At 42.7% G+C, this 61,955-nt stretch overlaps 2 protein-coding genes and 1 long non-coding RNA gene across 24 annotated transcripts; 2 read left to right on the plus strand and 1 right to left on the minus strand.

Moving 5' to 3' along the window:
• Positions 1 to 3,111: 3,111 nt before the first annotated feature.
• On the minus strand, positions 3,112 to 16,626 carry kras (v-Ki-ras2 Kirsten rat sarcoma viral oncogene homolog). Of its 17 annotated transcripts, none has more exons than XR_008066548.1 (7): positions 16,095 to 16,365; positions 12,026 to 12,143; positions 11,236 to 11,414; positions 9,796 to 9,955; positions 7,947 to 8,071; positions 3,495 to 7,069; positions 3,112 to 3,322 (listed from the first exon to the last, which is right to left on the minus strand). XR_008066548.1 is itself a non-coding variant. In XM_035789726.2 (6 exons), the coding sequence occupies exons 2-5, from the start codon at positions 12,134 to 12,136 to the stop codon at positions 7,952 to 7,954; spliced, it is 570 nt and encodes a 189-aa protein (XP_035645619.1). In that variant the 5' UTR covers positions 12,137 to 12,143; positions 16,383 to 16,626; the 3' UTR covers positions 3,112 to 7,069; positions 7,947 to 7,951. The 17 variants fall into 17 exon arrangements, 3 of the variants coding, with proteins under 3 accessions (XP_035645619.1, XP_035645618.1, XP_035645620.1); XR_008066547.1 differs by having other exon boundaries at positions 3,112 to 3,348; XR_004828052.2 differs by having other exon boundaries at positions 3,112 to 3,374.
• LOC127908276 (uncharacterized) lies at positions 13,137 to 14,601 on the plus strand. 3 transcript variants are annotated; one of them, XR_008066552.1, is made up of 5 exons: positions 13,137 to 13,363; positions 13,521 to 13,614; positions 13,808 to 14,076; positions 14,199 to 14,258; positions 14,475 to 14,601. It is a non-coding gene; the product is annotated as an uncharacterized LOC127908276 (long non-coding RNA). The 3 variants fall into 3 exon arrangements; XR_008066551.1 differs by lacking the exon at positions 14,199 to 14,258 and adding an exon at positions 14,292 to 14,351; XR_008066549.1 differs by lacking the exon at positions 14,199 to 14,258 and having other exon boundaries at positions 13,808 to 14,089.
• Positions 16,627 to 35,160: 18,534 nt separating the features above from the next.
• LOC118395796 (ras association domain-containing protein 8-like) lies at positions 35,161 to 60,278 on the plus strand. Of its 4 annotated transcripts, XM_035789729.2 has the most exons (8): positions 35,166 to 35,514; positions 47,870 to 47,973; positions 49,326 to 49,463; positions 49,743 to 49,926; positions 51,205 to 52,028; positions 52,445 to 52,642; positions 52,952 to 53,102; positions 55,375 to 60,278. In XM_035789729.2, the coding sequence occupies exons 4-8, from the start codon at positions 49,824 to 49,826 to the stop codon at positions 55,488 to 55,490; spliced, it is 1,392 nt and encodes a 463-aa protein (XP_035645622.1). In that variant the 5' UTR covers positions 35,166 to 35,514; positions 47,870 to 47,973; positions 49,326 to 49,463; positions 49,743 to 49,823; the 3' UTR covers positions 55,491 to 60,278. The 4 variants fall into 4 exon arrangements, with proteins under 4 accessions (XP_035645624.1, XP_035645623.1, XP_035645622.1 ...); XM_035789731.2 differs by lacking the exon at positions 47,870 to 47,973 and having other exon boundaries at positions 35,161 to 35,514; positions 52,952 to 53,142; positions 55,375 to 55,483; XM_035789728.2 differs by lacking the exon at positions 47,870 to 47,973.
• The last annotated feature ends 1,677 nt before the right edge of the window (positions 60,279 to 61,955 follow it).

Below are 61,955 nucleotides of genomic sequence, written 5' to 3' on the forward strand. Positions count from 1 at the left end.
TTATCAGGCCTGCAGGTTTCTCAGTGCCATCCCCGGATGACAGAGCAGGGAGGGGGGTTTTGACTGACAGGCCTCGGACTAAGCTGCCCCCGGGGGGTTGGGGGGGTAGTGGTATTTGTGAAGTCCGCTCAGACTTGTACTTCTCTTACCATTTTCTCTCTGGCTAGTCTCGGACTTGTCAGGGAGACAGAAAGCCCTCTGCCTAATTTACCGTATCTCCCTTCCCTCTCAGTCTGTCTGTCTCTACTGTTTCATGGTGGTTGCTGTAGCCTAGGTTCAACAGCTCTATTGTTCTGTGTGGAGCGTAATTGAGCATGTCACAAGATGTTAACCTTGTTTATATTGTATGGTGAAAACCTGAATACAGCTAAACTCCCGTTTGAACATAATACTCTAATATTTTGTATAAAACACACCAGGGACAATTACAGGTGCATAAAAACAGGACCAAGATCCATTTCAGCAAGATGAAAGAGGATTCAAGACTGAGCATTATCATGCAACATGTAGCAACATGTAGCCAAATAGGGGTTTCATCTTCATTAATAACGTAACAAGTCAATTATACAACAGCGAGGTATGTTGGCTCCACCAAATAATACATTTCAACCAGTTAACATTGTGTGACGCTAATCTAGACATGACATCCACAGAGCAACATCCTTACAATGCTCGTCTGTTGTCTCCGAACTTGATCCCTCTGGCATTTAATCCACAACAAATGTTTTGTGAAAATATAAAATCTTTGATGTAACATGACAGGGCCTTTCACACAGTAGGACAAAACAAGCCTGGTCATCTTGGGGCACAAACCCAGAGGAAAATGTCTGACACAACTGTAGCAGTGATGTGGCTATGGCTGTAGACTAGATGGGGCTGGTGAGTGCTATAGCTGAAAATCAGCCATAAGAAGCTCCCTTTTAAAATCAGAAAGGAGATTTGCGGGAAAAAATCTTTGTCACTTCTCTGTTTTCTCAATGACATTCAAATCAGCATTGAAAAAAGGCGCAAATGTAAGTTTGTTCTACCTGAGTGAATCTGACCACAAATTAGAGACCACTATGATGACACAAATGGGTTTGATGGATCGCGGGAAAAACGCAGGAATAGGCTTTTGTAGGCAACAGTCCAAGCTATGTCTTCCAATGCTGTCGGCACCCAAAGATTATCCAACTTGAATAAACACTTGGAGGTAAGGATGACAGCAGTGGTGTAGTCAACGGCGATACAGATATCACTTATTATTGATATCTACATTGCGCATTGATGTGAATCACACTGCTGCTCTCTCATTTAGCTATTTGCACCTTACATATTGTGGTTGTTGTGGATGGCTGTTCACAAATCCAAATGTGTATTTGAACCCAATAATAAGCTGCATATCCTTCTTTTTTAAACCAATGGACAGCCAGGGAAAAATGTGCTCTTGCAACAGCTGCACAGTGCGGATCCCAGCCTCTGGAATAAAAATGGGGCTTTTATTGCTCAATCTAATTCATGCTGATAAAAAATGCAAACCATAGGCCTAATGGACACATGTTCAAACTCGCACACTTTTGATAGACTTAAAGGGGCAATCTGTAGTTGCTGCATCCATTTTTGGACTTATAAATGATATATATATATATATATATATATATATATATATATATACAGTGGGGCATAAAAGTATTTAGTCAGCCACCAATTGTGCAAGTTCTCCCACTTAAAAAGATGAGAGAGGCCTGTAATTTTCATCATAGGTACACTTCAAATATTGTAGGATTTTTAATGAATTTATTTGCAAATTATGGTGGAAAATAAGTATTTGGTAAATAACAAAAGTTTATCTCAATACTTTGTTATATACCCTTTGTTGGCAATGACAGAGGTCAAACGTTTCCTGTAAGTCTTCACAAGGTTTTCACACACTGTTGCTGGTATTTTGGCCCATTCCTCCATGCAGATCTCCTCTAGAGCAGTGATGTTTTGGGGCTGTTTCTGGGCACACATGAGAACCCAAAACATAAGCTTATTTTTCTCCAGTTATTGTAAACATTGTAAATGTAAACAAACACTGTATAGCCTCATAACATGGTTAAAATATGGATGGTCAGTTCTTGCATCCATAGCTCTGTCTATTAATTTGAGAGGGGTTACATTTCTCCAGGCCCATCCCTCGGCTTTTTACCAAAACAGAGGTGGGGTGACCATTTTGTTATTGTTTCATCTGTGGATTATCAAGATATCAAAGTGTCACCAACAAAAACCTTAACAATAGGCCTATAGCAAATGCAGCATATGGCAAGTAATCCAAAAGTTACATTACTGATTACAATTTTGGACAGGTAACTGTAACGGATTACATTTAGAAAGTAACCTATCCAACCCTGATTATAGCATGTGCAATATGCAGATGGCTGTCTCAGTCTAGGGGCTCCATTCCCTGGTTACACTAGATGCTCTGGCTGTTAGCCTCAGTCAGACACAACAGTGTGAGAAAACAGTGACCAATGCTGGCCAAACTCATGTCATGACGCACAGTCTGGTTGAACTTCAAGACTACAACCCTAAACAACGATTCATCAATGATACTGTTAATCCACCGTCATCCACACATGCATCTTCATGTTATACATTTTTGGTAATATGTCAATCTACCTAATCTCTCAGCCAGCATGATAAACTATACACACGTACCAATGGATTTTGTGTTGTAGACATGTGGTAGTAGAGTAGGGGCCTGAGGGCACACACTTAAAGTGTTTGGAAATCTGTTGTGAATGTACTATAATGTTTTTTAAATTGTATACCTGCTTTAATTTCTCTGGACCCCAGGAAGAGTATCTGCTGCCTTGGCAACAGCTAATGGTGATCCATAATAAATAGTAATAAACTAGTTGTCTGAGGGTGCTGTGCTTCTGTCCAAACATGAGGCATGATCACACATCTCCACCTACAGCTCCCTCGTGTTCATAAATAACAATAGAACAGCACGTATGGAAGCCTCCACCAGGGAATATATGAGCGTAAGTATGACTTCAGATAGGCCCACTACGAACTGGCAGACAGCACCAAAATAACCCTAGAATTCCTGGGGCACAAATATGAGCAAAGATGAGGAGACAGAGCCAATTCCTCATTTCTTTATTACACATTAAATAGGAGTGGTGAGATTCATGGAAAAAATGGATCTGTGATCAGATCACCACACACTTCCCAAAGAGAGATCTCTACTGATGTGTTCAACAGTGGTCATTCATTCACTCCCCTAGACCTGGACCCAGTCACTCTCCCCTAGACCCAGTCACTCTCCCATAGACCCAGTCACTCTCCCCTAGACCTGGACCCAGTCACTCTCCCCTAGACCTGGACCCAGTCACTCTCCCCTAGACCTAGACACTCTCCCCTAGACCTAGACACTCTCCCCTAGACCTAGACACTCTCCCCTAGACCTAGACACTCTCCCCTAGACCTAGACACTCTCCCCTAGACCTAGACACTCTCCCCTAGACCTGGACCCAGTCACTCTCCCGAGTCCCATCATACACAAACAGAGAGGAGTAGTGAAAACTCCATTAAAGCAACATTCATTTAGAGACAACAACAAAATGAAGCACAATTTACAAAATATGCACCTTTCAGTATGACAATAGGTTGTTAAAATACGATCCAGGTATAAATTAGACTTTTTTTCTCAGAAATCAGCCATTGGCACATAAAAAAAGGGAGGCGGAACATTTCAACACATTTCGCTATAGTTACTTTTCTTGATGCAGTATTGTTAACAAATGGGTTCCCATAATCAAAAATGCATTAACAGTTAATATCTAACTTTAGTAACAAAAAGGATTTAATCAAAGTGGGTCAAAAAAGATAAATCCTAAGAACTAAGGCTGCACCAATTCAGATCTATTGCCAATTAATTGCATATCTGATACCCCCTGATATTTTCCCTGTGTAAACAGCAAAAAAACACATGGAATCTGATCTTTGGACTTTTGATTTATACCACCTCCATATGTAGATCATAACCCTGATACAAACCCGATCCTCTATGTGCGACCTCGGATCAGATTATTTTCTTCCGAAGCGTTTTTATGCACATAAGAAGCACCCGAAATTGAAAGGAACAAAGGCAGGAAACGAGCATTGCATCTGTGTGCTACATCAGTGTGAATGTGCAAATCTGATATGGGTCACATGTAAAACTGTGTGGACAGTCAGAAGAAAAGATTGGATATAGAAAGAAAGAAAATCAGATTTGAGTTCTTAGGGTGGTTGTGTAAACAGCCTAAACATATTGTATATTATGTTTCAATTTAGAATCTTGTTCCTCTCAAACAGCACAGAGTTTGTAGCTCTTGAACAGATCTGACAGAGAAGCCTATGCTGTCTGACTGAAGCACGATGGCAACACAAAAGGCCATGTGTAAGAAGCCCCAAGGTCAAAAACTAGTAATAAGGTGGTGAAATATGCATTGACCCTGAAAAACAAATATTCCGTGTTATCAATTGACTTTTTTTCTCTAAAAACTCATTTAAAATGGCAATTATTGCCTCATTTGCAGACATCAGTTCCAGTTACTACATCACTTGAATGCAACAACCTGTGAAAGATAAACGTGACATAAAAATGATTGGACTGGCCGAGTCATTTCACTTGAAAGCCAGCACAGAAAAACCCTCAACACCTTCCCACCCAAACTCCCAAAAACACCCGAAGGTGATTTAGAAAAATGCATATAAACAATACAGTTTTTGAACACACTTATCATGACACCATTACTATTGGGATGCATCTTTTGTAGAAATAAAAAAGAATAATAATAAGTGGTAGGACAAAACAAGGCCTTTAAGATTTGTTTTGCCTAATCTAGCCAATCCAAAAAAGGAGAGTAAATTTATGGCAGCGATATATACAAAACAAAGGATTGGGGAAATGTGCAAGGCATATTCTGTTAGGATCTGTTGGGGTGTTTTATGTCCTGCATCTGAAGACAATGAGTCACTATTCTTTAAGAAGATAGTTCACCCGAAGAACACATCTACGTAGTCGACATTGGATGACTTAGTTTAAAGTTTAGGTTCAATTTAGGCATGCTATTTTTTTTGCACTCAACACTTCAGATGCTAAACTGTAACAAGGAAGCCCAGATCTTGATTTGCTGGCTCAATTAGCTGAGAGGTCAAATGTGTTACTCCAGTGAACTACCTTCAAAAACACAAAACATGACGCAAAATACACCAATCCTGAGGATAAGAGGGAAGTTCATAGCTTAAACAAGGTCTCTTCAGGAACAATTAACTCATCTTCTAGGACGTTCGTAATGAGCAGGGAATATCCTATCTAATGATGAAATAACTACAGGAGACACTGGCTTGTGATGGGTTTTAAGCAACATGCAGTGCCACTGAGCAACACAACATTAGCTGCATGTCCTTTTCAAAATCACTGGCAGAATCTTGCTGTTATGATGCCTCTCTTTATATAAAAATATATTATGCTTCAAACCTGCCACCTGGAGCAATTCAGTTGTTGAGAAGGTTTCCCACCACTCAACAACTGGTTTCTACCCAAAAGATCAGATCAGGTTTGGTGAATATGGATTGACTCAAGTCCCGAAACACTATAAAAACCTGTGTCCCCCAACTGGAACAGAGCTCCTTGTTCCTGGCCCTAGAGGCTGTATCAGTATCATACAGTATGAGCATCACAGTGCCATTCCCCGTAAGAACACATTGCATGCAAAAAGGAAAGTCTCTCCTGTAGGCAGGAAATCACTGCTCACCAATTATTTTTAAAAAGCATTAACAGATTACAAGTGAATTAAATGGGCAACCATTTTTTTAAACTAGATACAGTAGTAAAGTTCATATGCATGCTAAAAGAACTGCATGATATTATTGAATCATATCTAGGAGTCTAATGTAGGAGGATGGGCATTATTACACACAGTGGCCAGGACATTTGGAATTTCCCCTAATCAAGTGTTGATCGTGACTCCCCGTTGTTACTCCTTGTCCTATGGCAGGGGTACTCAACACCTACAAGGTCTGGAGCCTGCTGATTTTCTGTTCTACCTGATAATTGCACACACACCTGGTGGCACAGGTCTAAATCAGTCCCTGACTAGAGGGAACCAATGAGAAAAATGCAGTGGAACTGTCTTTGAGGTCCAGAGTTGAGTTTGAGGGTCCTATGGTATCGAATGGAATCATAAACTTCGATAGAAATCGCAGCAATGCATCTTTCCCATTATGGCGTCTGTGAGCATGGGCAGAGTCATTGAGGCCATTTCCATTTTGAAGGAGTCAATTTTCTTCTTCTACTACTGCGAGTTGACAAACTGAAAGGGTGCATAGTGCCACTTGGAGTGTGCTTTTTGAACAGGTATAAAGACAATTTACTGCCACCTGCAGTTATGAAATGTTTGCTCGCAAGTATAATTAATTGGCTGATCTCTCCTGATGACCCAGATGGAATCATGTGATCCTTCCATAACCCGTAGTAAGTCCCCAGTTGACTACTTAAAAATTGTGAAAGTCCTCAATGGCGTTGCCCATGCTAAAAACAGGCTTTTAGGCACTACGGATGGAATTCAACTCTCCCCCATACTGTTAGAAGCATGTACTCCAACAACCTCTTCTGCTAATGCTGTACTAGCAGAGGGAAAATAAGCTTTTTAGGCTTGCTTTTCTATTGTCCAAAATGTCCCTACAGTGTACCACTCCTAATTGATAATCAACCTATTGGACCAACACTTCTGGGCAACTGGCACTAAACACTAAGTAAAGCTTAGTTTCAAATTAGCAAAAGAAATGAGGGCAGACAAAAAGGGGTTCATTTCGATATTCGGTGTTGTGGTTACTTAGATAAAAGAGGCTAATAATTTAGTGTAATGTACAAAAATGTATTAAACAGTTTGAACACATTTTTTCTATCTTGAAAAAGGGGGGGGGGGGTCATTATTCACATGAGTAAACACTTTGTCTTGGACTTCTTTTTCTTCTTCTTGCCCTCCTTGCTCATCTTCTCTTTGTGTTTTCGGATTTCCCGCACTAATGTGTAAAAGGCATCATCGACACCCTGGGGAAAAGAAAAAGATAAGTTACGGTTCATTTTGAAAACTTCTCAAAAACATGGATGTTCTCATCTGTGACTAACAGGAAAGCTGGGTCAGATACAAATGTAATGGGGGCGTTTGACATGGCTCCCCTATTTCACAATATAGTGCACTACTTTTGACTATAGGGAATAGGATAGCATTTTGGTGTGCACTAATAGTATGTTACAAATGTGTTAATTGTGTATGGATTCGTTGGAAGGTGGATTCGCAGCATCAGCTGGCCCAGCAGAGAGCACAGACACAATCAATGGTGCCACAATGAGACAAAAAATATCCAGGTCTTTGTCATTCGCTGAGCACGACATTGGTTTCCTTCCTGATGCAATGGGTGGTCATTTCAGATTGCGACAGAGAGATTGAGAGAAAGAACAAGATAGAGAGAGAGAGAGACACAAAGGGAGTATCTGTGCCATAACAACAGGGATGACTCACAGTTGGCCCAGGACTTGAGTTTCAGTGGAACACCTCTGTGTTGTCCTCTTAGTAATCACACTTCCTTGGGTCATCATTTCAACACTTAATTTCAGCCCAGATTATCACAATCTCCATTAATCACACAGATCAGATCTCATTTGAGCAGACTACAGAATGATCAGCACTCCATGATAGTATAAACACATAGAGACAGAGATACCACAGGAGTAGAAACCAACATGGATGCCTGGTTTCAAGGAGATCCCACGGCCCAGCAGATCGCAGGAGGTTAGCTTAGACAGGAATGGATCCCGCCCACCAAGGAGCAAGCAGCACTACTTTCCCTGCTCGGGACGACGCGGACAACACCCTCCCACACACACACCTGATGGACGGGAGGGAGCACGGCCGCAACACACTTACCCCTTTCACATCACAACACACTTTTTAAGCTTGACGCAGCGCGGGGTCTTTTCTTCCTTGCTGAGCTTTTTCAGCCGGTACAGCCTGATCTCCCGTACCAGACTGTAAAAGGCATCCTCCACTCTCTGCAGTGCGAAACACAGCTCTCCTCAGTTAAAGAATATATGGATAACTATGTGGACTACCTCAGTGTTAGGGAATATAGGGATAACTATGTGGACTCCCACAGTGTTAGGGAATATAGGGATAACTATGTGGACTCCCACAGCGTTAGGGAATATAGGGATAACTATGTGGACTCCCACAGTGTTAGGGAATATAGGGATAACTATGTGGACTCCCTCGGCGTTAGGGAATATAGGGATAACTATGTGGACTCCCTCGTGTTAGGGAATATAGGGATAACTATGTGGACTCCCTCGTGTTAGGGAATATAGGGATAACTATGTGGACTCCCTCGTGTTAGGGAATATAGGGATAACTATGTGGACTCCCTCAGTGTTAGGGAATATAGGGATAACTATGTGGACTCCCTCGTGTTAGGGAATATAGGGATAACTATGTGGACTCTCACTGAACAGTTTTTATTGGATACTCGGTTGTCCTTGCCATAAGCAGCACGTTGAAAAAGTCGCACGGAGCTTCTATTTCTTTTAAACATTTGGGATGCAAGACTAAGACAAGTGTACATATAGATATGTATGGAGCTGATGTATAAATCTAAGGTAATCATTTTAGACTTCAAAACATTGTAGTAATTTAAATTCACAGGGGCATGACAGGTACAAACATTATACTAAGTGTCATTGTAAAAGGTGTGAAAGTGGTGTGTGTATTATTCAGTACAAGGGCAACACCAGATAGCTGGTCGAATCAACCAATGAAAATGGAGAAGAGAGCTGGAAGAGACCAATCAGTGTCCCCCGTGTCCCCAGAAAGAGTTGCGATTGGACCGATGCAAAGAGAGCAGAAGGTTCACCTCACCGACTGCCAAATATATCACAGTGCCAGCCAGCCACGCAAAGCATCACGACACTCACACCACCAACCACAAAACCGTCAGAATAGCGCACGATGCAGCACAGGATCACACCCATCCCACTGTCCATCAAGCATGATTATTACCCCGCCACAAAACCATTACTGATAAATTCCCCTCTTTGGTGACGATTCAGTGAGAAATGTACAGATTTGTTGATTGCCAGATCCGTTTTGAAGACTTCCCACATTACCATGACAGAGGGGCATGCACAGATATAACAATTACTCATATATCAATAATTATATAAGCAAGGGGACTTCGCAGTGGAAACCTGATATATTTCCAAGCACCATTTAGAAACCGAGCACATAGACACTGACACCAACAGAAATCAAAAAGTACCTTCGGAGTCATAAGAGGATCACAGGATTTTGTGAGATTGAAGTGGCCATGATTGTAAAAAGCCATTGCAAGGACACCTGACACAGCTGGTAAGAAGTAATCTTGCCACAATAATGAAAATTGATCTGTGGAGAACATTGTTAAATGGTTTCTGTTTTCACACCAGGAAATACACTCAAAGCTACAAGCAACCCTTCACTATTACAAGGGTTTGACTTATTAAAAGGTGCAAAGCTATACCAGGTAACACTTAGTAAATCTGTCCTAAATCCGTCTTCAACTGGATATGTAGCAGAGCTAAAGTAGCCTTGGAATCCAGACTGAAAAACACTACATTTCACTTCCCTGAATTCAGTGTGGATTTTCAGGCTAGCCAATCAATGGCCGTCATGTTAAAAACCATGGCCATGGTTGCTATTTGTGCCATGGTTATGTCCACTACGGCCTGTTGTCTCGGTCTCTCACCTGTCTCGTTTTGGCCGAGGTCTCAATGAAGGGGATGCCGTAGCTGCGCGCTAAGTCCTGAGCCTGTTTGGTGTCCACCGTCCGGGACGGCAGGTCACACTTGTTCCCCACCAGCACCATTGGCACGTCTTCTGAGTCTTTCACCCGCTTGATCTGCTCTCTGGAGAACAAAGACAACAGGGAAGGCAAGGGTTAAATAACAGTGTAATGCTTTGGTTGTCCAAAGTAAGTAGGGAATTTACTCGTTTTTTGGGGTTATTGATTTCACACACAATCTGGGTAAAGTTTTTTAAAGAGTGGGTTGTATTTACAAGTATAAAGTGCTGTTGGAATTGACACATAGTTAAGGGGATACAGTTTGCAGAACCGTGTCTGCTTGGAAACTGCATCACAGATGTTACAACTATAGTCTGGCTTTCCGCCATTAGTGCACTTGGCAGCAGTACTTCGGATGTCCTGTATAGCAGCAGAAGTTAGCGCAACCTATATTGGTGGACGTCCTCTACAAGGGAAGAGTCTGGCTCACCAATAGTGGTGGATGTCCTCTACAAGGGAAGAGTCTGGCTCAACCTATAGTGGTGGATGTCCTCTACAAGGGAAGAGTCTGGCTCACCAATAGTGGTGGATGTCCTCTACAAGGGAAGAGTCTGGCGCAACCTATATTGGTGGACGTCCTCTACAAGGGAAGAGTCTGGCTCAACCTATAGTGGTGGATGTCCTCTACAAGGGAAGAGTCTGGCTCAACCTATAGTGGTGGATGTCCTCTACAAGGGAAGAGTCTGGCTTAACCTATAGTGGTGGATGTCCTCTACAAGGGAAGAGTCTGGCTCAACCTATAGTGGTGGATGTCCTCTACAAGGGAAGAGTCTGGCTCAACCTATAGTGGTGGATGTCCTCTACAAGGGAAGAGTCTGGCTCAACCTATAGTGGTGGATGTCCTCTACAAGGGAAGAGTCTGGCTCACCAATAGTGGTGGATGTCCTCTACAAGGGAAGAGTCTGGCTCAACCTATAGTGGTGGATGTCCTCTACAAGGGAAGAGTCTGGCTCACCAATAGTGGTGGATGTCCTCTACAAGGGAAGAGTCTGGCTCACCAATAGTGGTGGATGTCCTCTACAAGGGAAGAGTCTGGCTCACCAATAGTGGTGGATGTCCTCTACAAGGGAAGAGTCTGGCTCAACCTATAGTGGTGGATGTCCTCTACAAGGGAAGAGTCTGGCTCACCAATAGTGGTGGATGTCTTCTACAAGGGAAGAGTCTGGCTCACCAATAGTGGTGGATGTCCTCTACAAGGGAAGAGTCTGGCTCAACCTATAGTGGTGGATGTCCTCTACAAGGGAAGAGTCTGGCTCACCAATAGTGGTGGATGTCCTCTACAAGGGAAGAGTCTGGCTCACTAATAGTTGTGGATGTCCTCTACAAGGGAAGAGTCTGGCTCACCTGTAGTGGTGGATGTCCTCAAAGGACTTGGTGTTGTTGATGGCAAAGACACAGAGGAAGCCCTCCCCTGTCCTCATGTACTGGTCCCTCATAGCGCTGTACTCCTCCTGACCTGCAGTGTCCAGGATGTCCAGCAGACACGTCTCCCCATCAATCACCACCTGCTTCCTGTACGAGTCCTGAAGGAGGGAGAGAGAAAGAGAGGGATGGATTGGGTCAGGAGGGGCACCTTAGCGGTAATCAGGTAGACTGGACACTTATGAATGATCACATATTCATAGGTGTCCAGTCTACTAGGAATCAGAACGTCTAGACCTAACTATATGGTCATAGAATGCTCATCTAATAAAGTCACTGAGGAAATTCAATAATATTAGAATCAGAGAGAATGGATGGGATGACTAAGAGCGACTGTATGTGCACCAAGGTAAAAATGCACTCAATCTTCAAGCAGTCATAAAATTGATAGTTTTCAGAAAGTATAATTGAGTAATAATATCTGACATGTGAAACTACTAAAGCATTTAATTACATAGCAATCTATCATCAACCAACAAAATTAAACTGACTGAAAGACACCATGTTTATGATATTATAATATTCCTCCATTCAAATAACAGAAAATGATCAGAAATGATCAAAACCTGTTTGGCATCTTTCATCTTCAACCAGAAAAACCTGCTAGAACTAATTTTTTACACAACTTTATTTCCAAACGATTTTTGTCTCCCGATTCCCAGGCATGCCTTGTTGAAGTAAGACACAAGGGTGTACTGAAACTACTTTTTACCTCGATGGTGGGGTCATATTCATCCACAAAGTGGTTCTGAATGAGCTGGATGGTGAGCGCGCTCTTGCCCACACCTCCTGCTCCCACCACCACCAGCTTGTATTCTGTCATCCTTCACCTGTGGGAGAGAAAGCACACAGAAATAAGGTTAGTGAATATAGAAAACCTTTTATGGGCTACACACTAACTATCGACACAACAATCCTTCAACTGGGATCTCCAAAACCTGGACATTTCTGGAAAGTTTCTGAAATATTCCAACCCTACACACACAAGTGAGAATGAAGCTGAGGATATGAAGGATTTCTCCCCCCTTCTCCATAGCCATCTGGTCAAGTTGTATTAATTCCCTTAAACTAAACTTACGTGCAAATGCAAAATTGTATTTTGTCCCGAATGTCTCCAGATTGCATTTCATTTGCACAATGGCCCTCCTATGTTCTCCAGAGCTGTAGGGAGCTGAATGTATACAAGAGCAGAATGTATACAATAACAGGTCTCTGTGGATACAAGAATGTTTACATTCTATCCAATTTCATCCTGCAATTTTACAGAAAACGGGATGAGTGTATATATTATTATATTATGCCGCATGCCATCGCTCACCGATATATTTATATGTACCTATTCTTATTCGGCCCTTTACATGTGTATAAGGTAGTTGTTGTGAATTTGTTAAATTACTTGCTAGATATTACTGCATAGTCGGAACTAGAAGCACAAGCATTTCGCTACACTCGCATTAACATCTGCTAACCATGTGTGTGTGACCAATAACATTTGATATTATACTCTACTATCTTATAACATTCTTAAATGGGATTATCATCATTATTTAACATTGTTTGAACAGAAGATTGCCGTTTACAATTCACCCAAATGTCATACCCACAAATGTTGCTACTAAATGATCCTCCAACTGAAATGTTTCTCGAACTGTAACAACACACGTTCAAAAGATAGTTGTATGTAACAGCTACACAATGGGATCTGGCCTCAGGCAGTAGACACAGATCTATGATGTTACATAATGGTCCCAAAATGGACAAACAACTAGGAAGCACACACTGCTCTGCAGACGGTATGTGAACAACAACTATCCCTACAGTTTCCCTGTTCAAAAACATACCCTGCTAGGTATAATACTGAGGTCAGTTTCCCTGTTCAAAAACATACCCTGCTAGGTATAATACTGAGGTCAGTTTCCCTGTTCAAAAACATACCCTGCTAGGTATAATACTGAGGTCAGTTTCCCTGTTCAAAAACATACCCTGCTAGGTATAATACTGAGGTCAGTTTCCCTGTTCAAAAACATACCCTGCTAGGTATAATACTGAGGTCAGTTTCCCTGTTCAAAAACATACCCTGCTAGGTATCAATTCAAAAACATACCCTGAGGTATAATACTGAGGTCAGTTTCCCTGTTCAAAAACATACCCTGCTAGGTATAATACTGAGGTCAGTTTCCCTGTTTACCCTGTAGGTATAAACTGAGGTCAGTTTCCCTGTTCAAAAACATACCCTGCTAGGTATAATACTGAGGTCAGTTTCCCTGTTCAAAAACATACCCTGCTAGGTATAATACTGAGGTCAGTTTCCCTGTTCAAAAACATACCCTGCTAGGTATAATACTGAGGGTATAATACTGAGGTCAGTTTCCCTGTTCAAAAACATACCCTGCTAGGTATAATACTGAGGTATAATCAGTTTCCTGTTCAAAAACATACCCTAGGCTAGGTAGTTTCCTGTTCAAAAACATACCCTGCTAGGTATAATACCGAGGTCAGTTTCCCTGTTCAAAAACATACCCTGCTAGGTATAATACTGAGGTCAGTTTCCCTGTTCAAAAACATACCCTGCTAGGTATAATACTGAGGTCAGTTTCCCTGTTCAAAAACATACCCTGCTAGGTATAATACTGAGGTCAGTTTCCCTGTTCAAAAACATACCCTGCTAGGTATAATACTGAGGTCAGTTTCCCTGTTCAAAAACATACCCTGCTAGGTATAATACTGAGGTCAGTTTCCCTGTTCAAAAACATACCCTGCTAGGTATAATACTGAGGTCAGTTTCCCAGTTTTCCCAGTTTCCTGTTCAAAAACATACCCTGCTAGGTATAATACTGAGGTCAGTTTACCCTGCCTGTTTCCTATTCAAAAACATACCCTGCTAGGTATAATACTGAGGTCAGTTTCCCTGTTCAAAAACATACCCTGCTAGGTATAATACTGAGGTCAGTTTCCTGTTCAAAAACATACCCTGCTAGGTATAATACTGAGGTCAGTTTCCCTGTTCAAAAACATACCCTGCTAGGTATAATACTGAGGTCAGTTTCCCTGTTCCTGTTCAAAAACATACCCTGCTAGGTATAATACTGAGGTCAGTTTCCCTGTTCAAAAACATACCCTGCTAGGTATCAAAAACATACCCTGCTAGGTATAATACCGAGGTCAGTTTCCCTGTTCAAAAACATACCCTGCTAGGTATAATACTGAGGTCAGTTTCCCTGTTCAAAAACATACCCTGCTAGGTATAATACTGAGGTCAGTTTCCCTGTTCAAAAACATACCCTGCTAGGTATAATACTGAGGTCAGTTTTCTGAGAATCGTGTATTGTCAATACAAACAAAAAGAAGACCTCACCCATGTCTTCACCCAACTGAGGTATAAATTTACTAACAAAGTTAGTGTTTCATCACACTTTTCATACGCCCCTTGAAATGATCAGCCTGGAGTTCTACACCTATTTATGTACTCTCTCTGAAAATGCATTAAACAAAAGGAGCATTATAAACTGGATGGTTCGAGCCCTGAATGCGGATTGGCTGAAATCTGTGGTATATCAAACAGTATTCCATGGGTATGACAAAACGTTTATTTTTACTGCTGTAACTACATTGGTCAACAGTTTATAATACTAATAAGGCACCTCAGGGGTTTGTGGTATATGGCCAATATAACACAGCTAAGGGCTGCATCCAGGCACTCTGCATTACGCACAAGAAGTTCCCTTAGCCGTGGTATATTGGCCATATACCACACCCCCCCTGGCCTTATTGCTTAAGTATAGCACTTATTCCTACTATTTCTATTGAATATGACATTATAGGCCTAATAATCACCGTCATCACCAGAAACTATTGCCTACAGTGTGAATAAGGTAAATACAGATGAATCATGACTTTCAGATTCTACCACTGACAAAATTATTGTACAGTAACTTGGCCACAACGTTTGCTCTGTTATTACAATATTGACAACCCTTTCATATCCTCATATCCTGCAGGAAATCGAAAGCGTGTTCATGATTGGCTAGTCCTGACACCTGTACAGTCAGCTGCATTACCAGTCATCAACAAGGTTCTAATGTCCAATCAAGCACTCTCCCCGAGTTCTGGTTTCAGATCAATTACAAGTTACAGTAAAATACATGGCAATATTGTGGGAAAGTATTGTGAAAGAGTAGACAAAATCAAACAGTGTCCATTTTATGCAGTTGACTTATTCACAATCTGATGATAGACAAAGTGATCCTTTCAACCATTTTCATTGGCAGTCAACCAATGCCTAATGACAGCAGTAGCTTCCATTGTAAAGTGTAGGCCTACTACTAGTCATTAGTAAAATACTCTATACGTGAAATGAGAACAAAACACCCTTATCGATACCCCCTCAGGTTGACTGACTGTAGCCTACAATAACTGGAGTAGGTCCACATGGATAGAGTAGCCTAGATTATGCAGATCCCCCGCAAGTATTAGTTAACTAGATTAGCCGTGTGCGAATTTATTTAACACGAACGTTATCTGATGGCACAATGGATTGAACGCTATGGGCGAGTTGAGTTTGAAGCCGCCATAAATACCGCATAGGTCTGCACTTCAGACATTAGGTTAACAATTGGGCGTAGTTTGCATAAACAACTATACTTTAGCTGCAAATGTCCAGCAAATTATGAAATCAATACAGACCCAACATAAAATGAAGTTACCGGCGAAGGGATACAATGTCACCCATGTATCCATTGTGTAAATTGATACAAATGTAGCGATCTTGTAAATTGTTTTACCTTTAGCGTATGGAGTTCCGCGTCCGAAGTTGCGACCAAATAACAAGTCAAGCAGATAATCCTCCCTTTTCACACGATCTCTACATTTCCTACTTCACAATGAAACTGCCCCATTTATGTAGATTAAACTTATTTGAAAAAGCAGACGAAAGAAAGGAAATTAATCAATTGAATTTTACATTTGATCCAGCGCTTGGCCTGCTACTGTCGATTCAGCTGAGTTTGGCCTTAGCGCGAATATGGGCGGATACCGGGTGCAGAGTAGCCTAGTACATACAGCTCACTTACTTAGAAAGCAGGGGATTTCAACTGGTTTCGGTGTGATATACTAGTGTCGCAATATAAAGACGCTCTCCCCCCTGTTCTCCACTCAATGCACTTCTACTTTAGCTCAATGTATTGTTCTGGTGGGTGCGTGTTGGCAGATTGTGTTTTGAAACGTTCTGGAGTCGATGTGTTTTTCCAAGAGAGGACTGAAATAGGGCGTATACATATGCGTTCAAATCATTTGGAATTACACAAATAGGCATATTTAAACCATTTATATCTATAAATCGATCATTATGGCAGTGTTAATTTAATTATTCTACCAAACATCAATATTTCAAGACCTATCTCTGGGAATAAATGGTCGGCTTCCCAGTGAAGCTGGAACAATAACGGATAGGGGGCGCCTCCACTATATATAGGCTCTAAATATAACTGGAATGTACTGGAGGGACGTCATTCCCAGTCAAGGAAATGATTGGTGATCCCGTGTCAGTCTTTCTCGGATGTCACTGGTATACCTTCTGCGCAGAATATGTGCATAGAGATAAAGGGTAAAAACATACAGCTTGGCTCGGGGACGACAAACAGAGAGGCGTGAACCAACTGAAACAATTACGCATATGCGTAACATTTAAAATACGCATGTTCATAAAACTAAAGTGCGCAGTACCTATGCCGTTTTCTTGTTTTTTTTTAGTTGTCAGAAATGCGCAGAATAGCTATGGACAGAACATATAGATACAGTAGATAGTGGACTCTAGTGCCCAAAATACAATTTTAGTCCATTGAGAACTTTCACCATTTTGAAGTAGTCAACTGGGTGGAACTTCCTGTGGGCTAAGGAACGATCATGTCATTTCATCCAGGTCATCAAGCGGGATCAGCCAATGAATTATCCTCGTGAGCAAACATTCCATAACTACAGGTGGCAGTAAATCACCAACCTTTGCTTTATACATGTTCAAACAATACACTCCAACTCATAGAAGTAGTAGAAGAAATTTGACTACTTCAAAATCTATAGCAATGGAGCTGCCCATGCTCTAGCTGAAGCCATAATGGGACAGGTACAATGTTGCATCATCTAACTATCTCCATGGGACAGAACCATACCCCCTTTTCTGTGAGAATTCAAACACTATTTATTTATGAAGGTAAAATAGTGCCTTAAGTGTACAAGCATGTAAAGTATGATTTGCACATGTAACATATGAGTTGCACCTATATAATCAGTTTTGTAGTTGCAAAGAAAAATATTTGCAAACATTTAACTTCTTTTGAGAATAAATGCAAGAACACTTGCAAACATGCAAGTTCATATGCAAATAAATTAAAGAACATTTGCAAGCATGGAACTAAATTTGAAAACAAATGCAACTAATTTACTAAACTTGCGAATGGTGAATATTCTTATGTGAATTAAAACTACATTAGCCGATGTTGAATCTGTGCACAGCTTCATTAAATAGTACCCGTAAAACACCAGTCTCAACATCAACATTGAAGAGGCGACTCCGGGATGCTGGCCTTCTAGGCAGAGTTGCAAAGAAAAGGCCATATCTCAGACTGGCCAATAAAAATAAAATATTAAGATGGGCGAAAGAACACAGACACTGGACAGAGTCGCCTCTTCACTGTTGACATTGAGACTGGTGTTTTGCGGGTTCTATTTAATGAAGCTGCCAGTTGAGGACTTGGGAGGCGTCTGTTTCTCAAACTCGACACTCTAATGTACTTGTCCTCTTGCTCATTTGTGCACCGGGGCCTCCTACTCTGGTTAGAACCAGTTTGCGCTGTTCTGTGAAGAGAGTAGTACAGAGTTGTACGAGATCTTCACATTCTTGGGAATTTCTCACATAGCCTTAATTTCTCTGAACAACAATAGACTGATGAGTTTCAGAAGAAAGTTATTTGTTTGTGGCCATTTTGAGCCTGTAATCAAACACACACATGCTGATGCTCCAGATACTCAACTAGTCTAAAGAAGGCCAGTTTTATTGCTTCTTTAATCAGGACAACAGTTTTCAGCTGTGCTAACATAATGGCAGAAGGGCTTTCGAATGATCAATAAGCCTTTTAAAATTATAAACTTGGATTAGCTAACACACCGTGCCATTGGAACACAGGAGTGATGGTTGCTGATAATGGGCCTCTGTATGCCTATGTAGATATTCCATTAAATATCTTATTTCAAAAACAAGGACATTTCTAAGTGACCCCAAACTTTGGAACAGTGTTGGAAATTCCAAATGGTTTGCATAGTCAACTTAGACATAGCAGTGACACACACACGTAACCCACCAGACATGCCACCAAGGGTGTTGTACAGTACCAGTCAAAAGTTGACACACCTACTCATTCCAGGGTTTTTCTTTATTTCTACTATTGTCTAAATTGTATAATAATAGTGAAGACATCAAAACTATGAACTAACTCATATGGAATCATGTAGTAACCAAAAATGTGTTAAACAAATGAAAATATATTTTATATTTGAGATTCTTCAGTATACTATTCCCTGTGATACAGGCGATTGAGCAGCCATTGCGAACCAACAGGATCACTCGTCAGATCTATGAACATTCCGTCTTCATCAAGGCCATGCCCGGAATCATCATGGGGGAATCCAGCCCTTCGGCTGCATCTTCATCCAGCTCTTCTTCATCAACAGTATCTGGTAAGAACAAGGGTCAAGTCTGCAACTCAACCATGAGCCTGAATTAGCCTAGTGATGCTTGTATAATGATTCATAAAGAAACAAGTAATTCATTGATTATTAGATTGTATATGTTAATTACACATGAACAAATAAGTAAATAACTAATACTTTATTTGAACCCATGTCAAAAGCAAATTTGATTTATTGTTGAGTATTTTCTCAAGATTTTATCTCACCAGATGTACTACATGTTTGGGTTCCTGTTCCTGGTGTTCATCATTTTCCTCATCACCTGCTCCAAGGCCGTCATCCTGTTGTGCTACTTCCTCTCATGTGCAGAGGTGGGTGGAGCCATGCATACATGGATCTGGCATCACAATAATGGTATACTGTGCCCTCTCTCTCTCTTTGTATGTAAATGCATTATGTAATATTTATAAAACGGATTCCTAACGTTTCCAGTTTGCCAGATTATCTGTGCCATTATGTTTAGCTACCAAAAGTGAAGTCTTTGTGTAAACAGTAAATCAATTTTAGTTTCATGAAAACATTCTAAATGATGCAAATGTTTCTTTCTCATATGACTTAATTTATCTCTGCTCATCGATCCAAGCACTTAGATGTCACTACAGTGTAAAAAAATGTATTGAGCCGAACCTAAAGAGTGTCTTATGTTTTGTATAGGACTCACTGGTGGTGGCATTCCTTCCTGATCAGGCTATTCATGCAGTCAACCTGTTTGTTTACAACTTGCACTACTTCTCCAAGCTGCAGATCATCACCCTACCATCCTCTACTTTACCATGATCATGGTGCTAATTTTCTTCCTCTTCACAAGGGAGTCAACAACAGTGCCACACTACGCAAGGCTAGACTCTCTAACAGGTTTAAGTAGAGGCGCTCAGACACATTTCATCTTAACGAACAGTGCTGGAGCTTTTGGCAGACTTTGGCAGATTCATCGGCTGTTTCCAGCCACTCATCTCAATAGGAATTTTATCTGCCTTTAAGAAATGGAAATGTGTGGTGCTGTAATAGCGAGCTGAGACAGTTGAAAATATTGATGGGATATTTTGGTTGTCTGTGTGCTCCTGAAGTGCTGTGGTATCTCACTGTTAAAATCATCCAAGAGTGGAGATGAAACACCTGTTGTGTTTAATGGGCTGATGTGGGTAATACTCATACAGAAATAACCATTGTGTCACGAACCCCGCTGAAGAGGGTGCCTCTTCCTGTTCGGGCGGGGCTCGGCGGTCATCGTCACCGGCCTATTAGCTGCCATCGATTCCTTTTCCGTTTGTGTTGGTTAGTGGTTAATTGGGTACACCTGTTTTGTATTAGGGTTTGTTTGTAGGGTATTTAAGGGCACTAGGCCCGCTGGGTATTTTGTGCGGGCTTGTTTTTTGTTACTCTGTGTTTGATGGTGTGATTTGTTTTCTTATCTTTATTCTCTGGTCTATTTTGTCCTGTTGTTTTGGACTGGCAACCTATATACGCCCTGTGTGTTGGCGTGATCATTTTTTGGTTGCACCGGGTTAATAAATTTGATAAACGACAGAACCCTGCTCTCTGCGCCTGATTCCATCCACCACTCTTAGTTTTTCGTAACACATTGTACATGTATTTTCTCCTCTTTACTGCATTTTGCCATTTTATGCCATTATGTTTACCACTTCAATGCCCTTAAATCTGTAGTTTAAAACCTTTTTAGAGATAGGGGGCAGCATTTTCACTTTTGGATGAATAGCGTGCCCAGAGTGATCTGCCTCCTACTCTGTCCCAGATGCTAATATATGCATAATATTATTAGTATTGGATAGAAAACACTCTGAAGTTTCTAAAACTGTTTGAATGATATGATGTCTGTGAGTATAATAGAACTCATATGGCAGGCGAAAACCTGAGAAGAATCCAACCAGGAAGTGGGAAATCTGAGGTTTGTAGTTTTTCAAAGCTTGGCCTACCGAATACACAGTGTCTATGGAGTCAAGTTGGACTTCCTACGGCTTCCACTAGATGTCAACCGTCTTTAGAAACTTGTTTGAGGATTCTACTATAAAGGAGGGGCTCATGAGACCTGTTTGAGTCAGTGGTCTGGCAGAGTGCCTTGGTCTCATGACGCATGGTCACGAGAGAGTTAGACAGGAATTCTTCAGACATAGGAATTCTCCGGTTGGAACCTTATTGAGGATTTATGTTAAAAACATTCTAATGATTGATTCCATACATCGTTTGACTTGTTTCTATGACCTGTAACGGAACTTTTCGGGTTGTTGTCTGGATGAAGTGCCTGCACCTCATGAAGATGGATTACTGGGCTGAACACGCTAACAACAAGTGGCTATTTGGACATAAATGATTGACTTTATGGAACAAATCAGTCATTTATTGTCGAACTGGGATTCCTGGGAGTGCCTTCTGATGAAGATCAAAGGTAAGTGAATATTTATAGTATTATTTCTAACTTCTGTTGACTCCAACATGGCAGATATTTCTCTGGCTGGATTGGGCTCTGAGCGCCGTTCTCAGATTATGCTTTTTCCGTAAAGTTTTTTAAAAATGTTATCTGACACGGCGGTTGCATTAAGGAGAAGTCTATCTTTAATTATTATGAGTATTTCTGCAAAATCACCGGATGTTTTGGAATCAAAACATTACTGCACATAACGTGCCAATGTAAACTGAGATTTTTGGATATAAATATGCACTTTATCGAACAAAACATACATGTATTGTGTAACATGAGGGGTGGTTCCACCAGGGGTGGAAAAACCTTGGATCATTGTTACTCTAACTTCCGCGACGCATATAAGGCCCTGCCCCGCCCTCCTTTCGGAAAAGCTGACCACGACTCCATTTTGTTGATCCCTGCCTACAGGCAGAAACTAAAACAAGAGGCTCCCACGCTGAGGTCTGTCCAACGCTGGTCCGACCAAGCTGACTCCACACTCCAAGACTGCTTCCATCACGTGGACTGGGATATGTTTCGTATTGCGTCAGATAACAATATTGACGAATACGCTGCTTCGGTGTGCGAGTTCATTAGAACGTGCGTTGAAGATGTCGTTCCCATAGCAACGATTAAAACATTCCCTAACCAGAAACCGTGGATTGATGGCAGCATTCGCGTGAAACTAAAAGCGCGAACCACTGCTTTTAATCAGGGCAAGGTGACTGGTAACATGACCGAATACAAACAGTGCAGCTATTCCCTCCGCAAGGCTATCAAACAAGCTAAATGTCAGTACAGAGACAAAGTAGAATCTCAATTCAACGGCTCAGACACAAGAGGCATGTGGCAGGGTCTACAGTCAATCACGGACTACAAGAAGAAATCCAGCCCAGTCACGGACCAGGATGTCTTGCTCCCAGGCAGACTAAATAACTTTTTTGCCCGCTTTGAGGACAATAATCAATCAATCAATCAAATTTTATTTATATAGCCCTTCGTACATCAGCTGATATCTCAAAGTGCTGTACAGAAACCCAGCCTAAAACCCCAAACAGCAAGCAATGCAGGTGTAGAGGAAAGGCACGGTGGCTGGAGATTATAAAAACTCCAAGATGTTTAAATGAAATGGCCAAAACCTGAAAGGAAGAAACCTGGGGACAGAGAGGAACCGAGAGAGAGAAGAAAGAGAGAATTTGAGGCATATGTGGGGTGGTCAGTCCTCTTCTGGCTGTGCCGGGTGGAGATTATAACAGAACATGGCCAAGATGTTCAAATGTTCATAAATGACCAGCATGGTCAAATAATAGTAAGGCAGAAATAATAACAAGGCAGAACAGTTGAAACTGGAGCAGCAGCATGGCCAGGTGGACTGGGGACAGCAAGGAGTCATCATGTCAGGGTAGTCCTGGAGAACTAGAGAATGCACACTTAGATTCACACAGGACACCGAATAGGACAGGAGAATTACTCCAGATATAACAAACTGACCCTAGCCCCCGACACAAACTACTGCAGCATAAATACTGGAGGCTGAGACAGGAGGGGACAGGAGACACTGTGGCCCCATCCGAGGACACCCCGGACAGGGCCAAACAGGAAGGATATAACCCCACCCACTTTGCCAAAGCACAGCCCCCACACCACTAGAGGGATATCTTCAACCACCAACTTACCATCCTGAGACAAGGCGAGTATAGCCCACAAAGATCTCCCCACGGCACAGCCCAAGTGGGGGGGGCGCCAACCCAGACAGGATGACCACAACAGTGAATCAACCCACTCAGGTGACGCACCCCCTGCAGGGACGGCATGAGAGAGCCCCAGTAAGCCAGTGACTCAGCCCCTGTAATAGGGTTAGAGGCAGAGAATCCCAGTGGAAAGAGGGGAACTGGCCAGGCAGAGACAGCAAGGGCGGTTCGTTGCTCCAGAGCCCAGACTACACTCAATCATATGTCCCACTGAAGAGATGAGTCTTCAGTAAAGACTTAAAGGTTGAGACTGAGTTTGCGTCTCTGACATGGGTAGGCAGACCGTTCCATAAAAATGGAGCTCTATAGGAGAAAGCCCTGCCTCCAGCTGTTTGCTTAGAAATTCTAGGGGAGGCCTGCGTCTTGTGACCGTAGCGTACGTGTAGGTATGTACGGCAGGACCAAATCAGAGAGATAGGTAGGAGCAAGCCCATGTAATGCTTTGTAGGTTAGCAGTAAAACCTTGAAATCAGCCCTTGCTTTGACAGGAAGCCAGTGTAGAGAGGCTAGCACTGGAGTAATATGATCAATTTTTTGGTTCTAGTCAGGATTCTAGCAGCCGTATTTAGCACTAACTGAAGTTTATTTAGTGCTTTATCCGGGTAGCCGGAAAGTAGAGCATTGCAGTAGTCTAACCTAGAAGTGACAAAAGCATGGATAAATTTTTCTGCATCATTTTTTGACAGAAAGTTTCTGATTTTTGCAATATTACGTAGATGGAAAAAAGCTGTCCTCGAAATGGTCTTGATATGTTCTTCAAAAGAGAGATCAGGGTCCAGAGTAACGCCGAGGTCCTTCACAGTTTTATTTGAGACGACTGTACAGCCATTAAGATTAATTGTCAGATTCAACAGAAGATCTCTTTGTTTCTTGGGACCTAGAACAAGCATCTCTGTTTTGTCCGAGTTTAATAGTAGAAAGTTTGCAGCCATCCACTTCCTTATGTCTGAAACACATGCTTCTAGCGAGGGCAATTTTGGGGCTTCACCATGTTTCATTGTAATGTACAGCTGTGTGTCATCCGCATAGCAGTGAAAGTTAACATTATGTTTTCCAATAACATCCCCAAGAGGTAAAATGTATAGTGAAAACCATAGTGGTCCTAAAACAGAACCTTGAGGAACACCGAAATTTACAGTTGATTTGTCAGAGGACAAACCATTCACAGAGACAAACTGATATCTTTCCGACAGATAAGATCTAAACCAGGCCAGAACATGTCCGTGTAGACCAATTTGGGTTTCCAATCTCTCCAAAAGAATGTGGTGATCGATGGTATCAAAAGCAGCACTAAGGTCTAGGAGCACGAGGACAGATGCAGAGCCTCGGTCCGATGCCATTAAAATGTCATTTACCACCTTCACAAGTGCCGTCTCAGTGCTATGATGGGGTCTAAAACCAGACTGAAGCATTTCGTATACATTGTTTGTCTTCAGGAAGGCAGTGAGTTGCTGCGCAACAGCCTTTTCTAAAATTTTTGAGAGGAATGGAAGATTCGATATAGGCCGATAGTTTTTTATATTTTCTGGGTCAAGGTTTGGCTTTTTCAAGAGAGGCTTTATTACTGCCACTTTTAGTGAGTTTGGTACACTTCCAGTGGATAGAAAGCCGTTTGCTATTTTCAACATAGGAGGGCCAAGCACAGGAAGCAGCTCTTTCAGTAGTTTAGTTGGAATAGGGTCCAGTATGCAGCTTGAAGGTTTAGAGGCCATGATTATTTTCATCATTGTGTCAAGAGATATAGTACTAAAACACTTGAGCGCCTCTCTTGATCCTAGGTCCTGGCAGAGTTGTGCAGACTCAGGACAACTGAGGTTTGGAGGAATACGCAGGTTTAAAGAGGAGTCCGTAATTTGCTTTCTAATAATCATAATCTTTTCCTCAAAGAAGTTCATGAATTTATCACTGCTAAAGTGAAAGTCATCCTCTCTTGGGGAATGCTGCTTTTTAGTTAGCTTTGCGACAGTATCAAATAGGAATTTCGGATTGTTCTTATTTTCCTCAATTAAGTTAGAAAAATAGGATGATCGAGCAGCAGTAAGGGCTCTTCGGTACTGCACGGTACCGTCTTTCCAAGCTAGTCGGAAGACTTCCAGTTTGGTGTGGCGCCATTTCCGTTCCAATTTTCTGGAAGCCTGCTTCAGAGCTCGGGTATTTTCTGTGTACCAGGGAGCTAGTTTCTTATGAGAAATGTTTTTAGTTTTTAGGGGTGCAACTGCATCTAGGGTATTGCGCAAGTTTAAATCGAGATCCTCAGTTAGGTGGTTAACTGATTTTTGTCCTCTGGCGTCCTTGGGTAGGCAGAGGGAGTCTGGAAGGGCATCAAGGAATGTTTGTGTTGTCTGTGAATTTATAGCACGACTTTTGATGGTCCTTGGTTGGGGTCTGAGCAGATTATTTGTTGCAATTGCAAACGTAATAAAATGGTGGTCCGATAGTCCAGGATTATGAGGAAAAACATTAAGATCGACAACATTTATTCCATGGGACAAAACTAGGTCCAGCGTATGACTGTGACAGTGAGTGGGTCCAGAGACATGTTGGACAAAACCCACTGAGTCGATAATGGCTCCCGAAAGCCTTTTGGAGTGGGTCTGTGGACTTTTCCATGTGAATATTAAAGTCACCAAAGATTAGAATATTATCTGCTATGACTACAAGGTCCGATAGGAATTCAGGGAACTCAGTGAGAAACGCTGTATATGGCCCAGGAGGCCTGTAAACAGTAGCTATAAAAAGTGATTGAGTCGGCTGCATAGATTTCATGACTAGAAGCTCAAAAGACGAAAACGTCATTAAAATTGAAATTTGCTATCGTAAATGTTAGCAACACCTCCGCCTTTGCGGGATGCACGGGGGATATGGTCACTAGTGTAGCCAGGAGGTGAGGCCTCATTTAAAACAGTAAATTCATCAGGCTTAAGCCATGTTTCAGTCAGGCCAATCACATCAAGATTATGATCAGTGATTAGTTCATTGACTATAATTGCCTTTGAAGTAAGGGATCTAACATTAAGTAGCCCTATTTTGAGATGTGAGGTATCATGATCTCTTTCAGTAATGACAGGAATGGAGGTGGTCTTTATCCTAGTGAGATTGCTAAGGCGAACACCGCCATGTTTAGTTTTGCCCAACCTAGGTCGAGGCACAGACACGGTCTCAATGGTGATAGCTGAGCTGACTACACTGACTGTGCTGGTGGCAGACTCCACTATGCTGGCAGGCTGGCTAACAGCCTGCTGCCTGGCCTGCACCCTATTTCATTGTGGAGCTAGAGGAGTTAGAGCCCTGTCTATGTTGGTAGATAAGATGAGAGCACCCCTCCAGCTAGGATGGAGTCCGTCACTCCTCAGCAGGTCAGGCTTGGTCCTGTTTGTGGGCGAGTCCCAGAAAGAGGGCCAGTTATCTACAAATTCTATCTTTTTGTGAGGGGCAGAAAACAGTTTTCAACCAGCGATTGAGTTGTGAGAGACAATTACTCGATGCCGACACATCTTTCTAGCTGATATGCACGCAGAAGCTATGTTGCGCTTGGTGATCTCTGACTGTTTCATCCTAACATCGTTGGTGCCGACGTGGATAACAATATCTCTATACTCTCTACACTCGCCATTTTTAGCTTTAGCCAGCACCATCTTCAGATTAGCCTTAACGTCGGTAGCCCTGCCCCCTGGTAAACAGTGTATGATCGCTGGATGATTTGTTTTAAGTCTAATACTGCGGGTAATGGAGTCGCCAATGACTAGAGTTTTCAATTTGCCAGAGCTAATGGTGGGAAGCTTCGGCGTCTCAGACCCCGTAACGGGAGGAGTAGAGACCAGAGAAGACTCGGCCTCTGACTCCGACCCGCTGCTTAATGGGGAAAACCGGTGCCACTGACACGGCCTGCAACGAAAACATGCGGACTCTCCTTCACTGCAGCTGAGGTGAGTAAGACATTTAAACGTGTTAACCCTCGCAAGGCTGCAGGCCCAGACGGCATCCCCAGCCGCGCCCTCAGAGCATGCGCAGACCAGCTGGCCGGTGTGTTTACGGACATATTCAATCAATCCCTATACCAGTCTGCTGTTCCCACGTGCTTCAAGAGGGCCGCCATTGTTCCTGTTCCCAAGAAAGCGAAGGTAACTGAGCAAAACAACTACCGCCCCGTAGCACTCACTTCCGTCATCATGAAGTGCTTTGAGAGACTAGTCAAGGACCATATCACCTCCACCCTACCTGACACCCTAGACCCAATCCAATTTGCTTACCGCCCAAATAGGTCCACAGACGACGCAATCTCAACCACACTGCACACTGCCCTAACCAATCTGGACAAGAGGAATACCTATGTGAGAATGCTGTTCATCGACTACAGCTCGGCATTCAACACCATAGTACCCTCCAAGCTCGTCATCAAGCTCGAGACCCTGGGTCTCGACCCCACCCTGTGCAACTGGGTACTGGACTTCCTGACGGGCCGCCCCCAGGTGGTGAGGGTAGGCAACAACATCTCCACCCCGCTGAGCCTCAACACTGGGGCCCCACAAGGGTGCGTTCTGAGCCCTCTCCTGTACTCCCTGTTCACCCACGACTGCGTGGCCACGCACGCCTCCAACTCAATCATCAAGTTTGCGGACGACACAACAGTGGTAGGCTTGATTACCAACAATGACGAGACGGCCTACAGGGAGGAGGTGGGGGCCCTCGGAGTGTGGTGTCAGGAAAATAACCTCACACTCAACGTCAACAAAACTAAGGAGATGATTGTGGACTTCAGGAAACAGCAGAGGGAACACTCCCTATCCACATCGATGGAACAGTAGTGGAGAGGGTAGCAAGTTTTAAGTTCCTCGGCATACACATCACAGACAAACTGAATTGGTCCACTCAAACAGACAGCATCGTGAAGAAGGCGCAGCAGCGCCTCTTCAACCTCAGGAGGCTGAAGAAATTTGGCTTGTCACCAAAAGCACTCACAAACTTCTACAGATGCACAATCGAGAGCATCCTGGCGGGCTGTATCACCGCCTGGTATGGCAACTGCTCCGCCCACAAAGGCTCTCCAGAGGGCAGTGAGGTCTGCACAACGCATCACCGGGGGCAAACTACCTGCCCTCCAGGACACCTACACCACCCGATGTTACAGGAAGGCCATAAAGATCATCAAGGACATCAACCACCCGAGCCACTGCCTGTTCACCCCGCTATCATCCAGAAGGCGAGGTCAGTACAGGTGCATCAAAGCTGGGACCGAGAGACTGAAAAACAGCTTCTATCTCAAGGCCATCAGACTGTTAAACAGCCACCACTAACATTGAGTGGCTGCTGCCAACACACTGACACTGACACTGACTCAACTCCAGCCACTTTAATAATGGGAATTGATGGGAAATTATGTAAATATATCACTAGCCACTTTAAACAATGCTACCTTATATAATGTTACTTACCCTACATTATTCATCTCATATGCATACGTATATACTGTACTCTATCTATATCATCGACTGCATCCTTATGTAATACATGTATCACTAGCCACTTTAACTATGACACTTTGTTTACATACTCATCTCATATGTATATACTGTACTCGATACCATCTACTGTATCTTGCCTATGCTGCTCTGTACCATCACTCATTCATATATCCTTATGTACATATTCTTTATCCCCTTACACTGTGTATAAGACAGTAGTTTTGGAATTGTTAGTTAGATTACTTGTTGGTTATTACTAAACTGTCGGAACTAGAAGCACAAGCATTTCGCTACACTCGCATTAACATCTGCTAACCATGTGTATGTGACAAATTTAATTAGATTTGATTTGACATGATGTCCTATGAGTGTCATCTGATGAAGATCATCAAAGGTTAGTGATTAATTGTATCTATATTTCTGCTTTTTGTGACTCCTATCTTTGGCTGGAAACATGGCTGTGTTTTTTTGACTTGGCGGTGAGCTAACATATTCATATGCTGTGCTTTAGCTGTAAAGTATTTTTGAAATCGGACACGATTAGTAGATTAACAATAAGTTTCTTTCATTTGCTGTATTGGACTTGTTAGTGTGTGAAAGTTACATAATTCTAAATAATATTTTTGAATTTCGCTCGCTGCCTTTTCAGTGGAATGTTGTCGAGGGGTTCCGCTAGCGGAACGCCTCCCCTAGAAAGGTTAAAGCATGGTTCAATGTTGACATTTAGAGAGCTAATCAAGATAGAATCTGAGAGATCTCACCTTTTACGTATCTCTGTAGCAGTTAGCTCTCATTTTGTCTGGGCACTGCATCAGCCAGATGAAGCAACTGCACATTTAATCTTCTTCCCCATCCCCTCTTGTCTTGAATCTACAGGGAGCAAGCCTGTTCTCCTCAAAACATTATTAGCCAACTTGAGCAGAGATCTCATCTTGCTAACTAGCAAAGCCAACCAACTACACATCAAATATACATAGAGCAAATCATTTTCTAAAATAATTTTAGTCTCAACCAAATTACAAGTGCATAGCTTTATCTATTCCTCTGTTACACAATTTAATAACCACTAGATACAGGCTAACCAGAAACGCTCTAATGCTAGCTAGTTAGCAAGCCATGTAATGTCAATAGAAAAGAGGCTAGTTAGATAGCTAGCTAGCATTAGCTTTGTAGTGGTTATGCTATGTGGAAACACTCATTTTAATTATTCCCTTCATCTTCTTCACACCGACGCCTTGTTGTAGCTTTCAAATTCTGTGAATAGCATTTAGCTAGCTACAAATGTTTCCAATTTGATCCATATTTAGCACAGTGGGAAGTGTGCTTCCAGACCGGAACCCTGTGAAACGCGAGAGCTTGTTCCAGAATGACAACACCTCACCTGATTGGTCAGAAGAAAAAGCCCTGTCCACCAGAGCTTGTATATTTCTCTGCTGCTTGGTGGCAGAATTTGTTTTTACAAATGCAAAACTTTTGCCTGAAGTTAGTCGCTAAATTAGTGCCAAAACTCTGGGCGCACAGATTCGACATCTGCAAATTTAGTTTGAATTCACAGAGGAATATTCACCAGTCACAAGTTTAGTAAATTTAGTCAATATTCATTCTCAAATTCAGCTGCATGCTTGAAAATCTTATTGAATTTATTCACATATCAACTGACATGTTTGCAAATGTTGTTGTATTTATTCACACATCATGTTATGTACTTGCAAGTGTTGTTGCATTTATTCTCAAAATAAATTGGGTTTTTTTGCAACTACAACACAGATTATATAGGTGCAACTAATATTTTACATGTTCAGGTCACGTTTTACATCAGGGATGGGAAACTGGCAGCCCACCTTTAGTCTGGGTCTCAATTTACTGTTGAGAGTTAAAATAATAAAATACACAATTCAAAATTTGATTGTGCATCAGCAATCACTCAATTAGCAATTTATTTTTAGATTGGTAAATTGGTCTAGTGGACAGCTATCTGAACTTGTAGTAAGCATGGTCGAATTACAGACCGGGTGGGGCCCATTGATCATCAGTGATCATATTAAAAACGGCAAACATTTGCCTCCACCCTACAGCAAAATGTGTGGAGTTGCAGACCCACGAGCCACTGTGGCCCCTCATGATGAGTTCTGTTTTCTTGTGGCCCCCACCCCCATCAAAGTTGCCTATCTCTGCTTGACATGCTTGTACACTTAAGGCACTATTTTACCTTCATATCATCCTTTCAAGGAACCAGTTCTCTGGCAAAAAAAAAAACGAAATTGATCTGAAACACTGATTAAAGGCCTACCTAACAAAGATTAAAGATCTTGATACTAATTACATAGCTATTACACAATAATTGAGACAGTATGAAGCCTGCAGTACGTAGCCTTCTCACACTTAATATTTCATTTGTAGAGTAATACGTGTAGAGTTTCAGCACTTTCTCAAACACTCTGGAAAAAATTAAATAACATATCAAATGGCTGGACTGAGGCATTCAGACTGTGTCTAGATGGAGCCACAAGAGGTCAGTAGTTGTACATTTATGAGCTCGCAGACAATGCCATTGCCGATACCCCTTTAGCGTTTTCATTCAGTCTTGTGTGTGGCATATATTATACTTTCTGCCTATTTATAGCTTTTTGCTGTAGATTGATGTTGAAAACAGTTTGTGGAAGGACTAACATTACGTTGCTCTTAAATCTATGTATTTTTACGTTGTAGTTACATAAACAGATAGTGTAATTTGCCTACACATTGTGTAGAAGTCTAGATGTATGTGTTCTTGTCCTCTTTATTTTATATGCTTTAAGTGCCACTATCTGTAAATGTGACATTTTCTCTCAAATGAATTGTCCACTCAATAACATCTAGAAGACACAAAAGTGAGACACGCTTTGTTGGAATCCTGAGAATGTGGTATGCACCAATCCAATAGAAACACGTTTTGCTAAATGAATTTCACTGATCCCATAGTATAGACCAAGGGTCCCTACCCAACCCTGTATCTCACTGGCACCTTGATTCAAGCCTGTCCATTAGCTCAATTTCATAGCATATCTGTGAAGATAAGATTACTGTACACTACTAGTCACCCAGATATATTCCAGTTAAAAGTCTATAGGCAGACTACATCAGAAGAAGTTCTCTGATACAGTAAACTGTGTTTGTGGTAATTAGAACATGTAATGTGCAATCTTGACTGACTCAATCATATGCAGTATTAAATCAGTGCCTTCATGGCAGACTTTCAATAGTCTTCTGTCCTGTCAAAATGAGGGGCAAAGCTAAGCAGATAACTGCGGAACTATTAAGATACTTGTTTACTGATCGAGTTTATAAAGATGATCAGAATCAGCTGCAGACTTTGAGTATTAATGTCCCCAGACTACATGAATCATAGACTTATATTAAATATCATATACAGTGCCTTTGGAAGTATTCAGACCCTTTGACTTTTTACACATTTTGTTACGTGCAGCCTTATTCTAAAATTGATTTTTTTTTTATCCTCTGCAATCTGCACACAATACCCCATAATGACAAAGTGAGGAGAGGTTGTTAGAATTTTTTGCAAATGTATTAAAAATAAAAAACTGAAATACTGTCTTGGCCTGAATGCCAAGCGTCATGTCTGAAGGAAACCTGGCACCATCCCTACTGTGAAGCATGGTGGTGGCAGCATCATGCTGTGTGGATGTTTTTCAGCGGCAGGGACTGGGAGACTAGTCAGGATCGAAGGAAAGCTGAACGGAGCAAAGTAGAGAGATCCTTGATGCAAACCTGCTCCACAGCACTCGGGACCTCAGACTGGGGCGAAGGTTCACCTTCCAACAGGACAACGACCTTAAGCACACAGCCAAGACAATGCAAGAGTGGCTTCAGGACAAGTCTCTGAATGTCCTTGAATGGCCCAGCCAGAGCCCGGATTTGAACCAGTGAGAACATCTCTGGAGAGAACTGAAGATAGCTGTGCAGAGATGCTCCCCATCCAACCTGACAGAGCTTGAGAGATGAACCCGATTGAACATCTCTAGAGAGACCTGAAAATAGCTGTGCAGGGACGCTCCTGAGAGATTGAAAGAATCTGCTGAGAAGATTGGGAGAAACTCCCGAAATACAGGTGTGCCAAGCTTGTAGCATCATACCCAAGAATAATCAAGGCTGTAATCACTGCCAAAGGTGCTTCAACAAAGTACTGAGTAAAGGTTCTGAATACTTATGTACAGTTGATGTTGGAAGTTTACATACACCTTAGCCAAATACATTTAATCCCAGTTTCACAATTCCTGACATTTAATCCTAGTCAAAATTCCCTGTTTTACGTCAGTTAGGATCACCACTTTATTTTAAGAATGTGAAATGTCAGACTAATAGTAGAGAGAATGATTTATTTCAGCTTTTAATTCTTTCATTACATTCCCAGTGGGTCAGAAGTGTACATACACTCAATTAGTGTTTGGTAGCATTGCCTTTAAATTGTTTAACTTTGGTGAAATGTTTCGGATAGCCTTTCACAAGCTTCCAACAATAAATTGGGCGAATTTAGGCCTATTCCTCCTGACAGAGCTGGTGTAACTGAGTCAGGTTTGTAGGCCTCCATGCTAGCACACGCTTTTTCAGTTATGCCCACAAATGTTCTATAGGATTGAGGTCAGGGCTTTGTGATGGCCACTTCACCACCTTGACTTTGTTGTTCTTAAGCCATTTTGCCACAACTTTGGAAGTATGCTTGGGGTCATTGTCCATTTGGAAGATCCATTTGCGACCAAGCTTTAACCTCCTGACTGATGTCTTGAGATGTTGCTTCAATATATCCACATAATTGTCCTTCCTCATGATGCCATCTATTTTGTGAAGTGCACCAGTCCCTACTGCAGCAAAGCACCCCCACAACATGATGCTGCCACCCCTGTGCTTCACGGTTGGGATGGTGTTCTTTGACTTGCAAGCCTCCCCCTTTTTACTCCAAACATAACGATGGTCATTATGGCCAAACAGTTCTATTTTTGTTTCATCAGACCAGAGGACATTTCTCCAAAAAGTACGATCTTTGTTCCCATGTGCAGTTGCAAACGGTAATCTGACTTTTTTATGGCGGTTTTTGAGCAGTGGCTTCTTCCTTGCTGAGCGGCCTTTCAGGTTATGTCGATATAGGACTCGTTTTACTGTGGACATAGATGCTTTTGTACCTGTTCCCTCCAGCATCTTCACAAGGTCCTTTACAGTTGTTCTGGGATTGAGCTGCACTTTTCGCACCAATGTACGTTCATCTCTAGGAGAAAGAACGCGTCTCCTACCTGAGCGGTATGACGGCTGTGTGGTCCCATGGTGTTTATACTTGCGTACTATTGTTTGTACCGATGAACGTGGTACCTTCAGGCATCTGGAAATTGCTCCCAAGGATTTAACCAGACCTGTGGAGGTCTACAATTTTGTTTCTGAGGTCTTGTCCGATTTCTTTTGATTTTCCCATGGTGTCAAGCAAAGAGGCACTGAGTTTGAAGGTAGGCCTTGAAATACATCCACAGGTACACCTCCAATTGACTCAAATTATGTCAATTAGCCTATCAGAAGCTTCTAAAGCCATGACATCCTTTTCTGGAATTTTCCAAGCTGTTTAAAGGCACAGTCAATTTAGTGTATCTAAACTTCTGACCCACTGGAATTGTGATACAGTGAGTTATAAGTTAAATAATTTGTCTGTAAACAATTGTTGGAAAAATTACTTGTGTCATGCAAAGTAGATGTCCTAACCGACTTGCCAAACTATAGTTTGTTAACAAGAAATGTGTGGAGTGGTTGAAAAACGAGTTTCTGACTCCAACCTAAGTATATGTTGACTTCAGACTTCAACTGTATGTACTTTGACAAACTAACTAACAAATCCATTGAGATGAATAATAGCTCGTGATAATCATATTTAATGTGGATCATCAGTAGGATAAGTATCAGTGCATCCATTTCATTACTTTATTTTAATTTAAGCAAAAATGTCTAATAAAATGTTTTTACTTTGTCATTATGGGGTATTGTTTGTAGATTGATGAGGAATAAAAACAATTTAATACATTTTACAATAACGCTGTAGCATAACAAGATGTGGAAAATGTCAAGGAGTCTGAATACTTTCTGAAGGCACTGTAAAATAAATTATTATAAATAACCAAACATCTAAATACACAATGAAGAACGAACAAGCTTTTTCAAATGTGCTCTTTTAGCCTGAATAATGTTTTTAATCAATATTATTTTGTTACTCTGTGTGAAGGCTATATTCTGCCATGAAAGAACAATGCATTGACAAGATCACTGCCACACACTGTATAGAGTGTCTGGTTGTGATAATAGGTGTTTCAAAATACAGAAAATAAATAGTTAATACCAGATAACTTTTTCATATACCTGATAGTCAGTCACCATATGGCTCCTTCAGGAACCCCACTCCTCTAGGTGAGTACCCCTCTTCTACGAAGTGTATTGCAGCTTTAAAAGGGTCCATAATGCCTTGCGGTGTTACAGTTCCGATGCAATGTATTTACAGGCAAAAGTAATGAAATGGGGAGAGGCAATTTTCCGCAGCATATTGGTCAACCTGCAATGGTTATAGCAGGGACAGTGCATTGTTAAACTTTCAGCCAAGGATATCACAATGCTGCTAATTTTCTCATGATGCAGTTCTCTCTTTGCTGTGGACCGTGTCACGTTGTCGCAGTTCGTACAAGTGATTTATAGGCTTGCGCCGATTCCATTCCTCTACAGAATTTATTTTTCCTAAACTTCAGTCCCGATAGAGAAGACTGAGGGGGACTTCTGTTGGTGTTTCGGCACCTACAACGCGAAGGTAAGAGATTACGTTTGTATTTTCCCCGCTAATGTTAAAGTATTACCGTTATACTGTGTTTCTAAAGTAACTACCCTTCACAACATTATCCCAGGTGTAATAACACGGGGCAGGGATAACGGAAACAGTATTATCAGGTTGCATAGTGGAACATGTGTGCCCCTTGCAATGTCGCGGTTTCTTTCTTGCCATAAATAACATCACACTTTCAAAACAATAGTACAGCATTCAGGGAAATTTCCCAGACTTGTTTACTCTGTGACCCATATATAGGCTACATTCATGCATTGGCTCTTTATCTGATAATAGACTATAGCCCATACGTTTATATAATATAATAATAATAATAATAATAATAATAATATAATAATATATGTTTATAAACAATGAATAATGGTTGATAATGTATACATTTCTCCAATTACGAATATCCTATGAATGTACATACCCCATTTCCCATTCACAATTAAGCTTTTAACACTATTTGATGTAGGCTACCTACAGGGCTATTTATGAGGACTATGATTATATTTCCAATTACCCACTTTAGAGACTAACTGTAGAGTAGGCCAATACAATATTTTGGGGGATATGATGTATTAGAGCAGTAGTTGTGCTCCCTGTTTATTGACACTTTCATCAGTTACAATCAGCTTTACACAGATGTTGAAGCAAACCGTGTTGGCCAGTAGATAATGTATATCAGTAACAGTGTTGTGTTCTTTGGGCTGCCTACTGTACACCACTGTCTGTTTGATCATAAAATATTAAAGAAACAGGCCTACTCCATAAAACCTGTTTAATTTTTCTATGATTAAGAAGCTGTAGTATCTTCATTAATCCCACAGCTGTGTTAAAGCATGTGTTCAATTACTGCTCTAATGAACTGATGAGACTGCCAGAACATGGACTAAAATAAACCCATGTCTTGATCATGCACAAACCAACCCTCCAAACCCTTAACCAGAGCAGAGGCCAGCAGACCGGGTCTGTTGCCCCAATCAGTGGTGCTGCTATGGCCCTGCTCCCGGCTTCAGGCTGGCACTTCAAAGCTGGTCCACTTATAGAGCCATCATGGCAGGAGAACAAAGGCGGTATTATTTCTGCTGACTAAACGTGTCGTCCAGGTGTTCAGGATCCTGCCAGTGTTGACCTCCCGACTAGGGGAGGGGAGGCGAGGGCCACTCTGGAGTCTAATATAACATCCAGCCAGCCTGATGTTATGGAGGGAGAGGTGAGAGGAGTGTGTGGCTCCAGAAGTTCCTCATGGAAAGCTTTACAGGAGTTGGGGCAATAACCGTGGCAATGGCGTGACTGGGGCTGGTTTTAATCCCTGGTGAGGGATGGACGTCTCAAACTCCCTCTCCTTGGAGATCTTTGGATTAAGGGGATGGAGGGGATGGGGGGGTAGCCTGAATTCTGAACAAGTGTTTGGCTGGAAGGGTGAGCTCGAGCCAGCCTTAGTTTTTGTCCCTTCCAGCATAATTCAGGTGGCCTTCTTTAACTACAGGACATTTTCTGGCCAAACTTCAGCCAATTACCTTGTAATTACCTTAACTCAACTTTTTGTATTTTCTTAACTGTCTAGACATATTTATTTTATAGTAATTTCAAACTTGCACAAATACAAATGTTTTCCACTTTGACTCTAGTATAACGTACATACAGAGACCCCACCCACACAAGCAGAACATGTATTTTTGTTCTGAATAGCAGAATAGCAACTTCAATCTGTTATTTATTTGTAACTAACTCTATTAAAGGTGGTAGGTAGTAGGTAGGTAGTAGTCAACCTAATGCCATTTTGGACCTGGTCTGACCTGAGAGGATGCTGCTGCTGGCAGTGTGGAGGAGGGAGAACCAATCACAAGACTCCTTGCTGACATTCATTCCTCTTTCTTGTTTTGGTATTTATGTGGAAATGGGAGTGGGGCTCCTGTTTATAAAAAGCAAAAATGCTTGTTTTAAGTAATTCAATAATAAGATTTACCCAAAGATTTAGCCTATTTAGCTTAGTTTTTAATCATAGATTGTAATACAGTCCTAATTCCTTCCTCCCAATATAAACATAGTCTGCCCACAAAATCACCCACAAAAATAGCCTGGCATTCTGTAGACTATATAACTGATGTAGTCCTTTAGCTGTGAGTAGAATCTATTGTGTATTCATGTTAAACACAGCCCTGAGATCAGAGGGCTGTGAACAGAACCAAGCTTATTTCCACGTCATGGCCCATTGCATTCTCACCAGCCAGGAATGCACACTCTGGATGTTATCAGTCTCCACGCTGCAGGATCAAGGCCCATCTCTGGAGGGAGTTCGCCTGCCGGTGCTCTGCTGGTGCCCTGTGACGACCTGGCTCCACAGTTGTCATTTATTTTTTTAAATTTCACCTGTATTTAACCAGGTAGGCTAGTTGAGAACAAGTTCTCATTTAGAACTGCGACCTGGCCAAGATAAAGCAAAGCAGTGCGGCACAAACAACAACATTTGAGGGGGGGGGGGGCATATAATACAAGTCTGTCTAGATGCCTGGCACTGGCATGGATATGTAGTGGAATTCCTTCCTATAGAAAAGATAACTGCACACATGATATGAACTCTGTATATTTATTGTGCTGATGTTTGTGGTAAGAAACTCCTCCCAATAGCCCCCACCCCAAAGCTCCTCTATGCACTACTTCCTCAGTCTTGCATACCAGGCTGTTTTGCATTGTGGTATATAGGGCTGAGGCTCTAGTATGACCAACTACCCAGATCTGTTGTGTGTATGAGGCATGAGAGTAAGGCCAGGGCAGCACTTGATGGCTAACTGGGGAGATTTAAAGGCATAGTTTGTCAGCCTACTCCAAAACATGCACGCACGCACACACGCACACACACACACAAAAGAGTCCCCACCACCACCACAATAAAACAGAATCTGTCTCTTGCTATGGCTGGAAAACGGGGATCCATTTCACAAGAGGCCTAGTCTGGTACCAATTACACTAGAGTGTATACATTTCTAGTAATTACAACGTAGCCGTGCAACAGGAAATTCTATTTCAATTAAAGTTCAATAATGGAAGTAGTTTGTAAGCACCAGAACCCCTTATTGCACTACACTCTGTAAAAAATAACTCATTATGGATTGTGGGGGGATGGGCTCTGTTTTACTTTTTGTCATCAGGATAATGTTGAAGTAAATGTTTCTTTTGTTTTTATATATCGCTACCTCTGGTGTATCTCTGCTCTCATACCTTCAATAGCCTTCAACCTCTCCCCTTTGCCAATAAGTAGGGATGCACGATATATCGGTGAACATATCGGAATCGGACGATATTAGCTAAAAATACCAACATTGGTATCAGCCAATGTCTAGTTTAACACCGATGTTAAAAACTGATGTCAAAGCTACTTTGCATACCTATATATTGTAGGTACATGACGTAATGACGCAACGTAAAATGTTGAGCTACACTTGCAACACAACGTTCCTAACCTAGCCCACAATATCTGCTATGTGGATCGAGCAGTCAACAAGTCAAGCAGTCATTTGAAAGAGTAAGACAATTTCAGTGAGACAACTCAAAGGTGAAATCCATTAAAGCCAAGATAATGGAATTCATTGCCCTTGACAATCAACCGCTCTCTGTCGTGGGCACCGGTACACACTACAAAGTGCGCTATTTTTTAGATGTTGTCCTACCGGAGTTACACAGTAATAGCGTCACTGCTATTAGCTTCACGACATACATACTATGGAACGCCATTTGGGTCTTTGCATGTCAAGAAAGATACAGTAGCACTGTCAAAGCTGTACAAGTCTGCAAACACCGGCCACGAACAATGAGTTTACAATATGCGTTGGTAATAAAGCATCATTTGTTTGACCTCAACTAAAAGCTAACTTTAGCTTGGTACCTAGCTAGCACCAATACAACCAGGCTGAAAACAATGACCAGTAGAAACTGCAGTCATTTTCATTATTCTTAGCAATGATTTAGGAATCCTTGTGAATAAGTATTAGCTAGGTTGCCACTTGTTGTTCGCCTATTGAAATTTAACTTTAGTTCATGAAAATAAATAGCTAGCCAGCTACTTAACCCTTGCCCAAAGCTAACGTTATAAGCAGCCAGCTAGCTTCATCTGGCTAGTGAGGCTCGACCTGAATGGGTTATGTGTTGTGAAGCTAGCCACAATAAGGATTAGGCCCAATAGTGGAATTTGCAGTTTGCATTCAAAAGAAAAGTATGCCATTGACAGTGATGCAAATGAATAGAAATAGTAGAATTATGCCATACTTTTATTTTGAATGCTAACCACAAAGTCCACTATTGTGGCTAATCCTTATTGTGGCTAGCTTCACATAGATGGGTCCAACCACCATTAATCAAATAAGAACGGTCTTATAAATTAGGGATATTTTAGATGATGACACCTACCCATATAGTTAGCTAGCTAATATGTTAAGCTAGGGGCTTAACATATTATGTGATGTGCAGTCATATTCAGGTCCTGATTGGTCAACAAGCTTATTTGACACATCACATAATGTTATTTGACACTCAAAGACCCAAACGGCGTTCCATAGAAATCCTGGTTGAGAATGAAACGACTGAACAAATGAACAACGAAACAGCACAGCAAGTAAGTGAAATAAATAGTTTTTGATGATGTTTTACAGGTAATGGGGGCATACGTAAATGCCAACAAAATAACTTTTTGGTCCGTGTGGTGTGTGTGTGTGTGTGTGTGTAACCTTTATTTAACTATGCAAGTCAGTTAAAAACAAATTCTTATTTACAATGGCCACCCTATGGGACTCCCAATCACGTCCGGATGTGATACAGACTGGATTCGAACCAGGGACTGTGGTGACGGCTCTTGCACTGAGATGCAGTGCTTTAGAGCGCTGCGTCCGTGTGTGTTAACTACTATAGCCGACTCTTTTCTCTGTATACATCAATGATGCTGCTGGAGATTCTCTGATCCACCTCTACGCAGACGACACCATTCTGTATACTCCTGTATACTCCTGACTCTGTGTTAACTAACCTCCAGACAAGCTTCAATGCCATACAACTCTCCTTCCGTGGCTTCCAACTGCTCTTTAATGCAAGTAAAACTAAATGCATGCTCTTCAACCGATCGCTGCCCGCACCTGCCCACCTGCCCACTGTCCTCCTACACTCCTTATCGACTCCCACCAAGGAAGGGTCTTGCATCCACCCAGTATTTCCTCCCATGTCCAACTCTCCTTTACCTCCTGGGCACGCTGCTTGGTCCTGTAATGGTGGGATATTCTGTCACGACTGTCATATGAAGAATTGGACCAAGGCGCAGCATAAGTAGAGTTCCATATTTTAATGATAATGAGACTTCCAAAAAAACAAAGACATAACAATCGTGAAATATGTACTGCAAGTTCATTAATTCTTTGTTGTTTTGAAGTTTCACTGTAATAAATATGTGGAACTCTACTCACACTGCACCTTGGTCCACTTATTTATTCGATGGACATGACAGGGGGCAATCAAATAAAAACAAATGTTATTTGTCACGTGCTGAATACAACACCTTACTGTGAAATGCTTACTTACAAGCCCTTAACCAACAATATAGTTCTAAGAAAAATAAGAGTTAAGAAAGTTTACTAAATAAACTAAAGTAAAGGAAATAAAAGAGCAACAATAAAATAACAATAACGAGTAGCGAGTAGCAGCAGTGTAAAAAAGGGGGAGGGGGGGGGTCTATGCAAATAGTCCAGGTAGCCATTTGATTAGCTGTTCAGCATTCTTATGGCTTTTGGACCTAGACATGGTGCTCTGGTACCGCTTGCCGTGTGGTAGCAGAGAGAACAGCCTATGAATAGGGTGGATGGTGTCTTTGGCAATTTTTCTTCCTCTGACATCGCCTGGTATAGAGGCCCTGGATGTCAGGAAGCTAGGTCGCAGTGATGTATTGCGCCGTACACACTACCCTCTGTAGCGCCTTGCAGCCAGAGGTAGATCCATTACCATACCAGGCAATGATGCAATCAGGATGCTCTCGTGGTGAAGAACATTTTGAGGATCTGAGGACCAAATCTTTTCAGTCTCCTGAGGGGGAATAGGCGTTGTCATGCCCTCTTCACAACTGTCTTGGTGTGTTTGGACCATGAGAGTTTGTTGGTGATGTGGGCATCAAGGATCTTGAAGCTCTCAACCTGCTCCACTACAGCCCTGTTGATGAAAATGGGTGTGTGATCAGCCCTCCTTTTCCTGTAGTCCATGATCATCTCCTTTGTCTTGATCACATTGAGAGAGAAGATGTTGTCCTTGCACCACACTGCCAGGTCTCCAACCTCCTATGAATAGGCTCTCTCATCGTTTTCGGTGATCAGGCCTACCACCGTTGTGTCATCAGCAAACTTAATGATGGTGTTGGAGTCGTGCTTGGCCATGCAATCGTGGGTAAACAGCGAGTACAGGAGGGGACTAAGCACACACCCCTGAGGCGCCCTAGTGTTGAGGATCAGCATGGGCGACCCATCAAGAAGTCCAGGATCCAGTGTATAGTCCCATAGTCCTTATCTTAGGGATGAGCTTTGAGGGCACTATGGTGTTGAACGCTGAGCTGTAGTCAATGAATAGCATTCTCACACAGGTGTTCCTTTTGTCCAGCTGGGAAAGGGCAGTGTGGAGATTGCGTCAGCTGTGGATCTGCTAGTCCGGTATGCAAATTGGAGTGGGTCTAGGGTTTCTGGGATGATGGTGTTGATGTGAGCCATGACCAGCCTTTCCAAGCACTTCATGGCTACAGATGTGAGTGCTACGGGTCGGTAGTCATTAAGGAAGGTTATCTTTATGTTCTTGGGCACAGGGACTATGGGGGTCTGCTTGAAACATGTAGTTATTACAGACTAGGCCAGGGTGAGGTTGAAAATGTCAGTGAAGACACGTAGCTAGTTGGTCAGCGGATGCTTTGAGTACATGTCCTGGTAATCTGTCTGGTCCTGCAGCCTTGTGATTTTTGACTTGTTTAAAGGTCTTACTCACATCGGCTACGGAGAACGTGATCACACACAGTGTTGCTTGCCTCGAAGCGCGCATTGAAGTCATTTAGCTCATCTGGTAGGCTCATGTCACTGGGCAGCTCGTGGCTGTGCTTCGCTTCGTAGTGTGTAATAGTTTTCAAGCCCTGCCACATCCAACGAGCGTCGTGGCCAGTGTAGTAGGATTCAATCTTAGTCCTATATTGTCGCTTTGAATGTTTGATGGTTTGTTGGAGGGCATAGCGGTATTTCTTATAAGCGTCCGGGTTAGAGTCCCGCTCCTTGAAAGCGGCAGCTGTACCCTTTAGCTCAGTGTGGATGTTGCCTGTAATCCATGGCTTCTGGTTGGGGTATGTATGTATGTATGTATGTATGTATGTATGTATGTATGTATGTATGTATGTATGTATGTATGTATGTATGTATGTATGTATGTATGGTCACTGTGGGATGACGGCATAGGTGCACTCATTGATGAAGCCGGTGACTGATGACTCCTCAATGCCAACGGATGAATCCCGGAACATATTCCAGTCTGTGCTAGCAAAACAATACTGTAGCTTAGCATCTGACCACTTCCGTATTGAGCAAGTCACTGGTACTTCCTGCTTTAGTTTTTGCTTGTAAGCAGGAATCAGAAGGATAGGGAGGGATCTTTGTAAGCGTCTCTGTGTGTGGAGTAAAGGTGATCTAAAATGGATTTAACTGTCCCTGCATTAAAGACCCCGGCCACTAGGAGCGGCGCCTCTGGATGAGTATTTTCTTGTTTGTTTAAGGCCTTATACAGCTCATTGAGTGTGGTCTTAGTGTCAGCATCGGTTTGTGGTGGTAAATAGAAAGCTACGAAAAATATAGATGAAAACTCTCTTGGTAAATAGTGTGGTCTACAGCTTATCAATAGATCATTTACCTCAAGCGAGCAAAACCTTGAGACTTCCTTAATATTATATTTCGCACACCAGCTGTTATTGACAAATAGACACAGACCGCCACTCCTTGTCTTACCAGAGGCAGCTGTTCTGTCTTGCCGATGCACGGGAAAAACAGCCAACTGTACATTATTCATGTCGTCGTTCTGCCACGACTCTGTGAAACGCAAGATATTTAATGTCCCATTGTTAGGATAGTCTTGAACGGAGCTCATCCAGTTTATTCTCCAATGATTGCACATTGGCCAATAGGACAGATGGTAGAAGTGGGTTACCCACTCGCCGACAAATTCTCACAAGGCACCCAGATCTGCTTCACCCTGTATTGGCAGTCTCTTCTTCATGCGAATAATGAGGATTTGGGCCTGGTCCGGTGTCAGCAGTAAATCCTTCACGTCCGACTCGTTAAAGAAATAATCTTTGCCCAGTTCGAGGTGAATAATTACTGTTCTGATATCCAGAAGCTATTTTCGGTCATAAGAGACAGTTGCAGAAACATTATGTACAAAATAAGTTACAAAAAATTTGAGAAAAAAACACACAAAATAGCACAATTGGTTTGGAGCCCGTAAAACGGCAGCCGTCTCCTCTGGGGCCATTGACATCTATCATGGAAAAATCAGGCGTGGAACAAGACTGTTTTTTTCTAGAGGACCTTTGTCCTTAAAACAGCTCAGTGGTTCCCCAAGGGGTTTCTCCCAATTCCCAGAGTCAAGTTGTGCCTGATTCTTTGTGTTAGCCCCATGAAGAAAATCCATTTTGTTTCTCCTCAAACGGCCATTTGTTCTTCATGTAAATGCATCATATTCATACCAGTCTACTGCAGTACAGTTCAGCAGGAATACATCATAGTTGTAGGCCTAAATTAAAGAAATAATATTAGAATTTCTTCCATGACATATCTTGCATCAGGTGCTGTCACTCCTCCATGCTGCTTGTCCTTCAATTTACAGGGAATCAGTGCAGACAGAGTATTTGCGCTATGAGATAATGATTTAAGGGTTGCCCTTATCCTTCCTACCTATGGTCACAAAACCTCACCCCAGCACAGCCATATTTCCCATGGCTCAGAGATGTACATGATCACTCTATAGGATACTATCTCTGTTCTAGAGTTTGGGAACCTGGGCCAGCTCCTGGCCTGGTAAAGTGATAGCAGTGCGTGGCCCGTCCCCCTGTATGTGTGAGGACCCAAAGGAACATATGGTGACTTTCACCAGTATGAGTCAGTGAAAGTCCTGGCCTTGGTGCCAACTCTCTGTACTCCTGCAGCCCCGGGACCTTTGGGCTGACAACAGCACGAACAGCCATAGGAGCAACCTGGGTCTCAGCGGACACACCGCCCACAGTACCCTGTACTCACACACCTCACTGGGCAGACAGGAAGCCAGCCCAGAGACCACCAGCCTGAACTCTGAAGCTGTGCCACATTGAGACAAATGACAAAAAAAGCATCTTGGGTCATCTGTGACTTGGGCTGTTTTGGGTTTTACGTTACAGCAATAAAGCATCTATTTTTTTTGCTGTTCTTGGAGCTGAAATGGAATGTGTTGGTATGTAGTGTAAGCTGTGCGTCTCACGGAATGCTCCTTGGCTCAGAGTTGTGATCAGCTCTACAGGATCAGGGCATGGGCATCTCTGCAGGCTGGCAGGGAAAGGGGCAGAGTTGGCAGAGAGATGGACCTGTGCCCTGTGTGCCACTGGCTTGGCACCAACCCCTATGTTGTCCTATATCATTGTCAGTTATATACATACTGTAGTGGACTTGCTGGAAAATGGTCAATACAGGACTAAGATTGAATCCAACTACACCGACTCTGAGGCTCGTCAGATGTGGCAGGGCTTGAAAACTATTATGGACTACAAAGGTAAACCCAGCCGCGAGCTGCCCAGTGACGCAAACCTAACAGATGAGCTAAATGCCTTTTATGTTTGCTTTGAGGCAAGCAACACTGAAGCATGCATGAGAACATCAGCTGTTCCGGGCGACTGGATTACCAGGAGTACCACGTGTACTCAAAGCATGCGCGAACCAACTGGCAAGTGTCTTCACTGACATTTTCAACTCTCCCTGATCTATTCTGTAATACCTACATGTTTCAAACAGACCACCATAGTCCCTGTGCCCAAGATAGTGAAGGTAACCTGCCTAAATGATTACCGCCCCGTAGCACTCACGTCTGTAGCCATAAAGTGCTTTGAAAGGCTGGTTTTGGCTCACATCAACACCATCATGCCGGAAACCCTAAACCCACTCCAATTCACATACCATCCCAACAGATCCACAGAGGACGCAATCTCAATCGCACTCCATACTGCCCTTTCCCACTTGGAAAGGGCAGTATGGAACACCTACATGAGAATGCGGACCATTGACTACAGCTCAGCGTTCAACACCATAGTACCCACAAAGCTCATCACTCAGCTAAGGACCCTGGGACTAAACACATCCATCTACAACTGGATCCTGGACTGTCTGATGGGACACCCCCAGGTGGTAAGGGTAGGCAACAACACATCTGCCATGCGGATCCTCAACACTGGGACACCTCAGGAGTGTGTGCTTAGTCACCTCCTGTACTCACTGTTCACCCACGATTGCATGGCCAAGCACGACTCCCAACACCATTATTAAGTTTGCTGATGACACAACAGTGGTAGGCCTGATCACTGACAACGATGAGACAGCCTATAGGGAGGCGGTCAAAGACCTGGCATTGTGGTGCCAGGACGACAACCTCTCCCTCAATGTGAACAAGACAAAGAGCTGATCGTAGACTATAGGAAAAGGAGGGCTGAACAAGTCCCCATTAACATACATGGGTCAGAAATGGAGGGGGTCGAGAGTTTCAAGTTTCTTGGTGTCCACATCACCAACCAACGATCATGGTCCAAACACACCAAGACAGTTGTGAAGAGGGCATGACAACACCTTTCCCCCCTCAGGAGACTGAAAAGATTTGGCATGGGTCCCCAGATCCTCAAAAAGTTCTACAGCTGCACCATCGAGAGCATCCCGACCGGTTGCATCACCGCCTGGTATGGCAACTGCTCGGCATCTGACCGTAAGGCACTACAGAGGGTAGTGCGTACGGCCCAGTACATCACTGGGGCCAAGCTTCCTGACATCCAGGACCTATATGCTAAGCATGTCAGAGTAAGGCCCAAAACATTGTCAGAGACTCCAGCCATAGTCATAGGCTGTTCTCTCTGCTACCGTATGGCAAGCGGTACCAGAGCGCCAAGTTTAAGACCAAAAGGCTCCTTAACAGCTTCTACCCCCAAGCCATAAGACTGCCGAACAATTAATAAATGGCCACCTGGAATATTTACATTGACCCCCCTCTTTGTTTTTAAACTGCTGCTACTCGCTGTTTATTATCTATGAATAGTCACTTTACAAATTACCTCGACTAACCTGTACCCCCGCACATTGACTCGGTACCGGTACCCCCTGTATATAGCTTTGTTATTGATATGTAATTTTCTTGTGTTACTTTTTGATAAAACATTTTTTACTTTAGTTTATTTTGTAAATATTTTATTAACTCTATTTCTCGAACTGCATTGTAAGTAAGCATTTCACGGATAGGTCTACACTGTTTGTGTTCGGCACATGTGACAAATATAATTTTATTTTATTTGGTGTGTATTTCCTGTTTGTGTTTACTGAATGCTAAGCTTATATGGATAATATGTCATATTGTAATACCTGCCAACGTGTGTTACAACATGGTATTAAGGCGCATTAGTACCCTCACATAACCACTGGCTGTTTTCCTGGGGGGGTTGTACAATTATAAAACCAAACTGGTTCTGTCTAATAAATCAAATCAAATTAAATGTATTTATAAAGCCCTTCTTACATCAGCTGATATATCAAAGTGCTGTACAGAAACCAAGCCTAAAACCCCAAACAGCAAGCAATGTAGGTGTAAAAGCACGTAGGCTAGGAAAAACTCCTTAGAAAGGCCAAAACCTAGGAAGAAACCTAGAGAGGAACCAGGGTATGAGGGGTGGCCAGTCCTCTTCTGGTTGTGCCGGGTGGAGATTATAACAGAACATGGCCAAGATGTTCAAATGCTCATAAATGACCAGCATTGTCAAGTAATAGTAATCACGGTGAACAGGTCAGGGTTCCACAGTCGCAGGCAGAACAGTTGAAACTGGAGCAGCAGCATGGCCAGGTTGACCCAGTTTCATGTCAGTTTCATGTTAACCCCCCGACGCGTACACACACACACACAGTATTCCAGTGTCCATTCATGCCCCTTTGACCTTTTCACTCCCCTGGAAAAAAAGGTTGAACAAAATGGTGACAGAGTATTGGGTCAGTGCAGAAAAATCTCCCAGGGTCCTATTTGTGTGTGACTCGCAGCCTGTTTCCTTCCATCCCTCTATCTGCAGTCTGCTGCCATTTAAGGGCAATCTGGATGAAGAACAAAAGCACTTTCTAACCAGCTGTAAACACACCAGGAATAGAGAGATCATGAGCCAGGCCAGAGATAAAGGTGAAACACACACACACACAGGGTTTGTTTGCAGCCCTCATTTGCCTGGTCCTAAAATGATAAATTGTTATTTCAAAGCCCCTAGTTCTATTTAGCTGAACTGATTTTATCTCGCAATGCTGTTTCGTGTTCCGGACCCACTGTGTTTAGCAAAGCACCATGGGAGAAGCAGTGTGTGAGTGCGTGTGTCTGACCGTGTGTGTGCATGTGTGTCTGTAAGGCACAGCAGCTTGCCGAGGCTGTGCTAGATGACAAGAACATGGAGAGGGCACGTGAGGGGTGGAGGAGGGTGGGGGAGATGTGGAGGGGGGTTAAGTGACCAGCAGAGGGATAGAGCTCTGTGCTCAACTGCACTGTGAAGGTCAGCCCTCTAGGGAGCATCGCAGCTCTGGACACTGGCCATCTATCTACTCTCTCTTCATAGACTTTCATAGACTCTCTCCTTGAAGAGGACTGCGATGGAGCGGAGCTGGATTTTCCTTTGAAAAGTCCCTAATTTAATCTGATTTCATATTGACTTTTCTTCCATGGTCCATTGTGTGGCAGGAAGGAATGTGTCAGACTGCATGGACCAAGGACACTGGCCATGTTTTGTTTTCTACTCAGAGTCTACTACAGTCACAAAGGCAGTCTTGTTAATTTTGTCTTGAATGAACTTGACTGGGAAGGGATTGGGGTTCAAAATTAATGTGAGACAAACATGCATTTCTGATAAAGCTGGTAGTCTTCAGCCTATGTCCTAAATTCTTCAGTGTTTACCACATACTTCATTGGATTACTACAGTGAAGCTATTTTGGATCTCATACAGTGAACAACACACAGAGCATTATGTAGAGAACCAACTAAAGTTTCGGCCATATGTTCCTCATCAAATCGAGCCAGAAGCACAGACATACACTTCACTTTTCCTTTTCAACACATCGTGTGCATATTTTCCCTGTTCCCTTGGTGGTCATTCTCTCACAAGAGGACTCTTAAGTCTTTTCTGTGTGTATACATTTGCACAATAAAACGTCTTACTTATCGTAGGATCTCTTTGAAAAGTTGGCACATCTGCGGTAAAATATGAGATCCTCGACTCTTGAGACATCAAAAGAAAGTAATTGTTCCCTTCATCCTCCTCATCCTCTCCCTCCTTTGTTGCAGTCTCTCTTCCTGCCCCCTCTCCATTTCACCTTTCACTCACTTTTCCTGCACACCTCCTCTCTATCTCACTGACGCAATCTTCCTGCTCTCTCCTCACTGTTGTTTCCTCACAATTCTCCACAAAATAACAGGAACTTGGCTCAGAGCATCAGTACTGGCAGGCTCTTCCTGTCTAACCCCCCTAAAGACATGTACCTATTCACAGAGCCAGGATGAAAACAACAATGTCATGTCCAGCTGGTCCCAGAATGCCTGGCTGGGAGGTTTGACGGTTCTTCACCAACTGTTTGAGCCATCCTCCTTTTCCTCAACAGCCCCTAAAAATAGTGGCACACATTTTCAGGTTGGTATTGTTTTCAGGCCATGATGAATGAGCCTATCTCCTCACAGACTATACTGACAACAACTTCTACATGTACAAAATAAATAGTTTTACACAATTCAAAAGATCCTCAGTCAGTGGGTGAGGAAATCGCAATATTTCAACTAGAAACTTATTTCAAACAGTTGGTCCAGTTTTTTCCAGTTCTGGGCAGAGAATCCAAATAACCAAAACAATGTCATCTTAAAAGTGCTTCCTGACCAGGTCCTTCCTGTTTTGCTCTGTGTTCTCCCTCCTCAGTGAGGTGGTGGCCAGCTGGAGCTTCCAGGAATGATGGGGCCAACCCACCGCAGCAGGCCCCCTCGCTGCACCTGACCCAGAATGGAGCTTAAGGTTTGGGTGGACGGGGTCCAGAGGGTCGTATGCGGGGTCACCGAGGCAACCACCTGCCAGGAAGTGGTCATCGCTCTGGCCCAGGCCATAGGTGAGCTCTGACCTATGACTCTTGACCAAGACTTCAGGATGTTTGTTTTATGTGTGTTTGAAGTATAAAAAGTATTGTCATTTAAGCCTGAAGTAGGACTATACTTTGTTTTATGAATGTGCTTTGCGCTTCCTTAAGGATTGTATTGACATAGGGAGTAGTAGAAGGATCATGTAATGCACCTCTATTTTAACCTATTTACCAGTGAGGCTTTGGTTACGTAGGCTACTGTCTTTGTCACCAAGCCAAAGTTGATTGACTGCGTACAATGTGGACTAGTGTGGACTAGTGGACAGTGAAGAAGATATACTGATTCTCAGTAATGTGTTGCTTGTTTATGAAATGGTGATTAATTTTACTCCAATTTTAATCAGGAGCCGTGTTAAAATTAGGCTTGCTGCAGAAAATGTAATAGCCTGTCGCCAATTGAAAATATGCATAATGAAATGAATAAATATGTGTTCCTCTCCTCCTGCCTACACCTCAACCTCTTGGTGCTGTAGTGAGAGATAGAGGATCTTAGTCAGAGGCTTTATTTGGATCAGATTCCCCCTCCTCCATCCATCCCTCCCTCCCTTCATCCCTCCATCCATCCCCCTCTCTCTCGGTGAGAGAAGAGGAATGGAGCAGCCTGTATTGACATCACTTCCCACTATGTGGGGCAGGCGGGAGGAGGGAAAGTCTGACTCATCCTTCCATCGCTCGCCAGGAAGGGGAAAAGCATAACCACTTATTGAAGCCCCATCTCCTCCTCTCCCCTGCCTCTCATACTTTTTTCCCCCTCTTTTTTTAATTTTTAAACTTTTTCTCCCCAATTTCATGGTATCCAATTGTTTAGTAGCTACTATCTTGTCTCATCGCTACAACTCCCGTACGGGCTCGGGAGAGACAAAGTTTGAAAGTCATGCGTCCGCCGATACACATCCCAACCAAGCCGCACTGCTTCTTAACACAGTGCCATCCAACCCAGAAGCCAGCCGCACAAATGTGTCGGAGGAAACACCGTGCACCTGGCATAAAGCTGATAATATTGAAATAAATCAAAATAAAGCTGAAATAAATCATTCTCTCTACTATCTGTCATTTCACATTCTTAAAATAAAGTGGTGATCCTAACTGACCTAAGACAGGGAATTTTTACTAGGATTAAATGTCAGGAATTGTGAAAAACGTAGATTAAATGTATTTGGCTAAGGTGTAAGTAAACTTCCGACTTCAACTATATGCTGACATACACAAAAAGCCGACATCTGAATTTGTCTTATCTGTTTTTTCAAGGCCGCACTGGGCGCTATACCCTGGTGGAGCAATGGCGAGACACAGAGCGCCACCTGGCCCCCCACGAGAGCCCAGTGGCCTCCATCAACACCTGGGGTCAGTATGCCGGTGACGTCCAGCTGATCCTGCACCGCACAGGCCCCTCCCTGACTGAACGCCCCCCTTCCGAGGGGCCCCCGCTTCGAGGCCCGGAACGCGGTCTCCACCGGCAGAGCCTCCCCCCACTTGCCAAGCTCCGCCACCCCAGTGAGCGCTCCCTCTGCCGCCGTGAGCCGCGCCGCAAGTCCCTCACCTTCTCTGGCAGGCCCCGGGGCCTCCGGGACACCCTGAGTGGAGGCCGGGCTTGGGAGGAGAGGGAGGCCGAGGCCAAACGACGTCTCCTACTCCAGGGGAACGGTGGGAACCAGAACCACCACCACCATGTAGCAGCCGAAGCGGTAGCCCCAGGGGGGGCAGTGTCCCCCGGCATGTGGACCTGCCGCATGGATGACTTGGTCAGACTGGTGGGGCTCCAGAGAGAGACTCTGGGTGTGCTGGAGAACAGGCTGAAGGCCTATGAGGCTGAGCTGCAGACCTGGGGTGGGGGACGGGGAGAAGGAGGGGGAGAGGAGGTAAGGGGAGCGGCAGGGCTAGTGGAGGAGATAGTGAGGCTGGAGAGACGACTGAGGAAGAACGAGGTGGAGATGGAGGAGGAGGAGTTCTGGGCCAGCGAGCTGCAGATTGAGCTGGAGAGCGAGAGGCAGCTAGAGGACAAGCTTGAGGAGCTAACGGGACGTCTGCAGGGCGCTAAAGTCGACCTGGGGGACAGGATGGTTCTGGTACAGGTGGGTTGGGCACACCTCAGATTTATGACTCATGGGCATTCGTTAGATATGTACAAGTGGCCTGGACACTATTATTGGTCGCCTAAATTGTACGAAACTGCACTTGCACTGTTCCACTTTTATAAAGTTTTTGTCATTCTAATTCTAATTCGAAATGTTACGATTTCTGTTGAATATGACATTGTTATAACCCCTTAACATTAAAGGTGTACAGGCACATTGCATCACCATTTTAAAGAGAGACAATGCCTGTCCTCTCTCTGAATGTCTCTCTATGCATTTCTATGCACTTCCATCTGTATTTAAGCCTGACTACCTACAAAACAGATGATGTGGCTAGGGTGCTAGGAATCATATCTTCTCCTCACCACCTCTTACTCCTATTGGTCTCAAAATAAAACCTGTCTTTGTGTCAGGGTGTGGAAGCGGGTCTCGAGGAGGAGCGTCTGCGGTGGGAAAGACAGGAGACTCAGAGGGTGAGCGAGGTGGAAGCCAGGGCGCAGTTGCTTAGGGCCCGCACGGAGCTCAAGACCCAGGACAGACAAGCCGTCCAGCTAGAGAGCAGCTGCAGAGCCGTGGACAGGTCCCTGAGCCAGAGTAGCAAGAGAATGCAGGTCAGACACATGCATTGACATGCACACACACACACACACACACACACACACACACACACACACACACACACACAAAAAACACTGATGCATGACCGTACACATAAACAAATGCACATAGAGACACATATACCGTGTTGAATGAACATACTGGTGGGCACACACACACCATGAGCAGATTGTTGGGGCATAACATGTAGCCCACCCACGCACCAGGAACAGATTACCAGTCAGTATGGCTGCAGATTATGGAAGTACAGATGGCAAAAAATATAGATTTATATATTTGGTCAATCTGTATCTCCACTTCAGGAGATGCAGCATGAGCTGGAGCAGCTGACCAAGGAGCTGAGACAGGTCAACCTGCAGCAGTTCATCCAGCAGACTGGCACCAAGGTCACCGTGCTGCCAGCCGAGCCCAGTGAGGATGAGGAGGAGACTACCCACACCGGACAGGGCACAGGTCATTTACTTCAAATGAGCTAGATGCGTCAATCCTCTGTGTGGGTGCAGCCTCTTGCATTGCTCTGATCTGCAATATCTTTGGTTTTCACTACTGCTCGTGGTCATGTCATATTGCTGAGTCTCAGTTTATTCACCTTATTCATTGTAAGGCATAATAATCACATATTATGTGATTCACTGCTGATCAATTAAACACAACCAATAACAAGACTGTCCACACTGAACAAAGACATGCAACTTCATGACATTGGCTATATCACTACCACTGTGCAGAAGGTGGATTTACATGCCATTTCCCTCATCGGGTGACATATCTGTGGAGCAAAAAATACTGTCAACCTTTAAATTAAATCATGCTGCCATCACGCAAATTAAATCATGCTGATTCATTTAATGACCATTTTTGCACAGATCTGGGATCTTTTGCATGACGAAAATGTAACCTTTTCATTCTGCTCTTCACTGCTCTGTCTGCCAGGTCACTTAGTCAGTCCCACTAAGGTTTTTCTACAGCAGTTATCATTTTCTATGTGCCGTCCGTCTGCCTGCTGAGAGATGATTACTGGGCTACAGAGAGCAAGAGCACGAGCGAGCATTTGTTTCGCCCCCTCCAGTGGAACTTATGGTCTCCATGCCAACGGCTGCTAGCCGCCACCTCATCTCTCCCTCTCTCCCTCCGTCATCATATCCCTCCATCACTCTCTCCTTCCATCTCATGCTCACCCGTTTTTGTGATGGACTCAGTGGACTGTATCTTGCCTGCCAAGAGGCTAGGCTGGCCTGGCAGAGAGAACAGAGTTAGACAGAGAGCTAAGAACACTGTGAACACTGAGGCTTGTTAAAAGGCTTTGGGAGAGAACAAACTATTCAAGAGTCACCAGGTGGTCTTGGAAAACCTTTAAAGACCTTTGTATAAGACTTGAATTTGAAACGGGTGCTGAAGGAGTGTGTTAGTGCCTAATCAAATTGAATCAAATGTTATTTGTCATGTGCTGAATACAACAGTTGTAGACCTTACCGTGAAATGCTTACTTACAAGCCCTTATCCAGTTTTGAGAAAATAGAGTTAAGAAATATTTACTAAATACACTAAAGTAAAAAAATATATATAAAGATAACTGACACAATGAAATAACAATAATGAGGCTATGTACAGGGGGTACCGGTACTGTGTCAATATGCGGGGGTACAGGTTAGTCCAGGTCATTTGTACATGTAGGTAGAGGTAAAGTGACTAATAATAATTAGTGAGTAGCAGCAGTGTAAAAACAAACGGGGGGGGTGGTGTCAATGTAAATAGTCCGGGTGGCCATGTGATTAATTGTTCAGCAGTCTCATGGCTTGGGGGTAGAAGCTGTAAAGGAGCCTTTTGGTCCTAGACTTGGCTCTCCGGTACTGCTTGCCGTGTGGTAGCAGAGAGAACAGTCTATGACTTGGGTGACTGGAGTCTTTGACAATTTTTTGGGCCTTCCTCTGACACCGCCTAGTATATAGGTCCTGGATGGTAGGAAGCTTGGCCCCAGTGATGTACTGGGCTGTACACCAGCACAGGTGGCAGGTAGCCTAGTGGTTATAGCGTTGGGCCAGTAACCGAAAGGTTGCTAGATCGAGTTCCCGAGCTGACAAGGTAAAAGTCTGTCGTTCTGCCCTTGAACAAGGCAGTTAACCCACTGTTCCCCTGGTAATAAAATAGCACTACCCTCTGTAGTGCCTTTACGTTTGGATGCCCAGCAGCTGCCATACCAGGCGGTGATGCAACCGGTCAGGATGCTCTCGATGGTGCAGCCATGTTAGAGACTGTAAAAAGACTGTGGTTTTATGCACTAAACCAGACCTTTTTAAAATATCCTCTATATCCAGACAGCAGTACACCTTTAAATCCCCCCTCACCCAATTGTTTTTCCAGATCACTTTTCCAAATATGTTTTTATAACTGTATATTACCATGTGCTTATCATGACTTATCATTACCTCATGTGAATTTATAATAGTAGTCATGCTAATGGTTTTCAATTTTGTAAAGCTATTCGTTTAATGTTCATGTCCTTCTAATAACCTAGCAGGACATGTGTGTTGAATCAGTTATAGCCCTCCATGTTTGGCCATTGAATCAACTGCTATGGCTGGTGTCCTGCATGGTTCAATGCTGACACCCTGTGGTCAGACCTAGTAATGCATGGAGGAACATTTAAATCTGAGAAGTAGATTTGAAGGTAACAAATATCTAAAGCAAAATAAAGTAACAAATTATCTCTTTCTCTATCTTTCAGACTTGGTTCCTCTGTCCGGTTCCCTGAAGCGTCCAGTCTCCTCGATGCCCGGTCACCTTCGGGTCCTGCAAAGCCCGCTGACATCTGGCTTGAACCCAGAAGGGATCTACGTGTAAGAGGACACAGAGGGGGATATCTATGTTCCATGCCAGCTGGCCCCCTCACTACCAACCTAAAGGTAGCCTGCTTGGTAGTCTGGTCCCAAAACGGTTGTCTTTAGCCAACTCCTCTCCTATTCACTCCTAGTCAGGAGTTGGTTATATACAGATCTGGGATAAGACTAGCTCAAGGATGTAATAGCATGATACTTCAGTAACACTCTCCTGTCATGGATAAAGGACCTACACTTACATAGAGGATATGGCTAGAGGCCATTGTGTACAAGCACTTCTAGTCTCCCACATGGGACAGCACATGATGATTGCTCCAATGATGAAGGGAAGACTATGGGTAACCTATCTGACTGCAGGATGGGGCACTTAGCTTGGATGAACAGTGTAGAAAACATTAGGAACACCTGCTCTTTCCATGACATAGACTGACCAGGTGAATCCACGTGGAAGCTATGACCCCTTATTGATGTTAAATCCACTTCAATTAGTGTAGATGAAGGGGAGGAGACAGGTTAAAGAAGGATTTTTAATCCTTGAGGCAATTGAGACATGGATTGTGTCTGTGTCCCATTCAGAGGGTGAATGGGCAAGATAAAAGATGTAAGTGCCTTTGAACGGAACGGGCTATGGTAGTAGGTGCCAGGCGCACCGGTTTGGGCATGTCAGGAACTGCAATGTTGCTGGGTTTTTCACGCTGAACAGTTTCCAGTCTGTATCAAGAATCGTCCACAACCCAAATGACATCCAGGCAACTTGACACAACTATGGGAAGCATTGGAGTCAACATGGGCCAGCCACATCTTGTAGAGTCCATGCCCTGACGAATTTAGGCTGTTCTGAGGGCAAAAGGGGTGCAACTCAATGTTAGTAAGGTGTTCCTAATGTTTGGTACACTCGATGTAGTTGAAATAGACAATATAGCAACAGACATAAGAACCATGTGTCATAGCCCAAATGGTTGCCTATCTATGGAAACCTTGTGACTAAAAGTGATGCGTATTTATCATCATCATCATCGCCATTATCATCATCATTATCATCACCGTTTTCACCCCTTTAAAGTGCAATTACTTTATTTTTCATTTAAATGAATTAAGCTCTAATGTAGCTACATTTGGACTGCATTGAGTCATGGATGAGATGTCGATATGGTGGCCCTATGGGGCAAAGTAGCTTTTCATGGATTTCTGTTTCTGAAGCATTTACACTGTGTATTTATCATATCAAACTTTGACCCTCAGCTCACATCAACCAACATGCAGACTGTTTCTGCTCTGTTCTGATTTTCATTATACACTAGGTACAGTACAACATACAACCAGTGGTTAAAGGTTTTATTACTGAAGAAAGGATAGATGGTAACCTATGTGTCCATAAGTGTTAATATGTCAATTATTGTCAATAAATTGATATGTCATATGCGATATGTCAATTATTGTCAATGCATATTTCATATACAATGCCTTCGGAAAGTATTCAGACTCCTTTACTTTTTCCACATTTTGTTACGTTACAGCCTTATTCTAAATGGATTAAATAAAACCTTTTCCTCAGCAATCTACACACAGTACCCCATGATGACAAAGCAAAAACAGGTTTGACCCTTTGCTATGAGACTCAAAATTGATCTCAGGTGTATCCTGTTCCTATTGATCATCCATGAGATGTTTCTACAACTTCATTATAGTCCACCTGTGGTAAATTCAATTGATTTGACATGATTTGGAAAGGCACACACCTCTTTATATAAGGTCCCACAGTTGACAGTGCATTTCAGCAAAAATCAAGCCATGAGGTCAAAGGAATTGTCCGTAGAGCTCCGAAACAGGATTGTGTCGAGGCACGGATCTGGGGAAGGGTACCAAAACATTTCTGCAGCATCCCCAGGAACACAGTGGCCTCCATTAATCTTATCAAATTAAATTGTATTTGTCACATGCGCCGAATACAACAGTGAAACGCTTACTTACAAGCACTTAACCAACAATGTAGTTTTAAGAAAATACCTAAACAAAAGTAATAAATAAAAGTAAGAAATAATTAAAGAGCAGCAGTAAAATAACAATAGCGAGGCTATATAAAAGGGGTACCGGTGCAGAGTCAATGTGCGGGGGCACCGGTTAGTCAAGGTAATTGAGGTAATATGTACATGTAGGTAGAGTTATTAAAGTGACTATGCATAGATAATAACAGAGAGTAGCAGCAGCATAGAAGAGGGAGGCATTGCAAATAGTCTGGGTATGCATTTGATTAGATGTTCAGGAGTTTTGGGGTAGAAGCTGTTTAGAAGCCTCTTTGACCTAGACTTGCCGCTTACCGTGCGGTAGCAGAGAGAACAGTCTATGACTAGGGTGGCTGGAGTCTTTGACAACAAAAAAATCTGAAATGGAAGAAGTTTGGAACCAGCAAGACTCTTCCTAGAGCTGGCCACCCAGCCAAGCTGAGCAATCGGGGGAGAAGGGCCTTGGTCAGGGAGGTGACCCGAGAACCCGATGGTCACTCTGACAAAGCTCTAGAGATCCTCTTTGGAGATGGGAGAGCCTCCCAGAAGGACAACTATCTCTGCAGCACTCCACCAATCAGGCCGTAATGGTAGAGTGGCCAGACGTAAGCCACTCCTAAGTCAGGATATAGGCAAAGATGAACGGAGCAAAGTACAGAGAGATCCTTGATGAAAACCTGCTCCAGAGCACTTAGGACCTCAGACTGGGGGCGAAGGTTCACCTTCCAACAAGACAACGACCCTAAGCACACAGCCAAGACAATGCAGGAGTCGCTTCGGTACAAGTCTCTGAACGTCCTTGAGTGGCCCAGCCAGAGCCCAGACTTGAACCCGATCTAATAACTTTGGAGAGACCTGAAAATAGCTGTGCAGCGACGCTCCCCATCCAACCTGAAAGAGCTTGAAAGGATCTGCAGAGAGGAATGGGAGAAACTCCCCAAATACAGGTGTGCCAAGCTTGTAGTGTCATATCCAAGAAGACACGAGCCTGCCAAAGGTGCTTCAACAAAGTATTGAGTTAAGGGTCTGAATAAGGGTAAATGTAATATTTAAGTTTTTTTAAATATATATAAATAAGCAAATTTTCTAAAAACTTGTTTTTGCTTGAGGTATTGTGTGTAGATTGATATTTTTTTAAATTTAAGAATACGGATGTAATGTAACAATGTGGAAAAAGTCAAGGAGTCTGAATAATTTCCGAATGCACTGTATGTGATATGACAACTGATCTATTCACTTATTGAAATGGTAGAATACTGTAGATAGTATAAAGCTTGGTCGCTATTCACATTTATTTCCATTACTGAGGAAGAAGAAGAACTTTGGCAACTGTGTATGTACTTTACGCAATATTGTTAATGCAACAGTATTGAATGAACCGCCAGTGTTCGTTTTCTCTTTTATCTTGCTCTGACAATATGACTATGTTACTATGCCAAAATGTTTAAGCATATTCATCTGTAAAGAAATGTGACCAAAGATTAGGTCTTATTGCATCTGTTTGGTTTTCCAAATAGCCATATCTGAATACTTATTTAAAGCTAAGTGACAGTAAATCGACTTGTAAGATCCTAAGAGGGAGTGGTTTGCCTCAATTGAAAGATATGCAACACTGATATAAAAGGTCAAACTGATCTTAGATCAGCACTCCTACACTGAGACACGTTTATGAATACAGGCCCTGGGACCAGGCTAGAGTAGTAGTGCTGCTCTAAGATCAGTTTGACATTTTATATCATAATGAATACGATTATATGGCCAGAGAAGACCAGTTTTCCCTGTCTTGCCAATTCCTTGGCATGACAATGACCAGAGGAGTTGCCAAAACAGCACAAACTGATCTGGAACCAGGCTAATGCAATACACCACTAATACACCATTGACTAAGGGCTTGATTCAATCTGTAGCACTGAAGACCTGCACTATGGAGCGATTGAAATTGAAAGGCAATGTTCCCGTGTTTGTGGAGACTGCATTTACATTAAACGCTGCATATGTCATCTCAACCTTTCAATCGCGCTGTAAAGCGGACCTTCAGCGCTACTGATAGAATCAAGCAATAAAATCTGATAAAACAACACTCCATTTTAGTCTCTGCATTAAAGAAGAAATGGGCCAATTATTGTTGTACACAATATCATAATTGCCTTCAATGTACGGAATGGCCTGTCTCATTGGTTTTGATAAACAAATGGTTCACTGCTACTCATCTTTTAATAAGTTCTTAACAAGTGCCTTATGCTTATTTCTACACATATACAAATAATGTAAAGCTTTACCAGGAATTATTCCAACGATGACCCTGCTCTGTTCTAGCCTGGTCACAGATGTGTTTGTGCGGTCTTGCTAACTCCTATAGTCATTGTTCCGCCAGTGACCACATGAGTTGGCAAGACAGCACATACAGATCTGGGACCAGGCTAGCTGTGTTCATTGTGTGAGTAAGATGTTTATGGAAGAAACAGGTGGTTCGACTTTCATTTGGGATAGATTTAGTTACAGCCTATATACTTACCATGGTTTTAGCATTCATTTTCCACCTAAGGTAAAGTGGGTGGCTGTATAAAAAACACTTGTACGTTTTCATAGGTTGCTTTGGTCAGTGTTTACAATTTGATGTCTTGTGCATTCCCATGTTAAGAAATCAACTGTACATAGCCACATGTTTTATTTTCCTGCATTAATTCACAGAAAATTGTTGAGAGATGTATGGATACAATTGGCTGCTGATGTGACATGGATTGCATGATTATAATAAAACGATATGACACATTTTTTGTCATCTTATATGAAGTCATACATGAGTCTTATATCCTATTAAATTATAATGGAAAGGGGGACAGGCCATAGGAAGAGTACACCGGAGAAATGTGCCCCTCATCACACTACCATGCTGGCTCAGATATTTCCTTTTCACATGGTCCTTTCCAGCACAGTGCAAGCAACTATGGTGGATGTGTAAACAGGCCAGCTCAGAACAACTTGGTTTGGTTTGGTTGGACTCGCCTCAGCTTGGCTCAGTAGCGTGAAAAGCCCGATGAAAGAAATGGGAGTTTGTACTGGGGCAGTTTGTACTGAAGAATGTACTGGGGCGACAGGGTAGCCTTGTGGTTAGAGCATTGAACTAGTAACCGGAAGGTTGCAAGTTCAAATCCCTGACCTGACAAGGTACAAATCTGTCATTCTGCCCCTGAACAGGCAGTTAACCCACTTGTTTATGCCATCATTGAAAATAAGAATTTGTTCTTAACTGACTTGCCTAGTTAAATAAAGGTTAAATAAATAAATACTTGATGATGGAGATGGCAACTGTGTTGTCAGTATCACCACTAGATGGTGCTATCGATCCAATAATCACAGACGAACTGGATGGCTCTTGTGGTTCTAGGTGAGTGACTGGAAATAATTGCATTCTAATAACCTAATGGATTGTGTTTAAACTATTAGCAGCCATAAAAATATTTCAGGCAACTTGAATGTTCAATCAGACTGATTTATAATTTCAAACTCATATCTGGTTTGTGAAGAATTTTACACTGAGTTGTAATTATAAAAATCAGTGAGATTGACTTGAATAGATTAAATTGACTTAATATACATTCTACAGTTGTTTACCCTCCTAATCTGTTAGTCTATTAGATACTTCCAATAGTATCCTGCAGTCTGGTGGCAACTGTGTAAAGCAGAAGCTTTAGTCTTCTACATCTGCATTGCTTGCTGATTGGGCTTTTAGGCTGCTGATGTAAAAAAAAAAAGGCTTTATAAATACATTAGATTGATTGATAGTCAAACAGAAATTGAGGGGGGGTGTTGCTGTTCAGAATATACTTTACGGATACCGGGAACTCCCCTAAAGCTGTTTCTGTGCTTAGATGAACGTGACTAAATCAGAAGTAAGACTAGAAATCATCTTATTACTCTCTGATTCAAATAGCTGACAACTTTGTTATCAACTAGTCTCACAAGTCAGCCAATTAAAAAATATATTAAACTAACTAACTAAACTAACTAACTATCCAAACGGAAGCAGAAATGTCATGTTAAAGACTAGATCAAACATAGGTATCAACCACCTGTATTTGGTCGATATCAAAATGTGCAATAGGTGACATTTGCATCGATGCCTGTGTTCAGAAATAACAAACTAATAAGATATCAAGGCATATATGAAAGTAATTGTGATAATATAGACTTAAGGAGCTGGGGCTGGTCTTTGTCACTAGGCCTACTAAAAGGTGTTTTTAGGAACATAAGCCCTTTTGTCCTATCCACAGGAGTTGATCTTGCCGAAGCAGCACACAAGTAGTGAAAAAACGTGTGGGTGCAACTGTAAGCATACTTCATCATTCTCTTATCACATGACACCAGCTAAGACGGAGTTTACTGTAGAGGAGAGTGGGGTAAGTTGAGCCAAAGGGGTAAATTGAGCCACCCTTGTTTCTAGGAAACCATGCAAAAAAATATTA

The sequence above is a fragment of the Oncorhynchus keta genome, chromosome 17 (genome assembly GCF_023373465.1).
Source record: "Oncorhynchus keta strain PuntledgeMale-10-30-2019 chromosome 17, Oket_V2, whole genome shotgun sequence".
NCBI lineage: Eukaryota > Metazoa > Chordata > Actinopteri > Salmoniformes > Salmonidae > Oncorhynchus > Oncorhynchus keta.

What these genes read in the sequence shown, in the direction of transcription:
- kras (XM_035789726.2), bottom strand. Translation starts at nt 12,136, where the DNA reads ATGACAGAATACAAGCTGGTGGTGGTGGGAGCAGGAGGTGTGGGCAAG. An exon ending in GAGGACATCCACCACTACAG is followed by an intron (nt 9,956 to 11,235) that starts GTGAGCCAGACT and finishes TTTGTTCTCCAG; the next exon opens with AGAGCAGATCAAGCGGGTGA. An exon ending in CCTCGGCCAAAACGAGACAG is followed by an intron (nt 8,072 to 9,795) that starts GTGAGAGACCGA and finishes TTCGCACTGCAG; the next exon opens with AGAGTGGAGGATGCCTTTTA.
- LOC118395796 (XM_035789730.2), top strand. Translation starts at nt 49,824, where the DNA reads ATGGAGCTTAAGGTTTGGGTGGACGGGGTCCAGAGGGTCGTATGCGGG. An exon ending in ACAGGATGGTTCTGGTACAG is followed by an intron (nt 52,029 to 52,444) that starts GTGGGTTGGGCA and finishes TCTTTGTGTCAG; the next exon opens with GGTGTGGAAGCGGGTCTCGA. An exon ending in CCACACCGGACAGGGCACAG is followed by an intron (nt 53,103 to 55,374) that starts GTCATTTACTTC and finishes TCTATCTTTCAG; the next exon opens with ACTTGGTTCCTCTGTCCGGT.